This window comes from Gymnodraco acuticeps, unplaced genomic scaffold (genome assembly GCF_902827175.1).
Source record: "Gymnodraco acuticeps unplaced genomic scaffold, fGymAcu1.1, whole genome shotgun sequence".
NCBI lineage: Eukaryota > Metazoa > Chordata > Actinopteri > Perciformes > Bathydraconidae > Gymnodraco > Gymnodraco acuticeps.
This window is the reverse complement of record NW_022991672.1, coordinates 542,064-614,152: the sequence shown is the minus strand read 5'-3', so window position 1 is coordinate 614,152 and position 72,089 is coordinate 542,064. Positions and strand designations below refer to the sequence as shown.

Below are 72,089 nucleotides of genomic sequence, written 5' to 3'. Positions count from 1 at the left end.
TCTGTTATCTGTAAACGTTCCCTAAATCTACTAATTTAGGGATAATCCACTGACATCCTTTAATACACATGTTCAATTTGAATCAGATGTACTGATAATATCCGCAATATAAATCTTTAAACCTTCTTCATACCTTTAAAAGTCCGTCACGAACGGTCTATTATGCTGCAACTCCACAGCTCTGCTAGCCTTGGCGCTAACTTCCGGGGAACGATTGAGAGGCTCCACGATCCGCCATTGCTGTAAAAAAGTGGTCCATTGGAGTGAACGGAGATGTCATAACTCTTCTATTATATGGCTCTGACCCGTGGTATCCGCGCTCGCAGCCGGCCCGACGGTGCCCGCGGCGGAGCCGCTACTGGTTGCCTTTGTCCACTGCCGGGCCGCCGGTGCTGGGGTCCGAGCCCGCGGCGGAGCCGCTGCAGGTCCCTTTGTCCACGGCCGGGCCGCCGGTGCTGGGGTCCGCGCCAGCTGCGGAGCCGCTGCTGGTTGTTTTGTCCACGGCCGGGCCCGCGCCCGCGGCGGAAACGAAGGTGGTGGAACCGCAGGTCAGTCGGTCCGTGGCAGAGCCAACGGTTTCACGCGTAGAAAGCACACAGGCAGCCGGTACACACAGTATCACACACAGACACTCAGGTCACACAGAAATCAGATAGTGAGCACACTGCAGCCAGAGTGGCTGAGTCTGTTCTAGAGGATGTGGTAATGGATGAGGATTTGTTAAGGTTACCTGTTAAAAGGAAAAAACGAACAAGTGAGCAAAGGAAGTGTGGCTCAGAAAGGGAAGGTGTCAAAGAAGGAGTCGCTGTGTTCCTCCTCTCAGCCAGAGGGAGTCTCAGAGGACTCAGAGGACAGTGACAGTGAGTCATTCTTTGACATCGTTGAGGTAGCAAAGGGAGAGGAGTACTCTTTCCAGAGGATCAGATCTTTCTGGTGGAAACTAAGGGGTGGAGGGGGGTGAAGTTAGATGACTTTTTTGCAGATTTGCAGATCTTTCACAATACTGCCAGGGTTCTCATGCGGCGCAAAGAAGCCTTAGGGGAACCTTTCTTCAGCGGCCCAGAGAAGGCTCGGTTAAAGAAGATACTTCAGAGGATTAGAGGGGAAACTGCAAAGAATGATGAATAAGTACATCTTGGTTTTATTTCTTTATTTATTTTTTCTTCAGCCAGGTTTTTGATTTTGTTAGGATGCAACTATAATTTCATTATGAGTGACATAAGCTGGGCTCTTTAAACATTAACGGTGCTCGAGGGGATGCTAAGAGAGCATCTTTATTTACTTTATTAGGAAACAAGAGTTTAAATGTAACGTTTCTCCAGGAAACTCACAGCACTGCTGAGAACGAGAGTGACTGGAGGAGGGAATGGGGGGGAGGGCTTCTTCAGCCATAAGCACAGCAATAGTGGAGGGGTTGCCATTCTCTTTGCGAGGGGCTTTACACCCTTCTCCTGTACGGTCGATGAGGTCATCCCAGGACACTTGCTCAAAATAAATGCTGAATTTGAAAAAGTTAAAATATGTTTTATAAATGTTTCTGCTCCCAGTGTGAGAGAGAGGCTTTTGTTTTTTGATAAACTAAAACACACTCTTAGCACCTGTGATAGTGGGGAGTATCTGTTCCTGGGGGGGTGACTTCAACTGAGAACCCTGTGCTGGATAGGAACCACCAGGAACCGCATGCTGCCTCGAAGAGTGCCTTCATGAGACTAACAGAAAGCTTTGAGCTGTGTGATGTTTGGAGGCACTTCCACCCGGGCCAGCGGCAGCACACGTGGGTGCACTCTAGGGATAACCTGTTGTCTCTGGCTAGGCTGGATCGTGTCTATGTTTTTAACCATCACATTAATGTGAGCAGAAGCTGCTCCATCAGTCCAGTGGGAATCTCTGACCATTCCCTCGTACAAGTTTATTAATCATGTTAAGTGTAATAGTGCGTATTGGCACTTTAATGCTTCTCTGTTGGCCGACAACCATTTTAAAAATGTTTTAAAATTATTTTGAGAAAACTACCGTTTATCTAAGAGTGAGTACAATTCTCTTCAGCAGTGGTGGGATGTAGGTAAAGTGAAGATCAAGCAGCTTTGCCTGCAGTACACTTTCAATGTCACAAAGGACATGGCTAGATCTCTGAGAGCTCTGGAGAGAGAAGTGGTGGAGCTGCAGGGATTGGCACACTCCACAGGAGAGCGAGAACATGTTGAAGTTTTCAAAAGTAAAAACTCAGCTCTGTCTGACCTGCTGGGGTTTTCTGCTCAGGGTGCTCTGGTCAGATCCCGGTTTCAGAACATCGTGAAAATGGATGCTCCCTCTCACTTGTTCTTTGGTCTCGAGCGTAAGAATGGTCAGAGGAGGCTGATGCACTCCCTGCGATCCAATGCTGGGCAGCTGCTTCAGGAGTCCGCCGACATTCGTCAGTGTGCTGTGGAGTTCTACAAAGAGCTCTACAGAACAGAGTTCCAGGCCGAGCCAGAGGTGGCGCAGTCGTTCTATGAGGGCCTTCCTAACGTCCCTGAGGAGGACCATGCTGAGCTGGAGGTGGAGCTCTCTGCCCAGGAGCTGCAGGAGGCCCTGCAGAGCATGCAGAGTGGGAAGGCTCCTGGCATAGACGGCCTGCCTGCAGACTTCTATAAGGCTCTCTGGCCAGTTATAGGTGACGACCTGCTGAGTGTGCTCAGAGACAGTCTAAGTAACGGGAGGTTGGCTCTGAGTTGCAGGAGAGCTGTGCTCACTCTCCTCCCTAAGAAAGGAGACCTGCAGGAGATTAAGAACTGGCGTCCTGTGTCTCTACTCCGTACCGACTACAAGCTGCTTTCCAAAGTGTTAGCGACGAGGCTGAGAAAAGTGATGGAGCATGTCATTCACGTAGACCAGACATACTGTGTACCCAGCAGGTTGATAACTGACAACGTGACTCTAATTCGAGATGTTTTGGACCTCTCCGGTTCATTGGGCTGTGAGCTTGGTCTGATTTCTCTAGACCAAGAAAAGGCTTTTGACCGAGTTGAACACCAGTACTTGTGGCAGACGCTGGAAGCTTTTGGGTTCAGCTCTGGTCTCATAGCCAAGATCCAGGTCTTGTACAGGGACATTGAGAGTGTACTGAAGATAAACGGTAGTTTGTGTGCTCCTTTTGAAGCTCAGAGAGGAGTCCGACAGGGCTGCTCTTTGTCCGGGATGCTCTACTCCCTGGCCATAGAGCCCTTTTTACACCGGGTCAAAGTTACAGCGTTTTTCTTTTCCTGGCTGTAGGGATGTCTTTAAATTGTCTGCGTATGTGGATGACATAATGGTCTTTGTTAAAAAACAAGATGACATCAATGTTTTAACTGAAACTGTGAGCAATTTTTGCAAAATCTCATCTGCTCGAGTCAACTGGGGGAAAAGTGAGGCCTTAGCAGGAGGAGAGGGCAGTATTGATCAACTGGGGGAAAGTGAGGCCTTAGCAGGAGGAGAGGGCAGTATTGACAGCTTGTTGTTACCTGGGGGCCTTGGTTGTAAAAGGGCAGGGTTAAAGTAACTGGGTATTTATCTTGGTGATGACACATTTTGTTTGAAGAACTGGGACGGGCTTATAGAGAAAGTGGAAGGCCGGTTAAAGAAGTGGAAGTGGATCCTTCCCAAACTTTCTTTTAAAGGGAGAATCCTTATTTTAAACAACCTTGTTTCCTCCATGCTGGCTCACCGGCTGGCGTGCACCGACCCACCCGTAAACCTGCTGTCCAGGGTGCAGGCTCTCATGGTGGACTTCTTCTGGGACCGTATGCACTGGGTCCCTCAGAGCGTCCTGTTCCTGCCAAAGGAGGAGGGGGGACATGGCCTGGTTCACCTGGCAAGCCTTCAGGCTCCGGTTCGTCCAGAGGTTCCTGACTGGACCTGCTGACCTGGTCTGGAGACCCGTAGCTCGGGCCTTATTGGAGCACTGTGGTGGTCTGGCTAAGTCGCTGTTTCTAATGGACCTGAAAGGATTACACCTGAACAATCTCTCGGGTTTCTATGGAGGTCTCTTCAAGGTGTGGGGACTACTCAAAAAAGAGAGACCAGAGTGCTGTGGCTCACTGTTCTGGCTCCTCAGAGAGCCAGTGGTCCGTGGATCTCGTTTTGTGTGTGGAGTAGGGCCTTCTCTACAACAGAGACTCTGTGAGGAGAGGATCCTCACGCTGGGCCAGGTGGTGGAGGTGTGTGGCCCCCGTCTGGACAACGCTGCAGGCCTGGCCTCACGTCTGAGCCTCAGGTCAGTCCGGGTGGTCAGCCTCCTGCTGCAGAGCTGGAAACAGCAGCTCAGCCAGTCAGAGCTGGCGCTGATCGCTGCTCACTGTAACGGACTGAAGTCTCCAAATGACAATGACTCTTTTCCAGAGATGCAATGTTTTCCTGATCTCAGTTGTGAGGGGTTTTTGTTAAAGTTGGACAATGTTACTGATTTTAAGTTTAGCACCATGTCCAACAAAACATTTTATTATTTGGTGACAAAGGTGCTGAATCAGAGCAGACTCCAAGAGCGAGTGGACACCCGGTGGAGAGCCCACCTGGGCCTGACGGAGGCTCAGAGGCCTGAGTGGAGAGCGCTCTACAAGCCTCCGCTGACTAAGAGGGGTGGGGCTCTCCAGTGGAGGATTCTCCACGCTGCGGTTAGCTGTTAATGCGTTTGTTTCAGTGATCAACCCTACAGTGTCTGACGCCTGTCCTTTCTGTGAACAGAGGGAAAACATTTTTCATTGTTTTACAGAATGTGGTCGACTCCTTTGTCTTTTTCAGTTACTCACTCAGATGTTGATTTTGTTTAATGTGGTTTTTTCTAAGTCAATGTTCATTTTGGGTTGTAGGTACAGCCAGAAGCAAAAGTGCAAAAGTCAGCTTTTTAATTTTTTGTTGGGGCAGACTAAAATGGCCATCTACCTCAGCAGGAGGAATAAAGTTGCGGGATCATTGGATACCGATGCAGTTTCGATTTTCAAGCGGATGGTTAAAGCAAGACTGAAAGCGGACTACGGTTACTTTTGCTTAACAAAAAATGTGGGAGAATTTGAGGCCATGTGGTTAAAAATGCTTTGTGTTCTGAGGAGAATGAGGATCTTATTTTCAGTCGTTGTCTGAACTGTCAATGTGTGTCAATGTGTCTGTTTGGTTATTTGCTTTGTGAATAAAAGTGGTTTGAAAAATCAAAAAAAATAAATCTCTCTCTCTCTCAAAATTGGAAATTACCCCAGTGATCGTAGGACTCTATGAACTGGCAAATAGAGAATATGTAATTACAGTTTTGTTTTTTTCAAAACGTTTGTCCCCAGAGAGACATGTCTGCTGCCAGCTGTCTGCTGACTGAAGATCAGTTTCTGTGCTCCATCTGTCTGGATGTGTTCACTGATCCAGTCGCCATACCATGTGGACACAACTTCTGTAAAGCCTGCATCTCTGAACACTGGGACAGAAATGTCCCGAGTCAGTGTCCCAACTGCAAAAAGGTGTTCAACATAAAGCCTGAGCTGCTGGTCAACACTTTCATCTCTGAGATGGCTGCTCAGTTCAGACAGTCAGCTCAACAGAAAGCCAGCAGCAGCAGCTCAGAGCAACAAGTTGTCAAACCAGGAGAAGTTCCCTGTGACGTCTGCACTGTAACCAGACTGAAGGCCCTGAAGTCCTGCCTGGTGTGTCTGGAGTCCTACTGTGAGACTCACCTGGAGCCTCACCTGACAAGAGCAGGCCTGAAGAAACATCAGCTGATCGACCCTGAGGAGAACCTGGAAAGCAGGATGTGTGTGAAGCACGATAAACTGCTGGAGCTGTTCTGCAAGACCGACCAGGTGTGTGTCTGCATGCTCTGCACTGTTTTAGACCACAAGACACATGATGTTGTTCCTCTGAAAGAAGGATGTGAAGGAAAGAAGGCTGAGCTGGGGAAGACAGAGGCTGAAATTCAGCAGATGATCCAGAAGAGACGACTGAAGATTCAGGAGATGAATCGCTCAGTGGAGCTCAGTAAGGAAGGAGCAGACAGAGAGATAGCAGATGGTGTTCAGGTCTTCACCGCTCTGAAGGAGTCTGTTGAGAGAAGCCAGGCCGAGCTCATCGACACCATCAAAGAGAAGCAGAGAGAGACAGAGGAACAGGCTGAAGGCTTCATCAAAGAGCTGGAACAGGAAGTCTCTGAGCTGAAGAAGAGAAGCTCTGAGGTGGAGCAGCTCTCACGCTCTGAAGACCAGCTCCACCTCCTCCAAGCTTCACGTCCCTGAACGCTGCTCCACCCACCAAGAACTGGACAGAAGTCAGGGTCCTGTCCACCTTCATATGGTGGGACTGTGAGGAGAGCTGTGACTCAGCTGGAGAAGACTGCTCAGGAAACAGATGAAGAAGCTGCTCTCTGAGGTGGAGCTGAAGAGGGTCCAGCAGTCTGAGGTGGAGGTGACTCTTGATCCTGATACAGCACATCCCAACCTCATCCTGTCTGATGATGGAAAACAAGTTAAACTTGGTGATGTGAGGAAAAATCTCCCAAACAATCCAGAGAGATTTGATTCTTGTGCTAATGTCTTAGCAAAGCAGAGTTTCTCTTCAGGAAGATTTTATTACGAGGTTCAGGTTAAAGGGAAGACTGAGTGGACTCTAGGAGTGGCCAGAGAGTCGATCAACAGGAAGGGGAAGATCACACTGTCTCCTCAGAAAGGTTACTGGGTGATAGTGTTGAGGAATGGAAATCAGTACTCAGCTCATGCTGGTCCTTCAGTCTGTCTCTCTCTGAAGTCTCAGCCTGAGAAGGTGGGGGTGTTTGTGGATTATGAGGAGGGTCTGGTCTCCTTTTATGATGTTGATACTGCAGCTCTGATCTACTCCTTCACTGGCTGCTGCTTCAAAGAGAAACTCTACCCATTCTTTGGTCCCCATCTTAACAATGGTGGTAAAAACTCTGCCCCTCTGATCATCTCTCCTGTCAATCACACTGAGTAGAACAACCATTTGATTTACTACAGAAAGATTCACTCTCACTAAATGTAATAAATGTCTTCAACTGGGGAAGTACATTGTACACATTGTTAATGTTTCAGAATCTGATCACATATGGTTCACCTTGATGAGACGCATAACAACACATCAAATACTGATGAGTATGTTCTAATGTACTCTAGTTTATTCTACGGATTGCACTACCTGCCGTCATGACTTGAAGTGATCAGAAAACTATTTACTCAGAAATAAACGTTTACCACTTCTTTATATGTCAGGGGGAAAAGAAAAGTATTTATTGTCTCAGAATTGTGTGTTCAAAAAGTGTTTCATACATGCACACATTACTAGTGGAAGTAATGCACTTGTTTTTTAATAATTTTAAAAGGCAAAAATGATGGGTATATTTTAAAGGGGTCGATTCAGGATTCATGCTTTAATTACAGTATATTGGTAAAAAAATTATAAACAGTTACTTTGAAAATCAACAATACCTGATCATTAAACATTAGGCTGCAGTGGTTTAACAAATTAGGGAAATTAAATGTTACATCTCAGCTGTCTGTTGTGTTATGATTAATTGTATTGCGTCCACCTCTCTGCACACTGCTTGTAAAGTTTGAACAAAGCCTCAATGGATTAAAAAAAAGGAACAAAGAATGTTATTTTTTGTGTTTTTTTTAAATGTACTAACTGAAGTACAGTTTTCACTAGTTCTCAATTTAGGGAAAGTAGCTTAAAAAATGTACTTAACTATTTCCATTTCTACTTAACTACATGTGTCTGATAGATTTGGTTCTTCTGAAGCTTTATAAACTATTAAAACCCTCTTGGATCAGCTGATCATAGATATTAAGATTGCTGTATATGTTTGTTAGAAATAAGACCATCACCTGGTTAGCTTAGCTTAGCATAAAGACTGGAAACAGGGGAAGACAAAGCCAGCCCGTCCAAAGGTTACAAAATCCACCAATCAGCAGCTCTGAATCCAGTTTGTTTAATCCATACCAAATCAGAGGAGTAAAAACATCAATAAGACGTTTAACAGGGGATTATGGGTCGGGCTATTTCTTGACTGGGACCAAAACAAGTTGCCAAATAGTTTTTAAATTTAAGTTTTCGTACAGAGATATATTAAGTACACTTAAATGTGTATTTTTTCACTCACTATTTCCCCCTTTTCATAGTATACATGCTAAACTAAGCTAATCTAAGTGTCTGATGGCTGCAGCCTGTGTCAGTGTGAGCGGTCTGACTGGTTGGACTGCTTCTAATGATTATGATCTCATTCTTCACCTTGAACACACTCCAGCACTGCCTGTACAGGTGAGACTAACTGACTGCAAACGTCCCGTCTGACTGGGAAATAAATAAAGGTTTTTTTAAATATCAAAATTGCATGAAATATGCTTGTAAAGTCTATTTTATTATTGCCCTGTTTATAAGATGGAGCTTTTCATTTGAAATGTCATTATTTTTAAAGAGGTGGATGGTGAATAATATTACAATTAAAAATGTTTCACTCACATCATGACTTTGTTTTTATTACAGTACACGTTTTCTGAAATGTTATCTTTAATATACTAACGCATACAGAAACAGCACAGAAATGTGTACACTGGTTAAAACCAGTGTTACGTTCCCTCTTGGCTAGGGGTAAAAAGGTGAAACGACACGACCAGTTTGTTGGTTACCGGTGGGTTTATTTATGACTGCAAGTAAGTAAAATGATGTACACAAACAGCTTGGCCCAACAACGGGTCAAGCTGTCCCTATCCAACAAAAGGGGTCTCCAAAAGAGAGTTGCCCCGCTATACAAAAGGAAAGAAAATCTCACTTCTAAAAGTGGAAACAAAACAATAACAAAACGGGACTGTGTGGAAACACAGCTGTTGCTGATCAACCGGTGCTAATCACCGGGGTCTAAGCAATATACACAAATGCTGATCTACAGGCGCTAAGCTAACCTGGGTCTAAGCTGTTTCACAATGTCACTAATCTAAATGCGGGTCTACAGGAGCTAAGCAACCTGGATCTACGCAACACACACACACAAACCCTACACCAAACACAGAATACCACGACACACTGCTAACCAGTGTGCTCGCACAGAACCCTACAGAATACACACTGCTAGTCAGTCTACAGAAGCACAGAATACACACTGCTAGTCAGTCTACAGAAGCACAGAATACACACTGCTAGTCAGTCTACAGAAGCACAAACCTAGTCAGTCTACAGAAGCACAGGATGAGGGCTTTGTCACAAGTAGAGGGTTGAGGCATCTGTCACAAAATACAGGGCCTCCAGACGGATGTTCGTGCCCAGCCTTTATCCTAATCTATTCTCCACATGTTTTTGAGGGAAACAGATGTTATAATCCTTAACGCAATTATCAATAATCAGTCTATACATCTGGCTATTGATGATATATGAACAAACCACTCAGAGTACAGATGGGACTGAAACTCATTTTGAGGTAGGAATTAAAAGAGCCCACCTTTCAAAACTGACAACCAATGAAAAAAACAAATGTTTTACAAACAACAGTGTCTCGCCTCAATGGTGACGTACCTTCACCTGTTAGCGACACAGTAATTACGTTTAAAGAATATTAACTAATTCATATGACCACTTTTTGTATTAGATTCGAATTTAATCTGGCATTATTTAATGATACATAGTAAGGAATCAAAATAGCCCAACCTTTCAAAACTGTCAACCAATGGTGACGTACCTTCACCTGTTAGCGACACAATGCTTGAATAGCACGTTCTCTAATAGGGAGTTGGCTCAAGGACTAAGAGGTTAAATAAGGGCAGTGTCTGCAAGATTCAAGACAACCTGTCTGCACTGAGTAAACTAAAATATGCTATGAGACAGTGAACAAGTGGGCAATCTCATAGTACGTCCCAACACACAGAATCTGTCTAAGAATACCTCAGTTGTACTGTGTGAATGATGTCAAAGGCCATGTTATATTTCAATGTGTGTTCATTGAAATTATAGTGGAAGTAGTGTTTCATATGAGGGGCCGTACAGGCCGTAATTCATACTGGTCCTCTCTCACACACCATACATTCTCCTTTTACATACGTTCATACATTTTCATTCTCATACACATATATTTCAATGCACACATTCATACATTGTCACTCTCATATTCATACATTTTGCTCTTATGTACATTCATTCAATGTTTACATTTTATATTATAAATAGTATATTGCATGTCTGAAGACAATATATGTATGCAGTACTCAAGTTGTAAAAAGAAATCATGGGGATGGTGGATTTTATCATATGGGGACATAATTTGTGCTGATAACCCCGCGAGGGTGGGAGACCTACCAGCATAAAGATAATTATTATACTCCTAAAACAACATGCATGTTATGGATGTTCAGATACTCCTTTCATTGCTCTTGACCAAGTCACCTCAGAATTAGAGTAGAATAACATTTAGGGTCAAATGCAGAGGACAATTAGGGCAAAATATTTTTTTCACTTTCATTTAAAGGGGGGGAAGGGAATACAAAAATGTGGTTATAATGAAGTATATGGTACAAATCTTGTAGGTTAACAGTCCCTCATTTATATTCAGATGGATCAACTGATTATACTAATAATAAAGTCAAAATAGTTTTTAGAATATTGAATTATAGTGTATTTTTTCAACAAAAGCAGTTACTGGTATACGATCAAAACTGGTATCTAAAGGGTTACATTTGTATCGTAATTAATTAAATCATTATGTAAATTCTTCATGAACATTTTTAGGAACAGGGCATTAAGTGCAAATTGAAATTGTTTACGAAATATGAAAATATATTAAAGATTATACAGATAATACAAAATAGGACCAATGTTGTCAATGGCTGCCTACTCCACTCTCCCCCATCTCAGAGAAGTTTCCAAAGATTTCATAATCATGCTTTTTGGTCTCAATTTTTTCTGGCTCTTGCTTTCGGATTGTTAGCTAAGCAATGGCTTTGAAGCCAAGTCTTGACATATACCTCTGGTCTGAACTTGTTCAGTGGAGGGCCAACACACTTGATGAAAAGCAAGGCTGACATGCTTTTTACCTCCAGGGAGCTTCTAGTTGTGGTTAAATGTTCATCTGACTAAACCCACGTTCACACTCAGCTGTGGAGATGACCAGAGTGTTCACTGCTTGAAGGAGGGGTTTCAGCTCTTCTGATGCTGGTTGTATCATTCATCAACAGTTTTGAGTCTTACCAGCTAGCTAACACGAGAGAAAAACGTAGCTAAACTCCAAACTAAGTTGTTATTGCTGCTTATGTCCATAGATTCCACCTTTGGTGACTAAAGTAGTGAGTAATGACTAAGATTACTGATTATTGACTTACCTGAAATGTTATTTTTAATATTTTTAAATATGAAGTCCCTCAGATCGCGTTGTCCTGGTGGTTGCTTAGCCATTGTGATGACCGTTACCTGCGCTTCTGCCATCGATCAAACAGGCGCATCACGGCGCTCTGGCGCCCTCTAGGGCACTCGCATAGTATAGCGTCAGTGACTTGGTAAAAATGTCATTGCGTGTGTGCGTGCTTCTCGCCCACAGTATTTTACTCAAAATGCACACAATTAATGTTGAAATAGCAGTAATACCAGTGCCACGTTCATTGATAACATTACATAAGGGATGGCAATTTTAGAAGGGGGATGATTTTTTACCGTTTTTATTTCAGGGGGGATGCCATCCCCCCTCAACTCGAGTACTGTATGTATGAAAGAGAAGAATGTATGCATGTGTGAGAGAAAGTATTGTGGAAACGGAGAGAGTATCGTGCTGTGATTGGCTCAGAGGTCGAGCGGGGTGGGCTCATGTTCAGAACTTCGGATTCAAATCAACATGATGGAGGGAGATTAATCCGTGTATCTACGGACCATTTGTTTTTATTTATTAAAAAAGTAAACGGAAGAACGTCTGCGAGGCGTTTTTTGCTTTTTGTTTTTCATAAATATATAGAACCATTTCTTCAAATAATATATATTTTACATTTAAATGAAAATAAATATATAATAATTTAAATAATACATAAAATGTAACATTAAAATAATACAGAGTTATTTTAATTCCTGAGGTCCAATTCTAATGCATGTTTAAAGTAATCTCAAATAATAACTAAGTGTCACGATCTGTCTGTGTTTTGTTTTGTCTTGTCTTTTTTCTGTTTCACCATAACATCTAGAGGGGCGCTGTTTCACTCTTTGTAAAATACTCAATGAGAATGGGGGAGAGACGGGCCGACAGAATAATTACCGAAACTAAACAAAGTGTTTTCATTTATTTATTAATATTATAACTACAATGCAAAAAACAGGGGAAGACTGGCTTCCCCTTGGCCTCCAGGAGAAAACGACACTGAGTTCAAGGGATAATTCTCACCCACCTCTTGCTCTTGCCCTGCACGTGTGCCGGTTGAGCTGGTTCTTCCAGCAGCTCAACTCTGTCCCTCATCATGAATGCTGGCTGTATATCTGAACTCGCGCCCACATCATTCTCTTCATCATCTTGCACTTGTTTAAGCTGCTGATGATGATAGAGCTTGTAGCAGCGCTGCTGCCAAAAAGGTCTGTCAATTTGCGACATTTATATGCTCCACCTGCGAGTGACTTCACCTTTTTTTCTCTTGCCTTCTCGGCCCACCTTTTTCTTTTCTTTTTATTTTTTTAACCATGTTTTTTAATTCTCCCTGTCTGCCGCGGCGTCTAATCCCATGTGGCCGGTATTTTTTCTTCTTCGTGTGTGATTATTTGACATAAGAGCCACACAACTGCATTAGCGGCCGCTGTCGCCCTCTGTCGGCCTTCAGCGCAATTTAAATAATGATGTTAAAGTTTTTTTTTTAAAAGTGCCGGCCGCCAACGAACACAGACCCGGCCCTTGACGACCGGCCGTTCTGTGGTTCTCCAGATTCTACAGATGGCCAGTCCGCCCCTGCTTGACTGTGTTCACGGGGAAGAGTTCTGTTAGTTTCCATTTGACCTTGGAATAAAGGAATTTTCTGTGGAATCTGCATTTCGCTCTACCCTGCCATAAAGAGAAATTAGAGTGTTTATGAATATACTGTTTGTGTTTCATCGTCTCCTCTGACTCTCTACTGACACCAACAGGCTGAACCTGGTACTGCGCAGAGCAACAATTAAAACAGGAGACTGTCAGTGTTTGACATTTGATTTTACTTTTTAAAAAAATGTACATTACAATTTAAGAAGAGCAATCATTTCATTTAAAAAAACGTACACCTATGTATACAACGACACCAGTTTATAAAACCATTGTATCCGAAAGACAGCAGCGACAGAAAAGTTCACAACGTTTCAGAAATACATTATGTTTCTACATTTCAAATTTGCCAATTTCCTTCTATTCTTTACATTTTCCTCGTAAGTGAATATTTATTTTAAAAGTTACGTTTTTGAGAATACTTTACTCAAAAAGGGTCATAAGTACCAGTAACTCTTTTTTTTTACCGTCAAAAGTAATTCATTACCAAGAAAATCCATCTATAATGCAAACGATTTTTAAAAAAACTATTACAAATATTGTGCAGCATTCATTTTTGATTTACATTAGAAATGTTCAACATAATGCGCTGTAGATTAAAAATATTGGGTACAGCCCAGAAGGCGCGTTCACACCGCAGTACTTTTCCCACTTTAGTTCCGATATAGTTCCGAAATGTTGCGTTCACACCAAAAGAGCCGGAACTAAAATTAGTTAATGAGAAACCTTTTTACCCCCTTTTCAGTCCCTGCTAGAGAACAGGTACTTTCGTGGGAGAAAAAGGTTCCTATTTCTGATTGGCTGGGCGGATTGCAAACCACGCCCCGTAAAACTCCCAAAAAAGAGGACTCTTTAAAGTAGAGACACTACATACTGATATACACCTGAACATCAGCAGGAGATTACTCTTTAAAGTAGAGACAGTGCATACTGATACACCTGACGTCCTCTTTAAAGTTCAGGGTCAGAAAAACAAGTTTCTTTCTAAACTCCTGGTTGCTATTGTGTTTGTTTGTGTACCTGAGCGTCACTCTGCTCCTCTGAATCTCTGGCGGAGACTCGAGGTCTGCTCACGACCTCCTCGTTGCTCTCTGTGTCGGAGGTGTTGGGAGAATCGGCCAGATCCGGGAACTCGTCCCGTCTCTGGCCCCGGAAACGGATCCTTTTCCAGATGTTTCCGCATGGTGGCCGCCGTTTTAGCCGGTCGTTCTCTACCTGAACATGACTGCCGGCAGCACTGCAGACACTGAAGGAGGACAGGAACACATCATTATTAATATTGTTATTATTATATTTAAGTTCCTAGGATACATTTTGATATATTCCAACATAAATATACATTTGTTTAACTACATATCAAATGTATGCGAGTCAACAATCACGTGACCCATTTTCAAGCCGTCTGTTCAGGGAGGAGGAAGTGTTTCACCAGCTGCTCTTAAACAGGGACCATAACACAGCGTTGTGAAATATAGCTATAAATCTCCAGATGTGTAAAGAGATGTCCTTTATGTATTGAGAACATACTCCTACTTATGCTCAATACACTATTTGAAAAGCCTCTTGGATCAGCTGTAAAATGCATCGTCACAAAGTTAAATAAAGCCTCAACAGTTCTTACTCCACTTACTCTTGGCAAACTGCCACTGAGAGGTTGAACCACACTGTAAGAGAAGAGTTTCCATTTCCCGGAAATCAAAGCTGTTGTTTGTCTGAGCGACAGCAGAGCAGCAGCCGAGACAAGTCTCTGTTTCTCTGAAGAAACACTCAACTGAATCCAGAAGCTTTTTCTCAACAACACAGCAGGACTCTGCAAACACTGGTGAGTTCACTACAGACACATCACTTACTAAACATTTAGTCAAAGTTGGATTAAAATCAGAATCTGACTGTAATACATCCATTTGACCATATAAAGAATATTACACAATAGCAATGTGTCAGTTAAGATAAAAACCTCAACATTTAAATTAGCAACAGCCACAAAACAACTGTAATGTAAACTCTGGTTAAGTTAGGTTAGAGAGCATACAGCCTGTGACTACCCGATTTTCATCTCTGCCTGATTGCCTATATTGCACAGCTACATACGGCAACCCTAATAGGACATTAGACGTCTGCCCGATTTGCATTGCGCATGCGCGAGTCATAAACGTCTCAAATATCTCTAAAAAAATATTTTATGCAATTGTATTTCATTTGAAATTGAAATTCACAACAGTGTGTCCGCTAGACCAGGGCTGAGAGGGCGTCCACCCCGAGAGCGGGGGGGGTGCTTGAATTTTGACTTGAGCCGTCCCTTATAGATACTGTCTTTTTACGTTAGTGAGCCGGATCATTTGGCTCGGCTCTCTTAAAGCGCCGTCTGTTTCGGCTCCCAAACGGCTCTTCATGTTACCACAGTTTACCACGGAGTCTCAGTTTCGCCGCTGCAAGGCTCTGGCGCTCGCAGCTCACGCGCGTGCTCCACTAAACCCCCCCCCCCCCCCCCGCTCATGCGTCCAAATCACGCACGCTCCGTGTTGTCCTGTAGCAGGCACCTTCGATGTCGGGGAAACGATCTTCAATACTCCGAAAAGAATCCCACCAGACTCCTTTGCCCCTCCAACAGAGGGATGTCCTTTTTCCTTTTCGTCATTTCAAGCGATAAAAACTCTCGATCTTCTCTCGAATTATTAATATTTTTGGACGCCCTCGGCTCGAGTTCAGGGCGTCCCGAGCTGAATAAGGGAGTCAAATGACGGCAAGACACCCCCTGGGGGAAACGCTGATTCACAGTAAATATTTTTTCACTATGATAGCTGTCTAACAGAAGTTAAATCCATTCCTCACTTATTCTGAGATTGTACTTAACCCAATAAAAGTAGTTGTTAAATAATAGTGAAGTCACATTGTAATAACATTAACTCATATCTCTCGTTCAGATTAATGTTGTTGGGTTTTTTGTGTTTTTTTTGTATGCTTTGCGAAACAAATGTCCTATGTGGGTTGCCGTATAGCTGTCCAATATGGCGGACAATCTCGCGCATGCGCAATGCAAATCGGGTAGTCACACAGCTAGCATTAGCTTATACTTATTTTCATATTTCCTGTATTTGAAAACATCTTTATAAATGACTCTATTAAACAAAGTAGTATCTAAATATTAGATTTGTTCTGGACCGTCCAAAGCAAGGGATCTGGTGTTATGTTACAAGTGTTGCTTATAAAAAGCATGACAATTACATATTTCATCTTATATCATTTGTACACACTGTGGTTAGTAGCCTTGAGCTTTGAACCTGTTTCTGTAGTAACTGCTGTCTGCCTTTTGAAGCTGATAACGTTTACTGTTTTTTAACAACTAGTATTAACTTCAGTGATGCTCAGCAGGAGGTTTCACTCCTCTGTTCAACAACGGCAAAATCCCCCAACAGTATTAGAGCTTACACATTGTGTTTCTTAGAGTTTAAACTGAATGCTGCTATGATTTTCCAGATTTCATTTTAACTTGAATTGTAATTCGTACAGACAAGAAACCTAAATGTGTTTGGTTGTCATTGGTCTACGTATGCAGTTTCTAACATAAAACTTTGGGGTAGTTTACATTTTCGGGTTCATAGTAGGACCAGGGGCGGATCTAGACAAATATTCATGGGGTGGCAGGAGAATTTCAGGGGTGGCATCCCCTGGCAGAAGTATATGCTGATTTAATCGCAGTCATATCAACAATTTTAACTTGGAAAGCCACAATATTGATATTTTAACTCAATAACATTAGGTGACATTATTGTGGCACATCAGTAAAGCCTTACATATACATATATAAGGTGGCAGACATCATTTAATGCATTTTAACTGAACAATAACTGAATGAGTTGGTTTCACTCTTAGACCAGCAGGGTACATTAATTAACTGTCTCATCGATGTTTGTCTGTATGAATATGATAATATTAACAATCATATTATTCCTATCAGCTGTCAATCACTGTTATGATTAAGATATTCAGTGTTATTATTAAATAAACAATATTTTTTGGAGGAGTTAATGATGAACGTTCCTCAAGATGCTTGCTCACCCTCCTTCAAATTGGAAAGACAAGTAATTATCATAAATCAAAAGATTCAAAGGAACAGTTCAGCGCCCCACAACTTCATTGCAAACAGTTACAACCTTGACTTTACATCAGAAAGAACAAACATTAAAGAAGTGACTAACTGCATCAGTTAGGGTTAAAAAACGTGTATTCAGCTAAAACATATGCATTACATCGCTGCAGTTATTATCCAGTGGAAAGCCCTTACCTACTGGCCTAGTTAAATCAAAGTGGTTACTTCTTTTTGGCTGGGCAGTGAAGTTTTACACACCGTCTTATTTGACTTTCTCAGGACTTGAAACTGTTTTTTGGGGGCAGACCCCCACAAAGAAGAAACATATTATACACACGTAAGGTCATCATCTTAACAGTTTATTATTCTCATCGACTCATCCGTGAGCAGAGCATCAAGTTGGCATGCCTATAACAGCTGAATGTGGCGATTACCATCTTGTTCAGCAAAACGCCTCACAAAAGATTTAAAGCTATGGTGCGTTTTGATTCAATGCTGAGTACAGCCAAACTTGACAGGCTCTTCTCTGTCATTGTAGACCGCAAACAGTGGCGCCAGAGTATTTGTGTTGGGTAATCTATGGTAGGGCTAACCCATACAGTGGTGGGGCTCAAGTCAGTATTTGCAATGTAATTACATACCCGCTCCCCTTGACAGTGAAACGCCACGCGTGAGGTTTAGATTATTTCCCTGTCTCAATCCAAATTGAACTGTATGAAATAAAAAGGCACATTTGTCTTGTAGTAAATAAAAAGGGCGACCTGGAGCCAATCCTGCAACTTCCCCACAGGTGAAAGAGTTGACATGCTGAAAACCCAACCCCTGCAGGGGGTATGGGGGGATTCTCCCCCAGGAGATTTGTTTAAATACTAACATAAAATACACATTCTGGTACTCTCTTGAGAAGACAAATAAATACATCTATTACTGCACGACATATTTAAAAAAAATGAATGACATTTTAGTTTTTTGTTACATGGTTCTGAAAGCTGAACCTGCTGCTCCTCACTGAAGAGCAGTGTTGTGCTAGTTACTGAAAACCAGTAACTAGTTACCATTACTAGTTACTTCATTTCAAAAGTAACGCAGTTACTTTACTAGTTACTTGAACCCAAAAGTAATGCGTTACTGTGAAAAGTAACGTTTTAGTTACTTATAAAAAGGGCTCCCATGTATTATTCTCCAATGCAATAACAGTACTGAACTGAAGGCTATAGCCTTCAGTTCAGTACTGTTATTGCATTGGAGAATAATACAATCTGTTGATCAACTTGACATGCATTATATGCAATCTGGATTGCATCGATATTAGCTGGCTTTCCATTTTTGTATATTCTTTCTCCAGGTAGTTGGAAAAAGTGTTCCGTCCCATATGCCGTGTGCCGCCCCGACATGCTATCATGCTAACTAGCTCCCTGAAAGCGGGTGACTCCACTGTAGCAATAGCCTGCATGTGTTCTACAACATACCGTGCAATGGCTTTATCGACTTTTCCCTGGCCAGCAGTCCCTTGGTTAAAATCCAGCCGCTGTTGCTTAGGTGGAGGTGGAGTGGCGTCGGCTGAGTCTCTGTGGTCTTAGCTACTAGCTTCGTCCCAGCATGTTGTTTTTGCAGATGTTTTAAGAGATTTGAATGACTGGTTTGGGCAGTAGATAGGATCTTTGACCCGCCAGGACACAACTTACATTTAACTAAAACGTTATTTTCTTTGTGCTCGACAAAAGTGAAATAGTGAGAATATCTCCAGGTGGAGAAACTGAGGTTACCTACTGTAACCCAGCTTCTATGAGTATTGGCGCAGCCCTCTTATCGCTATGGAGAGGCGAAGTCACGCCCATCTACTTCCGGACCATGGGACCCCGGAAGCGAAACATTTACATTGAATTTAATGGAGAGAGAACACGTATCTTTTGATCCCGTTTGAATTGTGCCACGAACTACACATATGATGTTTGTCAATCTTAAACAATCATTTCCATGTCAAAAAAGTCACATTTTGTCGTAAAACTGCTGAAATATAAGACTATGAAAAATACGCTACTACAAAGACTACAAATCCCAAATCCCATTCTGGGTCGCGTAAGTGATGTCACAGGCATGCTCGGTGATTTATAATAAGACTCGTAATTAAAGCGAAGAAGAAGAAGATCTCATAACTGATTTATTCCCTCCAATAAATTATAGATCGCTAAAAATAAATTCACTTTTACAAGATGCCTGTGTGCTTTGTACCAGGTTGTAGTCATAAAAGTGATCATACCACTTGCTCCTTCTATCGATTCCCGTCTGATGAAAGGACCAGGAGTCGCTGGATCAGACATATCAGGTAATATCATAGGTAATATACATGTTGTGCATGGAACATAGTCAAGTTAGCTACCTAGCTAGTAGCGACGAGTAGCGAGCACGTTAGTTAGCATTACATTACTTAGCCTTGTCATTTTTAGTAGCCTTACCATGAAGTTATTATTTTATTACATGAAGTAAACCAAAATGTTAAACAGTAACCAAACATGATGGTAAGTATTTCGTGGAACTTTTGAAGAGTAGCCTACTGCGCCCTCCACCGGGTGCTAAGGAAGCAGTTCAGGGAGAGTCGAAGGCAGGCAGGGAGCTTTGCATGACATTCTTCTGGACGTGTTTCATTGTGATGACAATCTGTTTGTTGGAAAGACAGTCGTTGTGTGCTTATTGAGAGAAAATTGTTAAAAGAGATAATTATTCAAAGTGTTGTTACTTTAAAGTGTTGTTACTGACCTTTTTCTCTTTTATTTTCTTTACCTCACCTGTAACTGCTGAGACAACATGCACACTGACCTGCTCTGGCAACCTGATTTCCACTGTACGTAATAGTATTTGGTTATGGTATATTATTTATATACATCAAAGGCACAATGCACCCCCCAGAGACACACATGTATTGAGTGTGATATTTTGCATAGGTCGAAAGGAGCCAGTTGAGGTGGTTCGGGCACCTAGTTAGGATGCCACCTGGGCGCCTCCCTAGGGAGGTGTTCCAGGCACGTCCAGCTGGGAAGAGACCAAGGGGTAGACCTAGGACCAGGTGGAGGGATTATATCTCTTCGCTGGCCTGGGAGCGCCTTGGGATCCCCCAGTCAGAGCTGGTTGATGTCGCCAGGGAAAAGAAAGTTTGGGGCTCTCTGCTGGAACTGCTACCCCCGCGACCCGACCACGGATAAGCGGGAGAAGATGGATGGATGGATGGATGTGAAATCATCTTTACATACTAGAAAACTGTAGGAGCGGCAACTTGTTTTGAAATTGAATTTTTAATATCCGATAATAAAGTTGATCTGTTTTCTTTATTCTTCTCTCTTCCCAGCTCCATCACCATTCTCTGTTCCTGCAGGTCCTGCTTGCTAATCAATGCTCATATTTTTTTACACAATTACAAATAAAGTCATTGCATTGTATGACATGAAGTTGTGCTTCATTCGGAGTCAATAATAAATTCATTCTGCCTTCAACTGCGCAATGATTGTGGACTGCACCGACATCCATGTAGCTGCCCCCCAGTAAGATGAACCAAGCAAAGAGGGTCCCCATCATGCCCAAGGACATCCAGCTGGCCCGCCGCATCCGCGGAGAGAGGGCTTAGACTGACCTGAGACCAGCACACCCAAACACAACAGCTCTTTTAAGAGCCACATATATTTTCAAAGAGTTGCAATCCTACGTTATTATAATGATTAAACTGGTTCATGTATCACTTAGTTTACTGAACCGTGATGAATGAAAGAAATGAGTGAGGTAGTGGTTTACTGAAGTTACAAAGACATTAATATATGAGTAACAGGTCAGTGTAAACACAAGCTTCTGTCAATTATGGATCATTCAAACTATTTATATAAAAATATGTAATAAAGTTCTAAAACAAGTATTCGGTATATTCCTTGATAGCTTTTGGAGAAGGTTGTTTTTAAGTTTACTAAAATCTATCGTTTCAACTGTTTCACTTTATAAAAAGGGAACAGGTGAGTAGAGCATCATTGAGTTTCTTATTCTGTCAGTAAATTATCCAAATGAATGTTTTTCATTATTTTAGTCAACCCTAAACAAATTGATTGTACCTTTTAATGATGACCTTACATGGTCGGCAAAGTTAAATTAACTTCAGAAAATCAAATCTGTTCTGAGAAAAAACTAATAAATGTTTAAAGATAGGAACTTGCCATCCCACTGAAAAACAGTCCGTAGAGATTTAAAGGCGTAGTTGTAGTTCAGTCCAACGTTTCATTTGGATTCATTTCTCCAACAGTCAACTATTTTCATAAAGAATATATATATTTTTCAAAGTCAACTTTATTGTCAATCTTACTCAGTTTGAGAGATCAAAAAGACGTTTAAATAAAATTATACAATTTACAGATATGTATACAAATATATATATCCTATATACACCATCATGTATAATGATGGTGTATGATGTAGAAGGAAGTGTGGTAGATAACAAGTAAATATAGAGTTACATACAGATCCATGTTACAGCAAAAGATGGAATAACTAAGAAGCACGCAGTATAATAATAATTACATGCAACAATTAAATAACTGCTCAGCATCTCCACCACAATCCCAATCTGCTGTGTCCTGTTTTCCTCCCCTCCGCATAACACCCCATCACACATACGAAACACAACGCAGAGTCCGAGGGTGTTAAGAGTATGTTTATTGAAATGTCCTCCTCTCTACTGGCCAACACAGGGAGCATATGCTGGGTGTAGAATTGTTCCAGGAGGAGGAGATTTCCATGCCATGCAGGGTCTTTGGGGATGGGGATGATGATCGCCTCCTTCGTGGTCCACACAACAAAGTAGCAGAGACTCCGGTCTGTGATGTGCAGCTGCCCTTGGACCTGGTGCCAGTATGGGTGATTCTCCTTGAGAATATATGACCCACCCTCCTCACGGAGACAGAAGGATGGTAACTGGACTGCCTCCATGATGGTCATGTTCCTCTGGCTGTGTGGACACTTCACCTCCAGCAGGGCAGATGGCTGCACAAGTCCATCGGGTGATGCTCCCAGAACACCCGACTCACTCACAAAGAGACCAGACTCGATTCGAACACTGTCACTTGATAGGCCCTCCACAAAAGCCTTCACCCCTTCGGCCTCGTTTACAACCCCCCAGTTGACAGTTGGCGATGTCTCTGGCCAGTGGGTTGTATGTCTCCTCTCGCTGTTGGTAAAGTTGAGACACCGGCTGGACTACTTTGGAAGTGCCAGGCTTCCTCCACTGGCACTCAACATCTGTGGAGCTGATCTGCCACATGGCAAATATTGCCAATGCTGCAGCGTGGCTGCATTTGTACATCTCCTGTGCACAATCACAGACAGCGCTCTGCATCGCGCCATCGTCTCCCATGCAGATCTGTAAAAATAAAGTAAGTACCATTTGTTAGCATGCTATAATAGATTGAATGAGCAATAATACAAGGATGGTCCGGATCTGGGGGTGGGAGGGTTTATTTTTCCATAGTTTTGTCCTCTTGTCTGTTGTTATTGTTTGTTTTTTCTGTATTTTTGTAATTTGTGTTGTATTGGTTGTGATTGTACATTGTATTTTTCTAAATGTGTATGAATACATTTTTGAAAAACATTTGATCAACAATAAAAAAGGATTTGGTCAGGATCTAGACTCAGTGTGTAGTTTATTAATTAATCAATGCTCTCTACATTAGGAAAACACATACCGGTGTACCAGAGGGAGTCACACACAGCTGTGACTAGATAACCAAAATCCTTGAATCGACACACAGCAAATAAACTCAAATGACACAACGAGAAAAAGGAGATCACACATACAGTATAGTCGATATAAAACTGGCCGCTTCAATCTGAAGAGCAACTAAAACAAAACACGGGAGTGTACCTTGTTCTTGTGAACACTAATGTTATCCACAGCATACACAGAGACCACGAAGTTCTTAAGGAGAAAACTAGTTGCTAAAACAAAACACGTTAGTGTACCTTGTTAGCTAATGTTAGCTAGCTGACATTAACGTTACACATTGCACTCATATTACTCACCGAAACCTTGTAAAGCCGGTCCCGCATGCTGGCTCTTACAGAACCGACTAACTCCCCTTTCATATAGGTACAGCTCTCAACGTGCCCAGACTTGTAGTGATTTTCACCTCGTAAAATACTTGTATTCTCATTCTGAAAGAATGTGGTGAAATGTGCTAACGTGACGGCCATCTTTATGTTGGTGACGCGTATTGTGCGAGACGAGAGACCTGTAGTTCACTGAGCGGTTTCACACGAAAAAATGTGTAACTTCACAGTTTTACGACACATTTTTATTTTTTTGACTTGCAAAATGTTCTTTTAAATTGACAAACATCATATGTGTCATTCGTGGCACAATTCAAACGGGATCAAAAGATAACCTTTCTCTCTCCATTGACTTCAATGTATAATTTTCCGCTTCCGGGGTCCCGGAAGGAAATATCCAAACGGCAGACGATTGTCTGGTCTGATATTCCCTGAAATGAGAAACCGCAGGAATTTCCTGTGTTTCAGGATGATGGGTACGTGGAAGTATGCATCCTTCCACGTACCCATCCTTACATCTGCTTCACGTGAAACTATTCAACATCAAGTGCAGTCTATGCATACATCTGAATTAGACACCACTATCAGAGTTTTTCGAATGGCATATAAAATTGGCAAACATAGCCGGCCATTCACAGACATGCCAATTGATTTGAATGTACAGAAACTGAATGGGCTGAACGTGGGCAGGGTTTTGCACTCCAATAAAACCTGTGGCGAAATCATCGACCACATAGCTCATGAGCTGAAGAAAAAAATGGCAAAAGACATTACAGAAAACCAAAGAAAACTCTGTGTTTTGGTCGATGAATCTACCACTATTAGTGGTAAAACGGTGCTTGTTGTGTGTCTACGCTCAGCATTAGCTGATGCTGAGCCCGAAACGTTTTTTTGGGAGCTGATCGAGTTGGATGGAACAACGGCTGATGACATCACAAAGGCGTTAATGGAGTGTCTTGGAAGAGATTTTAACGAGGACTTTTTAGGTCAGTGTTTCGTTTCTTTTGCATGTGATGGGGCTTCAGTCATGCTAGGGAAGAGAACAGGCGTTGCTACCCAGTTGTGTAGTAAATTCCCAAGCCTGTTTGTGTGGCACTGCTCCAATCATCGTCTAGAGCTGGCAGTTGGGGATGTGGTCAAGGAGGTCTCAGGGCTCAATCATTTCCAGATCTTTTTGACAAACTCTATTCCTTGTTCCATGCCTCCCCCAAAAATCAGAGGCAGTTAGCGCAGTGTGCGCAAGCAGTCGGACAGCGTCTCCTGGTGATAGGGCGTGTTTTGTCCATCCGCTGGGTGGCTTCAAGTGAAAGGAGCGTCAGAGCAGTCTGGGAAAACTACCAAGTGCTTCATGATCACTTCACAAATGCTGCAAACGACACGAGCAGGGATTCCAGAGACAGAGCAAAGTACAAGGGCCTGGATGATGTGCTCACATCTGCAACGTTTGTCAGCAATCTGGGACTGATGTACGATGCGCTCACAGAGCTCAGCGACCTCTCTCGGCAACTCCAAAAAAGAGAGATGACACTGCCTACAGCAGATAGGCTCTTAACTCGAGAAATACGAGTTTTTGAATCCATGGTCACCATGCCTGGCCCACACATGACTACAGTTCATACAGCTCTAGCTGAGAAGTCCTTCAAGGGTGTTGCCCTGCGTGAGAATGGCAGGCTTGTACAGATTCATGCAGGTCAGTTTTTCCGCAGTATGGTAGAGAATCTGAGACACAGAATGACTTCCACAACCTCCTCTCATGTCAGCACAAGAGAAATCCCATTACATGGCCGGGAGGCCCGGGACAATCAGCTAATCCAGGACATGAAAGTTATCCATCCTGGAAGTTGGCCTGAAGAGGAGTTAGACGTACAGTATGGGGACGTAGAGGTGCTACGTTTGTGCGAAGTGCTGAAAGTGGACAGAAGAGAGACTGTTCAGGGCTTTCGCGAATACAAGGAAACCAGGGCATCCCGTACACCTGCTGCCATGGAGCCTCTACTGAAAGCAGTCCGAACCATCGCTGTCTCCACTAGTGAGTGTGAGCGGGCATTCAGCTGCATGAACGATATCCTTACTGCAAAAAGGAATGCTCTCTCTGTCAGCCGACTGTCCAGCCTGGTTTTCATTAAATGTAATGGACCATCACTAGGACAGTTCAATCCGGAACAGTATGTGAGGTCCTGGCTGGCAAAGGGAAGGAGAAGTGCTGATGAAAGAGCCTGTCCAGCTCCAGCCCCTGATACTGATGTCCCCAAGGCCTTCTGGAGCCTTTTCTAACAATGTGAAGTATATTGCAAAGCAGCTCACCCAGTGAGAAGACTTTTGGCATAATGTGCCGATTTGTACAGATCCTGGAGATAGAAGGACTTCAGACCAACCAGGGAGTTATCTGATCAGCTTGGTGTTCAATGTAACTCTTTACCATGGCTCAGACTTTGTTACTTGCAGTTACAGTTTCTCATTTTAGATTGTGCACATTTTGCATTTGTTTTTACATGTTCTTTGTTCATGCTCTTTATAATTTTTCTGAGTTGGAAAGTTAGATTGCATCATAGTTTACTTTATACATATTTGTATTCTTCAGTGGTGAAGTATATTGCAAAGCAGCTCAGCCTTGTGAGAAGACTTTTGGCACTTTTTCGTTTTTCGTTTTCTGAGTTGGAAAGTTAGATTGCATTCAAAATGTACAGAAATACTTAATTTTGTTAAAGCTTTTTATAAAAAATGCTTCTGACCAGAGCTTTGTTTCCTTGTCATTAATGTTGAACACCACCAGAGGGGCTCTCACCTGAAAGGTCTCTGCTTCATGTGTCTTCAGCAGAAGATCTAGACTTTGATTGCTATATTTTCAGTTAATATTGACCTTACTGAGCTTTAGCCATATCCGCTGCCTATCATAAAAAATGTTAAGTACAGTGAACCTTTCTAAAATATACAGTAGTAAAGAGACAAACCCACCAGCATTATAGTAGCCAAATTCTTGTTTGTGGGCTGTATATATAAAATTGACTTAAAAAAGTTGCTGATTTTAGAGTACTGGCACCTTTTTCATTCCAATTCAAGCACTGGTCATGGTGAACACATTCCAGCCCCTGTCTCATTGCCCCAGTCTTTTTCGGGATTAGAAAAATAACGGGAGTGAAAACCCCTGATTTTCCTCCCTTTGAGGAAACCTGGAAATATCCTCTTTCAACAGGAGTTCCACCAGCTCGGATTTGGAGCGCAAGACATAGCTTCTGGGAGGACAGGAGTGTTTCCTGTATCCCATTGAACTGTGGGGGGCTTTTTCGTCACCACGCTGCGGGGTGTGACACGTCGAAGGAGAGCTGTCAGCGTGTCCACTCCACTCTCTGCCGTGAGAGTCGTGCTCTCATGCGGGCTGAGTTCAATTCCACCCAGGTAAACAATACTCTGGGCTGGAATAGGACAGCTCTTTTCCCAATTTATCATGAAACCCAGCTTTGACAGATACGATATGAGTTGTACCGTCTGTAAAGCCGCTTCCTCCCTGGAGCGAGCCATGCAGCAGCAGGTCGTCCAGGTAAAAATAGTACTCTCATCCCTCCTCTGTGTAGCGGCTGCAACGCCGTCTCTACACACTTTGAAAAAGTACGAGGAGCCAGGGAATAGCCGAACGGCAGACGGTTGTACTGGTACGCTATTCCCTGGAATGAAAACCGCAGGAATTTCCTGTGTTGCGGAATGATGGGTACATGGAAGTATGCATCCTTTAGGTCTAAAGAGGTGAACCAATCTCCCTGGTGAACACACTCTAGCACCTTTTTGACCGTCAGCATGTGAAACAGGTCGAGGATGGGTCTCATTCCCCCTGTCTTTTTCGGGATAAGAAAATAGCGGGAGTAATACCCCTGATTTTCTTCCTCCTGGGGAACCCTGGAAATAGCCTCTTTCAACAGGAGTTCCCGTAGCTCTGCTTGGAGCGCAAGACACTGTTCACGGGATGTTAGGCATGTCACCTGTATCCCGTTGAACTGTGGGGGGGGGGGAGGCGAACTGCAGGGTGTACCCTCTGCTGATCAGCCTGTTCATCCATCTGTCCATCAAACACATGCGCTGCCACACCGAGAAACACTCTGACAGCGGGCGCGCATGCTCGAGATGTGTTGTGGTTGTCATGACGACGAGCCACGCCAGAGCCCTCGCCACCGCTGCCCGTGAGGCAACCCAAGGTGGGCCTAGAGCGAAAGGGCTGTGCGGAGGCCTCCACACGCTGCGTATCACTCCGCCTCGCATCATGAGACGTGTACACGCTCAGAGGATGGATGGAGGTGTGTGCAGTAATATCCACATGAGGCGTTAACACTGCGCTCATGGGCTTATTATGACCGTGTATAGGTGGCGTATCTCGGACAGAAGAATGCCGCGAGGTCTGTGGTTTAATAACCGAAGAGTCATAACCATCAGATCCCTGCAGCGAACCCTGCTGCCTACTAATCACCAGATTGAAGGCAGCTGGTGTAATTACTGTGCTCCGCAGCTTATTAATCGATAGATTAAATAGCGCAGGCTTTTGTACCGAACCCGGCTGGCTATTAACCGATAGGTCATGGCAGCTGGCTCACCGGCCAGAGTGGGGGATATGTGAAACACATTTGAAACTGATGACTCAGCCAACATGTTGGAAAATAAGCTTATTTTTATTTTCCTCACACTCCCTCCCAAACCGTCAAGGCCGCTCTGTCTCCTCGGCGGCTCTCATGGAGCAGACGCCGAACGGGAGTACCTCACTCCCTTTTTTTACCCCCCCTCTCCTGGTGGGGGGGCGGAGGCCCCGTGAGGCATCCCCAGGTGGGCCTAGCGAAAAGGCTGTGAGGAGGCCTCCACACGTTGCATTCACTCCGCCTCTCATCATGATGCGCGTACACGCTCAGAGGATGGGTGGAGGTGTGTGCAGTGATAACCACATGAGGCGTTACCACGGCGCTCATGGGCTTATTGTCACCGTGTGTAGGTGGCGTATCTCGGATAGAGGAATGCCGCGAGGTCTGTGGTTTAATAACCGAAAGTTATAACCACCAGAACCCTGCAGCGAACCATGCTGCCTACTAATCACCAGATTGAAGGCAGCTGGTGTAGTTACTGTGCTCCGCAGTTTATTAATCGATAGATTAAAATGCGCAGGCTTTTGTAACGAATCCTGCTGGCTATTAACCGATAGGTCATAGGCAACTGGTTTACCCAGAGTGGGGGATATGTGAAACACATTTGAAACTGATGACTCAGCCAACATGTTGGAAAATAAGCTTCTTTTTATTTTCCTCACACTCCCCCGGTGCCCCAGCCGCCGCTGACGGACGATTCTGACGCCTCGGCTGCTGTTGCTGCTGGTGTCTGTCCGTCTGCCGCTGTGGCCGGGTTGGCTGCTGCTGCTGCCGCTGGTGTCACTGCTGCTTCACCGCTGGCTGTCCTCGCCTGGGACACCGCCACGGCTGCGCACAGCGACGGTGGTGTGTTCTGGATGGGCTCCTGCCCACCCCAGACGTCTTCCTCACCCGCAGCAGCTAGAGCGTCCGGCCTTCGCTTCCTGTCGGATGAAGGAATGCGCACATAGTGAGGACATGCAACCTGCTGGCTGAGAGCCGCGTCCGCATGCTCTGGCCCCAGACAGGCTGCGCATATCGGATGCAAATCGTAGCTCATAATGTGGCCCGTATTGCACGAAGGGCACATACGGACACACTCTTTATTGCTCATGATGTTGCTTTTCTCGTGCTTCAGTAAACTGCTGGTTGCTGAAGAAAAGAGGGAGCAGATCGCCGGGCAACCTCCCTATTTATACCGGAAGGAGGCCCGAGGGTGGGGCCCACCTAGCGGGTGGGCGTGGACTACAAGTGTTTTCAGTACTGCGCGGGGGCGCAGAAGGGTAAACCCAATAGCGATAGCCTTAGAGGGCGAAGCCATATACGAAATAGAACTAGTCTTGAGCTCCGCCGCCGCCATGATAGTCTTGTTAGTAAACAACACAAACACGCCCACAGCCCGTCTCCGCATGTGACACAGGAAGTATCTAAGTACATTTACTGAAGTACTGTACTTAAGTACAGTTCTCATCTCTGTTCGCCTGGCTGTTGACTATATAAAAAAAACTAACGGAGTAACGCACCATGTAGTAACGGTAACTGAGTTACTGAATTTAAAAGTAATGCGTTAGAGTACTAGTTACTGCCACAAATAGCGGCGTTACAGTAACGCGTTACTTTGTACCGCGTTAGTCCCAACACTGCTGAAGAGGGAAGAGGCTGTGAATTACTTTACATTGTGGATAAGGGTGGATAGCCCCCATTCTTCTGTGTGTCAAAATGAAAGACAGCCCACACACCTATCAATCATCAAACCGTGGGGTCTTATTTCAGTACGTGTTGATTTCTATCAACACGTAATGTTGTATCGATGTATAGAGATGTACTACAGCTAAAGTATTCTCCATCCGGACTTCCTGCAACAACACCACGCCGTTATCGTGATTCTGATTGGCCAGAAGACATTATCAAAGATGTTCTATTGAGAAGACGATCACTACGTGACAAAAGTTATGAAAACCGTTTCTAGTCTTCGGTATTTCCAGACAAGTGGCTACTGAAATCAATCTTACGAACTGCTGTCTGTGCAATTTACTCCGCGCGAGTTGGCGGACTTTATTTTGCTTACTTTAACATCATTGTTCATGGTGGGGCTAAGACATTTCTTGGTATGGCTGTAGCCTACCCCATCCATACCCTGACCGCAAATACCTCATTCCTTCCGTCTACTTGGATCCGAAATGCTTCTCGTTTTGAGCTGTCCCCCGTTCAAATGAAATCTCCGCCAATCATATTTCCACGCTCGCGGCAGGGGGGAGGGGCTACAAAGCTCGCGTCTTGTGCTGCATTCACTTGCACTCGGACATTAGAGATTTTCTCTCATAAATGTCCGATGAGCCACAACTTTTCTTTCAAAACAAAGCTGCCAAATGGGGTGGCAAGGCATTTTCTGAGGTGGCAGCTGCCACCCCGTGCCACCCCGTAGAACCGCCACTGAGTAGGACTCTATGAACTGGCAAATAGAGAATATGTAATTATAGTTGTGTGTTTTTCAAACTTTTGTCCCCAGAGAGACATGTCTGCTGCCAGCTGTCTGCTGAATGAAGATCAGTTTCTGTGCTCCATCTGTCTGGATGTGTTCACTGATCCAGTCAGCACACCATGTGGACACAACTTCTGTAAAGCCTGCATCTCTGAACACTGGGATATAAATGTCCAATTAAAGTGTCCTAACTGTAATAAGCTCTTCTACAAAAGACCTGAGCTGCTGGTCAACACGTTCATCTCTGATATTGCTGCTCAGTTCAGACAGTCAGCTCAACAGAAAGCCAGCAGCAGCAGTTCAGAGCAACAAGTTGTCAAACCAGGAGAAGTTCCCTGTGACGTCTGCACTGGAACCAGACTGAAGGCCCTGAAGTCCTGCCTGGTGTGTCTGACATCCTACTGTGAGACTCACCTGGAGCCTCACCTGACAAGAGCAGGCCTGAAGAAACATCAGCTGATCGACCCTGTGGAGAACCTGGAAAGCAGGATATGTGTGAAGCACGATAAACTGCTGGAGCTGTTCTGTCAGACCGACCAGGTGTGTGTCTGCATGCTCTGCACTGTTTCAGAGCACAAGACACATGATGTTGTTCCTCTGAAAGAAGGATATGAAAGAAAGAAGGCTGAGCTGGGGAAGACAGAGGCTGAAATTCAGCAGATGATCCAGAAGAGACGACTGAAGATTCAGGAGATGAATCGCTCAGTGGAGCTCAGTAAGGAAGGAGCAGACAGAGAGATAGCAGAAGGTGTTCAGGTCTTCACCGCTCTGAAGGAGTCTGTTGAGAGAAGCCAGGCCGAGCTCATCGACACCATCAAAGAGAAGCAGAGAGAGACAGAGGAACAGGCTGAAGGCTTCATCAAAGAGCTGGAACAGGAGATCTCTGAGCTGAAGAAGAGAAGCTCTGAGGTGGAGCAGCTCTCACGCTCTGAAGACCAGCTCCACCTCCTCCAAAGCTTCACGTCCCTGAACGCTGCTCCACCCACCAAGAACTGGACAGAAGTCAGGGTCCGTCCTTCATATCAGGGGACTGTGGTGAGAGCTGTGACTCAGCTGGAGGAGACGCTCAGGAAACAGATGAAGAAGCTGCTTGAGGTGGAGCTGAAGAGGGTCCAGCAGTCTGAGGAGGATGTGACTCTTGATCCTGATACAGCACATCCCAACCTCACCCTGTCTGATGATGGAAAACAAGTTAAAGATGGTGATGTGAAGAAGAATCTCCCAAACAATCCAGAGAGATTTGATTATTGTGTCAGTGTCTTAGCAAAGTCGAGTTTCTCTTCAGGAAGATTTTATTACGAGGTTCAGGTTAAAGGGAAGACTGACTGGACTCTAGGAGTGGCTAGAGAGTCGATGAACAGGAAGGGACCGATCACATCATCTCCTCAGGATGGTTACTGGATGATAGTGTTGAGGAATGGAAATCAGTACTCAGCTCGTGCTGGTCCTTCAGTCCGTCTCTCTCTGAAGTCTCAGCCTGAGAAGGTGGGGGTGTTTGTGGATTATGAGGAGGGTCTGGTCTCCTTTTATGATGTTGATGCTGCAGCTCTGCTCTACTCCTTCACTGGCTGCTGCTTCAAAGAGAAACTCTACCCTTACTTTAGTCCCTGTGTTAATGATGGTGGTAAAAACTCTGCCTCTCTGATCATCTCTCCTGTCAATCACACTGAGTAGAACAACCATTTGATTTACTACAGAAAGATTCACTCTCACTAAATGTAATCAATGTATTCAACTGGGGAAGTACATTGTACACATTGTTAATGTTTCAGAATCTGATCACATATGGTTCACCTTGATGAGACGCATAACAACACATAAAATACTGATGAGTATGTTCTAATGTAGTCTAGTTTATTCTACGGATTGCACTTCCTGCCGTCATGACTTGAAGTGATCAGAAAACTATTTACTCAGAAATAAACTTTTACCACTTCTTTATATGTCAGGGGGACAAGAAAAGTATTTATTGTCTCAGAATTGTGTTTTCAAAAAGTGTTTCATACTTGCAGACATTACTAGTGGAAGTAATGCACTTGTTTTTTAATAATTTTAAAAGGAAAAAATGATGGGTATATTTTAAAGGGGTCGATTCAGGATTCATGCTTTAATGACAGTATATTGGTAAAAAAATTATAAACAGTTACTTTGAAAATCAACAATACCTGATCATTAAACATTAGGCTGCAGTGGTTTAACAAATGAGGGAAATTCAAATGTTATATCTCAGCTGTCTGTTGTGTTGTGTTGATTGTATTGCGTCCACCTCTCTGCACACTGCTTGTAAAGTTTGAACAAAGCCTCAATGGATTAAAAAAAAGGAACAAAGAATGTTATTTTTTGTGTTTTTTTAAATGTACTAACTGAAGTACAGTTTTCACTAGTTCTCAATTTAGGGAAAGTATCTTAAAAAATTTACTTAACTATTTCCATTTCTACTTAACTACATGTGTCTGATAGATTTGGTTCTTCTGAAGCTTTATAAACTATTTAAAACCCTCTTGGATCAGCTGATCATAGATATTAAGATTGCTGTATATGTTTGTTAGAAATAAGGCCATCACCTGGTTAGCTTAGCTTAGCATAAAGACTGGAAACAGGGGAAGACAAAGCCAGCCCGTCCAAAGGTAACAAAATCCACCAATCAGCAGCTCTGAATCCAGTTTGTTTAATCCATACCAAATCAGAGGAGTAAAAACATCAATAAGACGTTTAACAGGGGATTATGGGTCGGGCTATTTCTTGACTGGGACCAAAACAAGTTGCCAAATTGTTTTTACATTTCAGTTTTTGTTCAGAGATATATTAAGTACACTTAAATGTGTATTTTTTCACTCACTATTTTCCCCTTTTCATAGTATACATGTTAAACTAAGCTAATCTAAGTGTCTGATGGCTGCAGCCTGTGTCAGTGAGAGCAGTCTGACTGGTTGGACTGCTTCTAATGATTATGATCTCATTCTTCACCTTGAACACACTCCAGCACTGCCTGTACAGGTGAGACTAACTGACTGCAAACGTCCCGTCTGACTGGGAGATAAATAAAGGGTTTTTTAAATATCAAAATTGCATGAAATATGCTTATAAAGTTTATTTGATTAATGCCCTGTTTATAAGATGGAGCTTATCATTTGCAATGTCATTATTTGTAAAGAGGTGGATGGTGAATAATATTACAATTAAAAATGTTTCACTCACATCATGACTTTGTTTTTTATTACAGTACACGTTTTCTGAAATGTTATCTTTAAATATACTAACGCATACAGAAACAGCACAGAAATGTGTACATTGGTTAAAGCCAGGATCACATTCTTGTTTTATTGTCGACTTATTAGAGTCAAATGTTTTTACAGAGGGGAGTTTTGATATGGGTTTGTACCACTACATACATCCACAAAAACTGTCAGCAGCCTTTAAGAGAAATCTATTCTCCACATGTTTTTTAGGGAAACAGATGTTATAATCCTAAACGCAATCATCAATAATCAGTCTATACATCTGGCTATTGATGATATATGAACAAACCACTCAGAGTACAGATGGGACTGAAACTCATTTTGAGGTAGGAATCAAAATAGCCCAACCTTTCAAAACTGTCAACCAATGGTGACGTACCTTCACCCGTTAGCGACACAATGCTTGAATAGCACGTTCTCTAATAGGGAGTTGGCTCAAGGACTAAGAGATTAAAATAAGGGCAGTGTCTTCAAGATTCAAGACAACCTGTCTGCACTGAGTAAACGAAAATATGCTATGAGGCAGTGAACACATGTGCAATCTCTCAGTACGTCCCAACACACAGATATCTGTCTAAGAATACCTCAGTTGTACTGTGTGAATGAGGTCAAAGGCCAGGTTATATTTCAATGTGTGTTCATTGAATTATACTGGAAGTAGTGTTTCATATGAGGGGCCGTACAGGCCGTAATTCATACTGGTCCTCTCTCACACACATACATTCTCCTTTTACATACATTTTCATTCTCATACAAATATATTTCAATGCACACATTTATACATTTTTCACTCACACATATATACATTTAGCTCTCTTTCATATATTTTAATTAATCTGTGTATCTTTGGACCATTTGTTGGTACGTACAGGCCGTAATTCATACTGGTCCTCTCACACACATACATTTTCCTTTTACATACTGTGATGGTTGTCGCCTCTCCGGTCCTTGTAATTATTTTTGCTGTATATGTATACATGTAAATGAGCTGTGTAGTTGCTCCAACGTCATTGGCTGCCATCTCCTGGTCCGCCTCCGAGGACACTGATTGCAGCATGCCGGGCCCGACGCACTCCAATCCCCGTGCAGCCCCAACGCACACCTTCCGGATATGACTACAAAGCCTGCGGACACCTATCACTCGGGAGGCTCTGCTGCGATCAGACGCCTCACTCATTGTTGCTCCTGTGTCGTGGACACGTTAGAGTTAAACTGTCAGAACTTGTGTGATCCGTGTTTAGTGTTGTGTGTAGCGTGTGGTTTATGTGTTTAGAGTAGTGTGTTTAGATATGTGTTAGAGTAGCGTGTTTTGGTTCCCCTGTGTTAGCTGCATTTCCCTGCGGCCTCCCCATTAGCAGTGATTAGTGGTAATTAGCGGTGTAGCCAGGTGTGGATTTAGACTCCCTTTTAGAGTGCTTTCTGTTTAGCAGTTTACCTGTGCCCTTTTGGCTCTTTAGTTTGGCTTAGGCTATTTTTGTCCTCCTTTTGTTGTACACCTGTTGGTTATTCCATTAAACCCTATTATAATGAATTACCAATTCCATTCTGGTGTGTGTTGCCTACCTCATCCCTATAGTGAGATCGTAACACACACGTACATATATTTTCACTCTCACACACATACATTCTCCTTTTACATACTGTACATACATTTTCATTCTCACATACATATATTTCAATGCACACATTGTCACTCACATATTTATACATTTTTCACCCACACATATATACATTTAGCTCTCATATTCATATATTTTAACGCTCATATTTATACATTTTGCTCTTATGTACATTCATTCAATGTTTACATTTAATATTATAAACAGTATATGCATGTCTGAAGACAATATATGTATGCAAGAGAAGAATGTATGTATGTATGTGTGAGAGAAAGTATAGTGGAAACGGAAACATTATTGTGCTGTGATTGGCTCAGAAGGTCGAGCGGGGCGGGCTCATGTTCAGAACTTCGGATTCAAATCAACATGATGGAGGGAGATTAATCCGTGTATCTACGGACCATTTGTTTTTATTTATTAAAAAAGTAAACGGAAGAGCGTCTGCGAGGCATTTTTGCTTTTTTCTTTTCATAAATATATAGAACCATTTCTTCAAATAATATATATTTTACATTTTAAATGAAAATAAATATATAATAATTTAAATAATAAATCAAATGTAACATTAAAATAATACAACATTATTTTTAATTCCTGAGGTCCAATTCTAATGCATGTTTAAAGTCATCTGAAATAATAACTAAAGTGTCACGATCTGTCTGTGTTTTGTTTTGTCTTTTTCTTTCTCTGGTTTCCTGTTTTATTTTGAAAAGTGTTCACCCCCTGTCTTGCCTGTTGCTTTCTTTCTGTGTTCCCTCCTGTCTGATTACCCGATTGTGTTCACCTGGTGCCCCTGTGTTTTCTCCTCCCTCCTCACCTGTCTCTTGTTTCTTTGATTAGTCTTGTGTGTATTTAAGTTCTGGTTTTTCTGTCTGTCTTTGTTAGTTCCTTGTTAGTCTTCACTGTGTTCACGGGGAAGAGTTCTGTTAGTTTCCATTTGACCTTGGAATAAAGGAATTTTCTGTGGAATCTGCATTTCGCTCTACCCTGCCATAAAGAGAAATTAGTGTGTTTATGAATGTACCGTTTGTGTTTCATAGTCTCCTCCGACTCTCTACTGACACCAACAGGCTGAACCTGGTACTGCGCAGAGCAACAATTAAAAACAGGAGACTGTCAGTGTTTTGATTTTACTTTTTAAAAAAATGTACATTACAATTTAAGAAGAGCAATCATTTCATTTAAAAAACGTACACCTATGTATACAACGACACCAGTTTATAAAACCATTGTATCCGAAAGACAGCAGCCGACAGAAAAGTTCACAACGTTCACGTAAACGAGACGAAAGCAGAACCCGAGAAACCACAAAATAAACCGAGGAAGAATTAAATCAAAGTTTAGACAATCAAACCTTTTTTTTTTTTTTAAAGGAATTCCATTTGGCAAAGAAAGAGCTTAACTGGACCAATAAAAATACCTATTGAAACTGAGTATTTATTAGAAAACAAACTGATAAATAATGTTACTAAGTCTGAGTTTTGAGCCCAACTTAGAAACAAATATTGGTGTTCAGTAATTATACTTGTAATTATTTTAAAGAGGAAATCCCTACTTATTCTGCACAGTTTGTTTTTCTGTCAAATGTGCAACTTTTTCATTGAAATAAAGGGAATTTAACGTCAAATAAAATGTTTAAACGTTGGATTAAAAGCTTTCAGACTGAAAATACAAAATACAGACATGATTTAAACATACCTGAATTAGCTGGGTAACAGACACTTAATCAAGCTGCAAAAATATATAATTTAAGAAGCCTTACTAGTGTTAGAGTAAAAATAAACATGGGCTACATGTTGATGGGTATAAGAATGTTGTCAAAATAAACTTATTTTTTTACTTATCGGCTCATTTAGGTCAGATTGATAGGAAATTGAGCTTTGTACAAAGTCAAAAAAGAAAAGCTGAACTACGACTTTGTGTTGTTTTAACTTGTTTAGCTTTAGCCAATTAGCTCGGACTGGAGAAGCTAAAGTTAATCAGATCAGAAAAAACCTTTAATATTTATAGATATGTTAATAATAATATATTTGAGCTTCTTTTGAACATCCTAGCTATAGGAAAATATAACTTAACTGTGATTTAAAAAAGGTTTTAGGTCAGCTCCAGTTGTTTAGCTTTAGCCGATTAGCTAGTGTTAAAGAGGCTAAAGCTAACAATCCCCTTATTGTTTACATTACAACATACATTTATTTAAGCCTCTTAATTTATCTCTCAGCTAAAGTAAAATATATCTTAACAGTGATAAAAAAGAAAAGCGGCCCAGGTCAACGATTCAATCGGTTAGCTTGTCGATTAGCATCAAGCTAGGAGATGAAGTTCAAAGAAATGGACAGAAATGTTATATTTAAAAAAAATAAAAGCCCCCCTGCGGTCGATGTTGTGGTTTCATTAAGTCTTTCAGCACATTCATATAGAAACAAACAGTGTCCGCCACCACATTAAAAACCCAACATACTATAATACAAACTGGCTGTAAGGCTTAGTACAACACAGAGTTACATAACGTTATAAATCCCTGAAGATATGATGTAAAGTGGTTCAAACACGGAGAGTACAAACATTTCTCATTAATACCAGAACATGTAATATGTTCATATTTCAGCACTAACACATTGTTAAGATGTTCAAGTATAATATTCATGATGTAGTGTAAAGACACTAAAGGAAATAAGTCAGATTTTAGGGTTTTAAAATGCTAATTAGAAGAAAAAGGTGATTTTCATAACTCAAAGCGGGTCAAAATGTTATTTTTTGTACCAAGTACTGAACTGTAACGACCAAATAACAAGAAATATTTAAAGCCAACTTTTATGGATTATATATAAACCATTTAAAGTGCAAACATTTCAGGAATAATGCTGTTTTTAGTATCAAAGATGGTTTCCTACTATCCTTTGCTTTTTGAATCATACTAAAGGGAATATTTATGTTTAAAGTTAAGTTTGGGAGAGATCTTTAACTCAAAGAGGGACATAAAGTCCTTTTCATACCATGATTTATTGCATCAATGGCTAGTAATAATTTTCTGATAATACATTTATCATTTTAAGAAACTTTTCATGCGAACATTTCAGAAATAATTTGTTTCTTAATCTCAAATTTGCCAATTTCCTTCTATTCTTTACATTTTATCGTCTTAAGTGAATATTTATTTTAAAAGTTACATTTTTGAGAGATACTTTACTCAAAAAGGGTCATAAGTACCAGTAACTCTTTTTTTTACCGTCAAAAGTAATTCATTACCAAGAAAATCCATATATAATTCAAACGATTTTTTTAAAACTATTACAAATTATTGTGCAGCATTCATTTTGATTTACATTAGAAATGTCAACATAATGGATGTAGATAAAAAATATTGGGTACAGTCCATAAGGCGCGTTCACACAGCAGTACTTTTCCCACTTTAGTTCTGATATATTTCCGAAATGTTGCGTTGACACCAAAAACATCCAGAAGAAAAATTAGTTCATGAGAAACTTTGTACCCCCTTTTCAGTCCCTGCTAGAGAACAGGTACTTTCGTGGGAGAAAAAGGTTCCTATTTCTGATTGGCTGGGCGGATTGCAAACCACGCCCCGTAAAACTCCCAAGAGGTTTTGTGAAGCCGCCATTTTATTATCCTTGCATTAGCATTATTAGCATTAGCATTAGCCCAGCGCACAAACGCAGAGAGACTAACTTATGGCAACACAAAAGAAAACATGGGAGCGGTGGAGATGAGGAGATGTCGGCGTTCTGGCGATATACTCGGAAGGCTTCAGTAGAAGCTGCTGGGAGTCCCAGCAGCTTCTACTGAAGCCAGTCCCCAACTCCGGGGACTTCCGGCCGGGGACTTCGGGTGGCAGTATACGCCGTGAAGTTGTTTGCGGCCTGCCAGTAAACCCAAAGCAGAAGAAGAAGAAGTGACGTCAGTGGCTTCACCGTTCCCGGAAATGCATCCGCGGAGGAGCCGTGGAGGAACCATCAGTGTATCCTCGGTTATAGCTCCTCCAGAGAGCCTCCTCAATGCTCGATCCTCGGTCCTCGGTGTGCATTTAGAGAAATGAGATGTCCTTCAAAATGGCGCGCTGAAATTCATTTCCGGGTCACTACCGGAGGACCGAGGAGTCGAGGAGTCGAGGAGGGGAAATTTGAGTATTGAGAAGCCTCTTAACTCTCGAGGATAGGAGTCGAGGATAGGAGTCGAGGAGGGGAGTTAGAGAAATGAGAAAGGGCCCTGGTTTCTTCCTCTTGTCTTCCCGGGCTGCGAACTGACAACATGTCCGTTTCTGCTGCTCATTAAAGCTAGCTTCATACCTTCATTCTCCCTATCTCTCAGCACTACAATATCTCTTTTTCTTCTCTCAATTATTTTATTTATATTGTGCAATCAATGTTAATCAAACTATTGTTCGTTTATACATTTTAAGAATGGCTTTTATCTTTTTTGAGAATGAGTTCTTATTTTTATTTATTTGGTCTACAACAGATGATACAAATGTTTGTGTCAGTAAATGTGTGCTAACAGAGGCGAGGGTGAGTGTGGAAATAACGGGGACAGAGCTGCTGTCAGACTATCAGCTGTGCAGCGTCATCACAAAGGACGTCGCTTCACGTGACGCTCCGGGGGAAAGGACGTCCCATTGCTCTTAAAACTCATTTCTCTGCTTCTCGTGGTTTCCTTGCGTCTCTCCATGCTTCCCTGGTGGGAGGGACTAAACGCTAAGAGAAGAGTTTCAATTTCCCGGAAATGAAAGTTGTTGTTTGTCTGAGCGACAGCAGAGCAGCAGCCGAGACACGTCTCTGTTTCTCTGAAGAAACACTCAACTGAATCCAGCAGCTTTTTCTCAACAACACAGCAGGACTCTGCAAACACTGGTGAGTTCACTACAGACACATCACTTACTAAACATTTAGTCAAAGTTGGATTAAAATCTGAATCTGACTACATCCATTTTACGGTATAAAGAATATTACACAATATAAATGTGTCAGTTATAGAAAACTCAATATTTACATTAGCAACAGCCACAAATACAATGTAAACTCTGGTTAGGTTAGAGAGCATACAGTCAAAGCTAGCATTAGCTTATACTTATTTTCATATTTCCTGTATTTGAAAACATCTTTATAATTGACTTTATTAAATAAAGTAGAATCTAAATAGTAGATTTGTTCTGGACCGTCCAAAGCAAGGGATCTGGTGTTATGTTACAAGTGTTGCTTATAAAAGGCATGACAATTACATATTTCATCTTATATCATTTGTACACACTGTGGTTAGTAGCCTTGAGCTTTGAACCTGTTTCTGTAGTAACTGCTGTCTGCCTTTTGAAGCTGATAACGTTTACTGTTTTTTAACAACTAGTATTAACTTCAGTGATGCTCAGCAGGAGGTTTCACTCCTCTGTTCAACAATGGCAAAATCCCCCAACAGTATTGGAGCTTACACATTGTGTTTCGTAGAGTTTAAACTGAATGCTGCTATGATTTTCCAGATTTCATTTTTACTTGAATTTGAATTATTTTAGACAAAACAACCTAAATTATTTTGGTTGTTTTGGTCTATGTCATTTCTTACATAAAACGTTGGGGTTGTATACATTTTCGGGTTCATAGTATAGGGTGTAACTTTGGTTTGAGAAGTATGGCGGACACAAAACAGGGGGTCCTTCGCAATGAAAAATGTTCTTGATTTGAATCCCATTTCCTGCCTTTCTACAAATATTTAGATATTTTTTTTAAATCCCTCAAAAATGTTTAGTGTATCCTCCTGGGACCCAGCCCATTGAAAATGTCCACTGTAGTGGACATTTTGTTAACATGCATCTCCTTTTACTCTTTTGAGCTACTCTACCAATCCCTGATGTGCTGTACAGAGGACATCCTGGTCTTTCCAGTGATATGTCATTGCTTAAAATTGCATGCTGGGAAGTTCCTCTTTCTTTTCATCCAAAATGGCTGGCATACGAAAAACAAAATGGTATAGAAGCAGGAGGAGAAGTCAAATATTGTTGAATAATTGTCATTTTTACCTTCAAATCATATATGTTCTTGTTTATTAACATGTGAGGAACTATATAATTAGTTCTGAATGCAATTAAATAATTCAAGTTTTCAAATAACAGCCCTTTTATAAATGTCCATTCTAGTGGACGTCAGGACTATCTTCATGGACTTTATGACTCAATATTGTTGCAGGAGACGGAACTGAAGCAGACATTTTCTGTACCAGATAGTTTAGGGAGATTCAGATGTTGAGCTCTCAGATGATGAGAGAGATGAGGCTTTCACACCTGGGATAGAAGAGGGTCAAGAAGAAGGGGGGGAAAGATGCAGGATGCTCCATGAGCTCACAGATAGATACATAGAGACAGATAGGGACGAGCTGGAAAGACATGGCCCTCTGTGGGCCAAGAGTAGCACGTATGTCTTATTGTTGTTTTTATTTTAAGTGGAGCCATGAAAAATGAGAGTTGCCTCAGGAATGCAAGCTTTGTTTCTATGAGCAGGTCAAATGGAGACCAGATCCATCAAACTAGTCAAGATGACCCTACAGCCCGAGCTGACTGGAGTCAATGAGGTACTTTCCCACTACATTGACTACAAAGTCTTTGAAGATCTGGAAAGATTCACCAAAAAAACAAGCTAGTTTTGTATACAAATAAACAGCAATGTTCAGATCAATTACTTATTCATGTTTTAAATAAAGGTGAATGTATTATTGTATTAATATCACTCTATATAACCATAATACGTTACATAGTCCATCTGTTAATTTTGGCTGTCTTTTCAAACTAATATGGTCCCTACGTCCTCTACAGTGGACATACTGTAACATTTTAAAATAAAATAAAATAAAAAAAGTCTAAATTGCAAGATGTTTTTTTAAACCCTAAATAGGTAGGAAATCACAAAAAAAAGGAAATTGGAAGACACTTTTTTCCTCGGGTCCCAGGAGGGTATATTATGAGTGTGTAGATTTATCTAGTATCCTATCCATGTGAACCAGTGTTAATTTCGTCAACGACAACTAGGACGAAAAATGTTCGTCAACAACCTTTTTTACATGACTAAGACGAGACGATGACGCGCTAAAAATAGATTCTTGATAACGAAAACTATGACGAAATGTATATTTAGTTTTCGTTGACGAGACGGGACTAAGGTGTTAATGGTGGACTATCAGACATTCAAAATGCAGCATATTTCGCCCCAAGTGTCCATCTTGTCTGTCAAAATGCATCTTATGTTTCTAACTTGCAATATCATTATTTTCGCTCTCTTCACTCCAGAAGAGCGATCTCCCTGTGTCTCTGTGTGCGGGGGGCGGGGCCTAACAGACACGCTGCAGCGGACACAGAGATCTGCCGGGGACGGAGCGTTCAGAGAGTATAGAGACACTCTACAAGGCTCGATGTGGACAAAGCTTGTTTGCCATTAGTGTTATGGCGTTAGGGCGTTGACACGAGTACAGTAGTCTGTCCAGACAGCTGGCCAAAAAATACTACTTCCCTGAAGGCTCCCACAAGATTGTTGACATCCTCGTGGATTCATCTTCTTATTATAGACACATGCATTTCCAAACATTTGGTCTACGTCTACCTATGTTGTAAATGTATTATCTTTTCGATTTACACACGGCATCTATTGCACGTCTGTCCGTCCTGGGAGAGGGATCCCTCCTCTGTTGCTCTCCCTGAGGGTCTAAGGACAGAGGGTGTCGTATTGTCATACTGATATTTTGTACACACTGTGAAGACCACTGAGACAAATGTAACATTTGTGATATTGGGCTATATAAATAAACATTGATTGATTGAAAATGCGTCATATTCAATCGGAGAAATGCACAATTTTCGACTTCCTTAAGTAGCTCTGTTGCGCCAATTACGAGTAACGTTATCACATCAGGTGCGCAGAGGTGGGAGAAGTACTCAGATCTTGTAGTTAAGTAAAAAAAATACCATTGTGTAGGAAACTCTGTTACAGTAAAAGTCCTTCATTCAAAATGTTCCTCAAGTAAAAGTATAAAAGTAGTCATGGTGCAGATTGGTCCATTTCAGAATAATACATATGATATGTTTTATAATGATTGGTCATGAAAGTGTTCTCAAAGCTGGTAAAGGTGCAGCTAGTTTGAATGACTTTGTATACTGCAGGGTAGCTTGTGGATTTACTCCAGGTGGAACTAAATTCTGATTTAAGACTTGATTATATTTCACATCATTCATCCAGATCAATAAAGTAACTAAAGGGATTAAATACATGTAGTGGAGTAAAATTACATCATTTACCTCTGAACTGTAGTGGAGTAGAAGTACTAAGTAGCCTACCTCAACATTTTACTCAAGTACAGTACAATATAATAACATAATTATACATATTTTATTTATTTATTTCACCTGTAAATAAAGCAATGTTAATTCGGTTAACAATTTGTTTAGTTTTTCCCTTTAAAAAATAACAAAAAGTACCTACAAGAATACCGTTAAGGTACCGGATCGATGAGCAGTATCGATAATAGTAGTACCGTTAAAAACCTTAGCGTTACCCATCCCTAGATATTACACAAGTAAAGTGTTAAGAGAAGGAAATGTTGCTTTACGAATTTCAACACTTGATGCTGTCACCTTGATTCCAATGTCAGAAACCTGTATTTAACTGAATTGGTTTAAAGAGAGAAAACCTTTTTTTTTTTACTAAAAGTAATTTTTCATCAACTAAAAGTAGACTAAAACGTTTTGAGTTTTTGTCGACTAAAACTAGACTAAAACTACGAAGGATAGGAATGACTAAAATGTGACAAACTAATAACCATTTTTGTCTTAAGACTAAATCAAAAACAGCTGCCAAAATTAACACTGATATGAACCTATTTTATTTGTGGGTGGACCTCACATCCTCTAGGGGGGTCCACGGGCAGTGGCGGCGCCAGGGTATGGCTGGGGTAGGCTACAGCCATACCAAGAAATGGATTAGCCCCACCGTGAAAAATGATGTTAAAGTAAGCAAAATAAAGTCCGCCAACTCGCGCGGAGTAAATTGCACAGACAGCAGTTCGTAAGATTGGTTTCAGTAGCCACTTGTCTGGAGATAACGAAGACTAGAAACGGTTTTCAAAACTTTTGTCACGGAGTCTCAATAGAACATCTTTGATAATGTCTTCTGGCCAATCAGAATCACGATAACGGCGTGGTGTTGTTGCAGGAAGTCCCGACGGAGAATACTTTTGCTGTAGTACAGGGGTGGGGAACCTTTTTCCTCTCAAGGGCCATTTCAATTTTTTCAACATCCTCCGAGGGCCGCACAAATTATTGACCTCTGCTTAAAAATCACAGCCCATTTCATTTGGCCTTTCTTTCATGCTGTGCAAAGAAAGAGCAACCTCTTAATCCAGATATCTCACCATGACTCGTGCACGGTGTGGCATGACCACCAAACAGAAAGATATGGACACAAGAAATGTAAATGTATTTAGTTTCCTATCCATGGACATGATTTAAGTGGGGGGGACCTAACCTCCTCTAGGGGGCATGCTCCCCCGGGAAGATTTGTTTTTAAATATTGAAGTTAAAAGCATCAATCTGGTGCACTTTGAGAGCAACATGAAGAGATCTATGGAAACATCTCTCAACACCCATATGAAACAGAACTGGAAGCAGATTTTCTTTTTCTTTATGGATATTTTACAAATCACTCTCCTTTCAAACTGTATTCTTGTTTATTAATAACAACTTTTTGTTACTGTCATATAGTATTTTATACCTGTTTACTTTATTCTCTTATTTTTTTATAACTATAATGATCATATAAAGATGTGCCTTTACCTCACTGGTTGTGGAAAAAGCTTCTTATATTCATTAGCATAGCTAGCTAACCAGATGCTAATAACAACAAAGTTATGATCAGTGTGACAGATGAGCAGATCGCCACTGGGCTTTCAACTAAAGACACAGCCACGCCAAATCTGCAGCATGTGTACGGACCGGTACGGATTTATTGGTACTGCCATTTTTTGAAGTGCCGGAGCGGCGTTCTGGTGCTCTCCGTCAGAATTGCACCCCAGTCAGACGTGGTATTATACCACGTGATGACACGTTAGGCTCGTGTTGTGTTCAAGGACCATGACCGTTGCCAGGAAAAACAGGCACTCGCTTGTTTAATTATTTTGCGGTCTAGATTTCTTTAATTTTTTTCTTTTTTGCGTGTGTTTATAAATTACCTCGAGGGCCATACCAAATGGTCTCGCAGGCCGTATACGGCCCGGGGGCCGGAGGTTCCCCACCCCTGCTGTAGTACATCTCTATATACATCGATACAACATTACGTAATGAAATAAGACCCCACGGTTTGATGATTGATAGGTGTGTGGGCTGTCTTTTATTTTGACACACAGAACAATGGGGGCTATCCACCCTTATCCACAATGTAAAGTCATTCACAGCCTCTTCCCTCTTCAGTGAGGAGCAGCAGGTTCAGCTTTCAGAACAAAGTAACACAAAACTAAAATGGCATTCATTTTTTTATATATGTCGTGTAGTGATAGATTTATTTATTTTTCTTCTCAAAAGAGAACTAGAATGTGTATTTTATGTTAGTATTTAAAAAAGTCTCCTGGTTGGAGAATCCCCTCAGACCCCCCCAGGGGTTGGGTTTTCAGCATGTCAACTCTTTCACCTGTGGGGAATTGCAGGATTGGCTTCAGGTCGCCCTTTTTATTTACTACAAGACAAATGTGCCTTTTTATTTCATACAGTTCAATTTGAATTGAGACAGGGAAATAATCTAAACCTCACGAGTGGCGTTTCACTGTCAAGGGGAGCGTGTATGTAATTACATTGCAAATACTGACTTGAGCCCCACCATGGGTTAGCTCTACCATAGATTACCCAACAAAAATACTCTTGCGCCGCCACTGTCCACGGGCTAGCTCTCCCTCCAGCTTGTAGAAACACCTCCTTATATCTATTAGCTCCAAGCTAGCATCAGATGCTAACAAAAATCTCTCTCTCTCTCTCTGTCTCTGTCTCTCTCTGTCTGATTGTGAGTGGACCGGTGAGTATAGCGGAGAGCGATCGTTTAAAGTTGTACAACTTTTCAAACCATTGTTAACAATTCATTTTTCTCTGGGTGATAGTTTATGTCTTTGTGCATCACTTCACCGACTTTGGTGTTTTTTGGTGGTGTTGTTTGGTTGCACTGGTGAATTGTTTGTCTAATTGTTTGTCGAGCGGCTGCAGCTGCAGTCACGCCGCCCGGCATGGCGTTCCGTGGCAGCTGCGCTGTGTTAGAGAAGCTGACTCGCCAACACGCCATCAAGCTCTCTCCACCTGTCGGTGTGTCGGTGGAGGAGTGTGGTCTGGCTGTGGGGGCTGTGGTGGGATATGGCAGAGTTAAATCTGCCTCCCGCATGAACAGTGCAGTGGTTATTTTTTTAGACTGCACGGAGAAAGCTAACCAGCTGGTGGAGAGCGGGCTAGTGATTAAAGGGACGCTGTTACCCGTGCTACCCCTGGTCACTCCAGCTAAAAAAGTCATCATCTCTAATGTACCCCCGTTTCTGAGAAACGAGTTGTTGGAGAGAGAGCTGCTCGATACGGCCAGCTTGCGTCTCCCATTAAGTTGATCCCCCTGGGCTGCAAATCCCCGCACCTCAAGCACGTTGTGTCTTTTAGGAGACAGGTGCTTATGGTCCTGAAAAAGGATGAAGGGGAACTTAATCTGGCTCTCAAGTTTAAAATTGATGATTTTGTGTATACTGTCCATGTTACGTCTGACATTTTTGAAATGTTATGGTTGTGGAGCGGCAGGACACCTGATCCGCGCGTGCCCGGAGAGGGCGGGTGACGCGCCCGTGGCAGAGCCATATAATAGAAGAGTTATGACAACGGAAGTCCAAAAACGGTTATCGTCACGTGGTTCATGTAGAAGCGGATCGTTCCCCGGAAGTTCATGGCGGGCAATGTGAATGCATTGATAACAGGAGATAGAACTACGATTTTTGGTAATTATTAGTGAATAAAGGTTTTGATTTGCAATATTTATACAACAAATCGATATGTGTATGTATTTACATCAATATGTTTTAAAAAATAAAATAGAATTTGCTAATATTAAGTGATAATATTAGGATTAGTGTGAACTAGTTTACATGTTAGGCTAACAGTGCCTTGGTTAAAGAGCCTGTTGCTGTTTATTTATAGCTTTGAATTCTTTAAAACCAATATTATCTTCTTAAACTTGTATGGTGGTCAGGAGCATCACTTTCTAATGTTTATTGATATATTTAGAGGGAGGGGATCTAAAGTAATGCTTTAAAATTCAGATTAGATTAATGTCTACCATTTTCTTAAATTCATGGTAGTTTCAGTAACCATGGTAATTGAGGACACAAGTTATCTAAATGACTAATGTCATCTTTATGGCTTTCAGAAAGGACAGGAGACCGACAGGTGACTATCAAAGGACTAGCAGCAGCAGCATGATGATGATGATGTTAAATGTGTTGTTTTAGGAACATCCATTGCAAATACATGGAATTCAATAAACATTGAATAGCATATCATGCAGTTTGTCTGTGCCTTTTCCTCCGTGTTGTCCTGGTTTGCTGTGCTGCCTCCTAGTCGCCACCATGGTTTGCTGTGCTGCCTCCTAGTCGCCACCATGGTTTGCTGTGCTGCCTCCTAGTCGCCACCATGGTTTGCTGTGCTGCCTGGGGATGCTCCAATCGCTCAGAGAAAGGAGTACGAATGTACAGCTTCCCCACTGACACAGAGCGGAGGAAGCAGGAGCAATTTCACGACCAACAGCAAAAAAAATATTGTGATTTATATACAAACACTGCATTTGCACTTTTTCACAAAACGAAAACCACACCATTGGGAAAGCTTAATGTTTTGTTTAATACAAAAAACAGGGAAAGGCTTGAAAAACACTGAGAGTTGAGACTCAGGGTGCAGGGTGAGGGTCTCAGTGCAGGTATTCAGGCTCCATTGAATCCCCCTCTGGTTCTTGTGCTGAAAGAGGGATAAACAGACAGGAGAAAGGGTTATACACACCTATATAGCACACCTATTGAATGGGAAATTGCCTTGGCGAGATAAGGTGTGGTCTTTGTTCCCAACTGAAGTTATGGAACTTTATTATTTGTGAGTTTAACAAAGTATGACAAATGGCATCAGTAACATATGTGATATGAATTTCTATAAAGTTGTCTCACATTCTTGGTCATATTGTATATACAGTATGTAATGAGTATAACATGTCCAGTAAGTATAAAGTGTTTCCTAATACTGTGTATTCAACCACTATGGAATATGTATGTGGGCAGACAAGATTCAGACACAGTTGTTCTGTGTGTGAAGTAACCTCAAGTCACTCCGCAGGCACATTTTGATGCAGACCAGTTTGTCAAGACAAAAAAGGGCAAGACTAGGCTGAGAGCAGAGGCTATACCCACCATCTTCGTGCATCGCCCTGTGGTCAAAAAGAGAAGGGCCCCTGCACCACGATTCACCCCGGGACCTGTATCTACAAAGCCCATAGCTCATGATCACAGCTATAGTGTGAAAGGTGACACAGGTATAATAAGTATGAACTCTTAGTAACAAAAGTAATATTTCTTATTTTTAAGTGGTATAATATTTTAAATGTTCGAACATTTACAGTGCCATGTCTTCTACTTACATTAGTCTCAAAGATTGAGGGAAGAAGGGAAGGGATCACTGCCCTCCACCTGCCAGAGGAGCGCAAACAACAAAAACAAGCAAGGTGTCCCGTCATGTACCTGGAAGTTTGGGTTGGCAAAATGGAGTAAGAGAGGGACTTGAAAAACCTTGGTGGCTGTCTACTCATGTTGTTACAGTTGTCTTGGTTACAGCTCTCTAGTTTTTTTTTGTGCCATTTCCACATCTTTAGAAAATATGAAAAAATTGAAGTGAAATCAACCTCATCTCTGGAGAACAAACTTTGATTTCTCTGTCTTGTGAGTTTGCAGTCTTGCAGTTTTGCTCCTCCACCTGTAACATCACTGCCCCTCCACCTGCCATACAGTAGGTTACTAACAAGATTACTTATATAATACAGTGATAGAATACATGTTTAGTATGCTTACTTATATAAAACAGTAGTATTAAACTTACCTTGTGTGTTCACACTCACTTAAGTCCCTCTCCCTTTGCCATCAATCCAAAATCAGCTGAGCTGCAACATTATACACAGGTAATAATCAACATAATCACAAGGACACAATATGGCTCTGCTAAAAACACTCACTCTTACACGCACCAAAGTTATAGTTATCTAATATTTAACTCCCTCCACCCCCGCATACAATCCCGTTTAGAAGCCCCTCTTCTCTAATTCAACAACGTTGGACCAAATAGACATTAAGAGAACGGAATTTACCATTAAAAGGTTGTTCAACGTCTGTTGCTAACTTCCTTCGGTATCCTAGCTTGATCTGTTATCTGTAAACGTTCCCTAAATCTACTAATTTAGGGATAATCCACTGACATCCTTTAATACACATGTTCAATTGAATCAGATGTACTGATAATATCCGCAATATAAATCTTTAAACTTCTTCTTACCTTTAAAAGTCCGTCACGAACGGTCTATTATGCTGCAACTCCACAGCTCTGCTAGCCTTGGCGCTAACTTCCGGGGAACGATTGAGAGGCTCCACGATCCGCCATTGCTGTAAAAAAAGTGGTCCATTGGAGTGAACGGAGATGTCATAACTCTTCTATTATATGGCTCTGACCCGTGGTATCCGCGCTCGCAGCCGGCCCGACGGTGCCCGCGGCGGAGCCGCTACTGGTTGCCTTGTCCACTGCCGGGCCGCCGGTGCTGGGGTCCGAGCCCGCGGCGGAGCCGCTGCAGGTCCCTTTGTCCACGGCCGGGCCGCCGGTGCTGGGGTCCGCGCCAGCTGCGGAGCCGCTGCTGGTTGTTTTGTCCACGGCCGGGCCCGCGCCCGCGGCGGAAACGAAGGTGGTGGAACCGCAGGTCAGTCGGTCCGTGGCAGAGCCAACGGTTTCACGCGTAGAAAGCACACAGGCAGCCGGTACACACAGTATCACACACAGACACTCAGGTCACACAGAAAGCAGATAGTGAGCACACTGCAGCCAGCAGTGCTGGAATTGGGCCGGTACTCACCGGTACGCAGTACCGGCACTTCTGGTTCTGACCCATGGAGTACCGGCACTTCTTGCTCAGTACCGGCATGCTGGCGGTACTCCGGTACTCATGCACCGTGCCAGTACTCAACACTCTCCCGCCGTTCTTATTATACATCCATATATATATATACAGCCGCCCGGTACTCAGTAGATGCGTCATGAGGTGCCGAACGGACATTCTCATCGCTCTAACCCGCTGGAGTTTCACAGCGGCTGTCAGCTGTTTACTCCTGTCATTCAAACAGAACGTGCTGGAGAGGGGGCGGGGCTTATCTTCTCCATGTAAATACTGTGGTGGAAACGACTATGTAAAAATTAACCTATTTGACCGTGATTTAATAGTAATACACGTTTCAAAATAATAATAATAATAATGCCGAAGTAACAACATACTGAAAACTGTTAGTAAAACCATGTTTTAATGCTTTACAATTTACATACCTAGATGCACGTGTGTTGTGTTTATGCAGTGCAACTCCCCACCCAGTGGGTGGCTATGTAGAGTGATAGAACAGAGCAGGCACGCCCCCGAGAGAAGGAAAGCAAGTCACGTCACAAATTAGCATTTCTAAAATGTTAGCGTGGATTAATAAAAGTGCAAAAAGACAGCGGTTGTCGCCGGAAGAAACTTCAAATACAGAGAATGCTGTGCCTGTGTTGGAAATTGTGTCTGATGGGGAGCTTTCTTTGGTTGATCCTCCTGCTCCAAGTTCTAGTGCATTAGCATTAGCACTAGCTCCGCCGCCTCCTCCAGAGCCTCTAACGTTAGCTGCTGCTGGCGCAACTGCCACCACCATCACCGGGCAAAGCGATGCACCTGACTGCTGGACAACGGACCAGGTGCAATATTTTTGCAAGACCAATGCATGGCTCCTTCTTAAAGATAAGAAGCTAGGATGTCGGATATGCAGAGATCATGTCAAATCTTTGGGAATACACACTGGACAAGGACTGAAACTGTCAACTGAATGGGGTGAGTGTGCAGTGTCTCATTTCGGTGTTGACAAGGGAAAACAACAAGCTAGCCTGAGAAAAAAAATCAAAGAACATAAAGAATCACAAGCCCATGTAAAAGCTGCTGACATCCTTACATCTGCTTCACGTGAAACTATTCAACATCAAGTGCAGTCTATGCATAAATCTGAATTAGACACCACTATCAGAGTTTTTCGAACGGCATATACAATTGGCAAACATAGCCGGCCATTCACAGACATGCCAATTGATTTGAATGTACAGAAACTGAATGGGCTGAACGTGGGCAGGGTTTTGCACTCCAATAAAACCTGTGGCGAAATCATCGACCACATAGCTCATGAGCTGAAGAAAAAAAATGGCAAAAGACATTACAGAAAACCAAAGAAAACTCTGTGTTTTGGTCGATGAATCTACCACTATTAGTGGTAAAACGGTGCTTGTTGTGTGTCTACGCTCAGCATTAGCTGATGCTGAGCCCGAAACGTTTTTTTTGGGAGCTGATCGAGTTGGATGGAACAACGGCTGATGACATCACAAAGGCGTTAATGGAGTGTCTTGGAAGAGATTTTAACGAGGACTTTTAGGTCAGTGTTTCGTTTCTTTTGCATGTGATGGGGCTTCAGTCATGCTAGGGAAGAGAACAGGCGTTGCTACCCAGTTGTGTAGTAAATTCCCAAGCCTGTTTGTGTGGCACTGCTCCAATCATCGTCTAGAGCTGGCAGTTGGGGATGTGGTCAAGGAGGTCTCAGGGCTCAATCATTTCCAGATCTTTTTTGACAAACTCTATTCCTTGTTCCATGCCTTCCCCAAAAATCAGAGGCAGTTAGCGCAGTGTGCACAAGCAGTCGGACAGCGTCTCCTGGTGATAGGGCGTGTTTTGTCCATCCGCTGGGTGGCTTCAAGTGAAAGGAGCGTCAGAGCAGTCTGGGAAAACTACCGAGTGCTTCATGATCACTTCACAAATGCTGCAAACGACACGAGCAGGGATTCCAGAGACAGAGCAAAGTACAAGGGCCTGGATGATGTGCTCACATCTGCAACGTTTGTCAGCAATCTGGGACTGATGTACGATGCGCTCACAGAGCTCAGGGACCTCTCTCGGCAACTCCAAAAAAGAGAGATGACACTGCCTACAGCAGATAGGCTCTTAACTCGAGAAATACGAGTTTTTGAATCCATGGTCACCATGCCTGGCCCACACATGACTACAGTTCATACAGCTCTAGCTGAGAAGTCCTTCAAGGGTGTTGCCCTGCGTGAGAATTGCAGGCTTGTACAGATTCATGCAGGTCAGTTTTTCCGCAGTATGGTAGAGAATCTGAGACACAGAATGACTTCCACAACCTCCTCTCATGTCAGCACAAGAGAAATCCCATTACATGGCCGGGAGGCCCGGGACAATCAGCTAATCCAGGACATGAAAGTTATCCATCCTGGAAGTTGGCCTGAAGAGGAGTTAGACGTACAGTATAGGGACGTAGAGGTGCTACGTTTGTGCGAAGTGCTGAAAGTGGACAGAAGAGAGACTGTTCAGGGCTTTCGCGAATACAAGGAAACCAGGGCATCCCGTACACCTGCTGCCATGGAGCCTCTACTGAAAGCAGTCCGAACCATCGCTGTCTCCACTAGTGAGTGTGAGCGGGCATTCAGCTGCATGAACGATATCCTTACTGCAAAAAGGAATGCTCTCTCTGTCAGCCGACTGTCCAGCCTGGTTTTCATTCAATGTAATGGACCATCACTAGGACAGTTCAATCCGGAACAGTATGTGAGGGTCCTGGCTGGCAAAGGGAAGGAGAAGTGCTGATGAAAGAGCCTGTCCAGCTCCAGCCCCTGATACTGATGTCCCCAAGGCCTTCTGGAGCCTTTTCTAACAATGTGAAGTATATTGCAAAGCAGCTCACCCAGTGAGAAGACTTTTGGCATAATGTGCCGATTTGTACAGATCCTGGAGATAGAAGGACTTCAGACCAACCAGGGAGTTATCTGATCAGCTTGGTGTTCAATGTAACTCTTTACCATGGCTCAGACTTTGTTACTTGCAGTTACAGTTTCTCATTTTAGATTGTGCAAATTTTGCATTTGTTTTTACATGTTCTTTGTTCATGCTCTTTATCATTTTTCTGAGTTGGAAAGTTAGATTGCATCATAGTTTACTTTATACATATTTGTATTCTTCAGTGGTGAAGTATATTGCAAAGCAGCTCAGCCATGTGAGAAGACTTTTGGCACTTTTTCGTTTTTCGTTTTCTGAGTTGGAAAGTTAGATTGCATTCAAAATGTACAGAAATACTTAATTTTGTTAAAGCTTTTTATAAAAAATGCTTCTGACCAGAGCTTTGTTTCCTTGTCATTAATGTTGAACACTTATTCTGAGATTGTACTTAACCCAATAAAAGTAGTTGTTAAATAATAGTGAAGTCACATTGTAATAACATTAACTCATATCTCTCGTTCAGATTAATGTTGTTGGGTTTTTGTGTTTTTTTGTATGCTTTGCGAAACAAATGTCCTATGTGGGTTGCCGTATAGCTGTCCAATATGGCGGACAATCTCGCGCATGCGCAATGCAAATCGGGTAGTCACACAGCTAGCATTAGCTTATACTTATTTTCATATTTCCTGTATTTGAAAACATCTTTATAATTGACTCTATTAAACAAAGTAGAATCTAAATAGTAGATTTGTTCTGGACTGTCCAAAGCAAGGGATCTGGTGTTGTGTTACAAGTGTTGCTTATAAAAGGCATGACAATTACATATTTCATCTTATATCATTTGTACACACTGTGGTTAGCAGCCTTGAGCTTTGAACCTGTTTCTGTAGTAACTGCTGTCTGCCTTTTGAAGCTGATAACGTTTACTGTTTTTTAACAACTAGTATTAACTTCAGTGATGCTCAGCAGGAGGTTTCACTCCTCTGTTCAACAATGGCAAAATCCCCCAACAGCATTAGAGCTTACACATTGTGTTTCGTAGAGTTTAAACTGAATGCTGCTATGACTTTCCAGATTTCATTTGAACTTGAATTGTAATTCGTACAGACAAGAAACCTAAATGTGTTTGGTTGTCATTGGTCTACTCTACGTATGCAGTTTCTAACATAAAACGTTGGGGTAGTTTACATTTTCGGGTTCATAGTAGGACCAGGGGCGAATCTAGACAAATATTCATGAGGTGGCAGGAGAATTTCAGGGGTGGCATCCCCTGGCAGAAGTATATGCTGATTTAATCGCAGTCATATCAACAATTTTAACTTGGAAAGCCACAATATTGATATTTTAACTCAATAACATAGGTGACATTATTGTGGCACATCAGTAAAGCCTTACATATACATATATAAGGTGGCAGACATAATTTAATGAATTTTAACTGAACAATAACTGAATGAGTTGGTTTCACTCTTAGACCAGCAGGGTACATTAATTAACTGCCTCATCGATGTTTGTCTGTATGAATATGATAATATTAACAATCATATTATTCCCATCAGCTGTCAATCACTGTTATGATTCACATATTCAGTGTTATTATTAAATAAACTATATTTTTTGGAGGAGTTAATGATGAACGTTCCTCAAGATGCTTGCTCACCCTCCTTCAAATTTGAAAGACAAGTAATTACTATCATATATTAAAAGATTCAAAGGAACAGTTCAGCGCCCCACAACTTCATTGCAAACAGTTACAACCTTGACTTTACATCAGAAAGAACAAACATTAAAGAAGTGACTAACTGCATCAGTTAGGGTTAAAAAACGTGTATTCAGCTAAAACATAAACATCGCTGCAGTTATTATCCAGTGGAAAGCCCTTACCTAATGGCCTAGTTAAATCAAAGTGGTTACTTCTTTTTGGCTGGGCAGTGAAGTTTTACACACCGTCTTATTTGACTTTCTCATGACTTGAAACAGTTTTTTGGGGGCAGAACCCCACAAAGAAGAAACATATTATACACACGTAAGGTCATCATCTTAACAGTTTATTATTCTCATCGACTCATCCGTGAGCAGAGCATCAAGTTGGCATGCCTATAACAGCTGAATGTGGCGATTACCATCTTGTTCAGCAAAACGCCTCACAAAAGATTTAAAGCTATGGTGCGTTTTGATTCAATGCTGAGTACAGCCAAACTTGACAGGCTCTTCTCTGTCATTGTAGACCGCAAACAGTGGCGCCAGAGTATTTTTGTTGGGTAATCTATGGTAGGGCTAACCCATACAGTGGTGGGGCTCAAGTCAGTATTTGCAATGTAATTACATACACGCTCCCCTTGACAGTGAAACGCCACGCGTGAGGTTTAGATTATTTCCCTGTCTCAATCCAAATTGAACTGTATGAAATAAAAAGGCACATTTGTCTTGTAGTAAATAAAAAGGGCGACCTGAAGCCAATCCTGCAATTTCCCCACAAGTGAAAGAGTTGACATGCTGAAAACCCAACCCCTGCAGGGGGGTCTGAGGGGATTCTCCCCCAGGAGATTTTTTGAAATACTAACATAAAATACACATTCTGGTACTCTCTTGAGAAGACAAATAAATAAATCTATTACTGCACGACATATTTAAAAAAATGAATGCCATTTTAGTTTTTTGTTACATGGTTCTGAAAGCTAAACTTGCTGCTCCTCACTGAAGAGAGAAGAGGCTGTGAATTACTTTACATTGTGGATAAGGGTGGATAGCCCCCATTGTTCTGTGTGTCAAAATGAAAGACAGCCCACACACCTATCAATCATCAAACCGTGGGGTCTTATTTCATTACGTGTTGATTTCTATCAACACGTAATGTTGTATCGATGTAGAGATGTACTACAGCAAAAGTATTCTCCGTCGGGACTTCCTGCAACAACACCACGCCGTTATCGTGATTCTGATTGGCCAGAAGACATTATCAAAGATGTTCTATTGAGAAGACGATCACTACATGACAAAAGTTTTGAAAACCGTTTCTAGTCTTCGGTATTTCCAGACAAGTGGCTGAAATCAATCTTACGAACTGCTGTCTGTGCAATTTACTCCGCGCGAGTTGGCGGACTTTATTTTGCTTACTTTAACATCATTGTTCATGGTGGGGCTAAGACATTTCTTGGTATGGCTGTAGCCTACCCCATCCATACCCTGACCGCAAATACCTCATTCCTTCCGTCTACTTGGATCCGAAATGCTTCTCGTTTTGAGCTGTCCCCGGTTCAAATGAAATCGCCGCCAATCATATTTCCACGCTCGCGGCAGGGGGGGAGGGGTTACAAGGCTCGCGTCTTGTGCTGCATTCACTTGCACTCGGACATTAGAGATTTTCTCTCATAAATGTCCGATGAGCCACAACTTTTCTTTCAAAACAAAGCTGCCAAATGGGGTGGCAGCTGGGGTGGCAAGGCATTTTTCGGAGGTGGCAGCTGCCACCCCGTGCCACCCCGTAGAACCGCCACTGAGTAGGACTCTATGAACTGGCAAAGAGAGAATATGTAATTACAGTTGTGTTTTTTTCAAACTTTTGTCCCCAGAGAGTCATGTCTGCTGCCAGCTGTCTGCTGACTGAAGATCAGTTTCTGTGCTCTATCTGTCTGGATGTGTTCACTGATCCAGTCGCCATACCATGTGGACACAACTTCTGTAAAGCCTGCATCTCTGAACACTGGGATAGAAATGTCCAATTAAAGTGTCCGAACTGTAATAAGCTATTTTCCCCAAGACCTGAGCTGCAGGTCAACACTTTCATCTCTGAGATGGCTGCTCAGTTCAGACAGTCAGCTCAACAGAAAGCCAGCAGCAGCAGTTCAGAGCAACACGTTGTCAAACCAGGAGAAGTTCCCTGTGACGTCTGCACTGGAACCAGACTGAAGGCCCTGAAGTCCTGCCTGGTGTGTCTGACCTCCTACTGTGAGACTCACCTGGAGCCTCATCTGAAAATGTCAGGTCTGAAAAGACATCAGCTGATCGACCCTGAAGAGAACCTGGAAAGCAGGATGTGTGTGAAGCACGATAAACTGCTGGAGCTGTTCTGTAAGACCGACCAGGTGTGTGTCTGCATGCTCTGCACTGTTTCAGAGCACAAGACACATGATGTTGTTCCTCTGAAAGAAGGATATGAAGGAAAGAAGGCCGAGCTGGGGAAGACAGAGGCTGAAATTCAGCAGATGATCCAGAAGAGACGACTGAAGATCCAGGAGATGAATCGCTCAGTGGAGCTCAGTAAGGAAGGAGCAGACAGAGAGATAGCAGATGGTGTTCAGGTCTTCACCGCTCTGAAGGAGTCTGTTGAGAGAAGCCAGGCCGAGCTCATCGACACCATCAAAGAGAAGCAGAGAGAGACAGAGGAACAGGCTGAAGGCTTCATCAAAGAGCTGGAACAGGAAGTCTCTGAGCTGAAGAAGAGAAGCTCTGAGGTGGAGCAGCTCTCACGCTCTGAAGACCAGCTCCACCTCCTCCAAAGCTTCACGTCCCTGAACGCTGCTCCACCCACCAAGAACTGGACAGGAGTCAGGGTCTGTCCACCTTCATATGAGGGGACTGTGGTGAGAGCTGTGACTCAGCTGGAGGAGACGCTCAGTAATCAGATGAAGAAGCTGCTTGAGGTGGAGCTGAAGAGGGTCCAGCAGTATGAGGTGGGGGTGACTCTTGATTCTGATACAGCACATCCCTATCTCATCCTGTCTGATGATGGAAAACAAGTGAAACATGGTGATGTGAGGAAGAATCTCCCAAAGAATCCAGAGAGATTTGACAAGTGTGCTAATGTCTTAGCAAAGCAGAGTTTCTCTTCAGGAAGATTTTATTACGAGGTTCAGGTTAAAGGAAAGACTGAGTGGGATTTAGGAGTGGCCAGAGAGTCGATCAACAGGAAGGGACATATCTCAGGGACTCCTCAGGATGGTTACTGGGTGATAGTGTTGAGGAATGAAAATGAGTACCAAGCTATTGCTGATCCTCCAGTCCGTCTCTCTCTGAAGTCTCAGCCTGAGAAGGTGGGGGTGTTTGTGGATTATGAGGAGGGTCTGGTCTCCTTTTATGATGTTGATGCTGCAGCTCTGATCTACTCCTTCACTGGCTGCTGCTTCAAAGAGAAACTCTACCCATTCTTTGGTCCAAGTCTTAATGATGGTGGTAAAAACTCTGCCCCTCTGATCATCTCTCCTGTCAATCACACTGAGTAGAACAACCATTTGATTTTCTTCAGAAAGATTCACTCTCACTAAATGTAATATATATATATTCAACTGGGGAAGTACATTGTACACATTGTTAATGTTTCAGAATCTGATCACATATGGTTCACCTTGATGAGACGCATAAAAACACATTAAATACTGATGAGTATGTTCTAATGTAGTCTAGTTTATTCTACGGATTGCACTACCTGCCGTCATGACTTGAAGTGATCAGAAAACTATTTACTCAGAAATAAACTTTTACCACTTCTTTATATGTCAGGGGGACAAGAAAAGTATTTATTGTCTCAGAATTGTGTGTTCAAAAAGTGTTTCATACATGCACACATTACTAGTGGAAGTAATGCACTTGTTTTTTAATAATTTTAAAAGGAAAAAATGATGGGTATATTTTAAAGGGGTCGATTCAGGATTCATGCTTTAATTACAGTATATTGGTAAAAAAATTATAAACAGTTACTTTGAAAATCAACAATACCTGATCATTAAACATTAGGCTGCAGTGGTTTAACAAATGAGGGAAATTTAAATGTTACATCTCAGCTGTCTGTTGTGTTATGTTAATTGTATTTCTTCCACCTCTCTGCACACTGCTTGTAAAGTTTGAACAAAGCCTCAATGGATTAAAAAAAAGGAACAAAGAATGTTATTTTTGTGTTTTTTTAAATGTACTAACTGAAGTACAGTTTTCACTAGTTCTCAACTTAGGGAAAGTATTTTAAAACAATTTACTTAACCATTTCCATTTCTACTTAACTACGTGTGTCTGATAGATTTGGTTCTTCTGAAGCTTTATAAACTATGTAAAACCCTCTTGGATCAGCTGATGATAGATATTAAGATTGCTGTATAGGTTTGTTAGAAATAAGGTCATCAACTAGTTAGCTTAGCTTAGCATAAAGACTGGAAACAGAGGAAGACAAAGCCAGCCCGTCCAAAGGTAACAAAATCCACCTATCAGCAGCTCTGAATCCAGTTTGTTTAATCCATACCAAATCAGAGGAGTAAAAACATCAATACGACGTTTAACAGGGGATTATGGGTCGGGCTATTTCTTGACTGGGACCAAAACAAGTTGCCAAATTGCTTTTACATTTCAGTTTTCATACAGAGATATATTAAGTACACTTAAATGTGTATTTTGTCACTCACTATTTCTCCCCTTTTCCTAGTATATATGCTAAACTAAGCTAATCTAAGTGTCTGATGGCTGCAGCCTGTGTCAGTGTGAGCGGTCTGACTGGTTGGACTGCTTCTAATGATTAAGATCTCATTCCTCACCTTGAACACACTCCAGCACTGCCTGTACAGGTGAGACTAACTGACTGCAAACGTCCCGTCTGACTGGGAGATAAATAAAGGGTTTTTTAAATATCAAAATTGCATGAAATATGCTTGTAAAGTTTATTTTATTATTGCCCTGTTTAGAAGATGGAGCTTATCATTTGAAATGTCATTATTTGTAAAGAGGTGGATGGTGAATAATATTACAATTAAAAAATGTTTCACTCACATCATGACTTTGTTTTTATTACAGTACACGTTTTCTGAAATGTTATCTTTAAATATACTAACTCATACAGAAACAGCACAGAAATGTGTACATTGGTTAAAGCCAGGATCAAATTATTGTTTTATTGTCGACTTATTAAAGTCAAAGGTTTTTACAGAGGGGAGTTTTGATATGGGTTTGTACCACTACATAAATCCAGAAAAACTGTCAGCAGCCTTTAAGAGAAATCTATTCTCCAGATGTTTTTTAGGGAAACAGATGTTATAATCCTTAACGCAATCATCAATAATCAGTCTATACATCTGGCTATTGATGATATATGAACAAACCACTCAGAGTACAGATGGGACTGAAACTCATTTTGAGGTAGGAATTAAAATAGCCCAAACTTTCAAAACTGACAACCAATGAAAAAAACAATGTTTTACAACAACAGTGTCTCGCCTCAATGGTGACGTACCTTCACCTGTTAGCGACACAGTAATTACGTTTAAAGAATATTAACTAATTCATATGACCACTTTTTGTATTAGATTCTAATTTAATCTGGCATTATTTAATGATAACATAGTAAGGAATCAAAATAGCCCAACCTTTCAAAACTGTCAACCAATGGTGACGTACCTTCACCTGTTAGCGACACAATGCTTGAATAGCACGTTCTCTCTAATAGGGAGTTGGCTCAAGGACTAAGAGGTAAGGGCAGTGTCTGCAAGATTCAAGACAACCTGTCTGCACTGAGTAAACAAAAATATGCTATGAGACAGTGAACAAGTGGGCAATCTCATAGTACGTCCCAACACACAGATATCTGTCTAAGAATACCTCAGTTGTACTGTGTGAATGAGGTCAAAGGCCATGTTATATTTCAATGTGTGTTCATTGAATTATAGTGGAAGTAGTGTTTCATATGAGGGGCCGTACAGGCCGTAATCCATACTGGTCCTCTCACACACATACATTATCCTTTTACATACGTTCATGCATTTTCATTCTCACACACATATATTTCAACGCACACATTCATACATTGTCACTCTCATATTCATACATTTTGCTCTTATGTACATTCATTCAATGTTTACATTTAATATTATAATAGTATATGCATGTCTGAAGACAATATATGTATGCAAGAGAAGAATGTATGTATGTGTGAGAGAAAGTATAGTGGAAACGGAAGGAGTATAGTTGAAACGGAAGCATTATCTTGCTGTGATTGGCTCAGAAGGCCGAGCGAGGCGGGCTCATGTTCAGAACTTCGGATTCAAATCAACATGATGGAGGGAGATGAATCTGTGTATCTTGACTTCACTGTGTTCACGGGGAAGAGTTCTGTTAGTTTCCATTTGACTTTGGAATAAAGGAATTTTCTGTGGAATCTGCATTTCGCTCTACCCTGCCATAAAGAGAAATTAGAGTGTTTATGAATGTACTGTTTGTGTTTCATCGTCTCCTCTGACTCTCTACTGACACCAACAGGCTGAACGTGGTACTGCGTAAAGCAACAATTAAAAACAGGAGACTGTCAGTGTTTGACATCTGATTTTACTTAAAAAATGTACATTACAATTTAAGAAGAGCAATCATTTCATTTAAAAAACGTACACCTATGTATACAACGACACCAGTTTATAAAACCATTGTATCCGAAAGACAGCAGCCGACAGAAAGGACACAGTTTGTTTTTCTGTCAAATGTGCAACTTTTTCATTGAAATAAAGGGAATTTAACGTCAAATAAAATATTTAAACGCTGGATTAAAAGCTTTCAGACTGAAAATACAAATAGAGACATGATTTAAACATAGCTGCATTAGCTGGGTAACAGACACTTAATCAAGCTGCAAAAAAATATAATTTAAGAAGCCTTACTAGTGTTAGAGTAAAAATAAACATGGGCTACATGTTGATGGGTATAAGAATGTTGTCAAAATAAACTTATTTTTTTACTTATCGGCTCATTTAGGTCAGATTGATAGGAAATTGAGCTTTGTACAAAGTCAAAAAAGAAAAGCTGAACTACGACTTTGTGTTGTTTTAACTTGTTTAGCTTTAGCCAATTAGCTCGGACTAGAGAAGCTAAAGTTAATCAGATCAGAAAAAACCTTGAATATTTATAGATATGTTAATATTAATATGTTTTAGCTTCTTTTGAACATCCTAGCTATAGGAAAATATAACTTAACTGTTATTTAAAAAAGGTTTTAGGTCAGCTCCAGTTGTTTAGCTTTAGCCGATTAGCTAGTGTTAAAGAGGCTAAAGCTAACAATCCCCTTATTGTTTTTATTACAACATACATTTATTTAAGCCTCTTAATTTATCTCTCAGCTAAAGTAGAATATATCTTAACAGTGATAAAAAAAAGAAAAGCGGCCCAGGTCAACGATTCAATCGGTTAGCTTGTCGATTAGCATCAAGCTAGGAGATGAAGTTCAAAGAAATGGACAGAAATGTTATATTTAAAAAAAATAAAAGCCCCCCTGCGGTCGATGTTGTGGTTTCATTAAGTCTTTCAGCACATTCATATAGAAACAAACAGTGTCCGCCACCACATTAAAAACCCAACATACTATAATACAAACTGGCTGTAAGGCTTAGTACAACACAGAGTTACATAACGTTATAAATCCCTGAAGATATGATGTAAAGTGGTTCAAACACGGAGAGTAAAAACATTTCTCATTAATACCAGAACATGTAATATGTTCATATTTCAGCACTAACACATTGTGAAGATGTTCAAGTATAATATTCATGATGTAGTGTAAAGACACTAAAGGAAATAAGTCCGATTTTAGGGTTTTAAACGGCTCATTAGAACAAAAAGGTGATTTTCATAACTCAAAGTGGGTCAAAATGTTATTTTTTGTACCAAGTACTGAACTGTAACGACCAAATAACAAGACATATTTAAAGCCAACTTTTATGGATTATATATAAACCATTTAAAGTGCAAACATTTCAGGAATAATGCTGTTGTTAGTCTCAAAGATGGTGATTTCCTACTATCCTTTGCTTTTTGAATCATACTAAAGGGAATATTTAAGTTTAAAGTTAAGTTTGGGAGAGATCTTTAACTCAAAGAGGGACATACAGTCCTTTTTCATACCATGATTTATTGCATCAATGGCTAGTAATAATTTTCTGATAATACATTTATCATTTTAAGAAACTTTTCATGCAAACCTTTCAGAAATATTTTGTTTCTTAATCTCAAATTTGCCAATTTCCTTCTATTCTTTACATTTTATCGTCGTAAGTGAATATTTATTTTAAAAGTTACGTTTTTGAGAGATACTTAAAGGTGGGGTAGGTAATTTTGGAGAAACCAGCTCGAGTGCGCTAGAATTTGAAAATACACAGCCGGAAACAATCTGCCCCTTCCTTCAGACTTCCTCACAGAGCCCCTCCTCCAACACACACGAACGTGCACATGACCAATGAGGCCACGAGATAAGTTTGTGCACAGATGGAAGGCTGACAGGCAGGTAGGCCATCCAGTTATTTTAGCCGGGCCGGCTCAAATGATTGGTCGTGCTTTTTACAGTACGGCTTCCACAGATGATGTTTTTTTATGGATTTTTTATCAAAGAATTTAAGATATTCATTGCTATCGGGATGTTAAGAGCATTCCATGCAATATAACAAAAAGTGTATCTCGATCCGGTTTCTCAAACCTACATACCCTACCTTTAACTCAAAAAGGGTCATAAGTACCAGTAACTCTTTTTTTAACCGTCAAAAGTCATTCATTACCAAGAAAATCCATATATAATTAAAACCATTTTTAAAAAACTATAAAAAATGATTGTGCAGCATTCATTTTGATTTACAATTAGAAATGTCAACATAATGGATGTAGATTCAAAATATCTGTTACAGCCCATAGACTGTATCTATGGTACAGCCGTATTATACGCGGTGATTAAGACATGACTGTTTGAAGGAAATGTAATTCACATTTAATTTATCAAGGGAGAACTCGCCTCAATATCCTTACGCCTTCTGGACAATATTTGTTAATATGCAGGACATTATTCCAGAGATAAATACTGGACATAATTGAGGATTTATCAATTAATTAGCACTAAAAATGTACCTTATTGTTTCCTGTTTTGTGGGAACTTGTTTAAGAAGTCATTGGTGACAAAAAAACAGCGATTTAACGTCACCGGATTATTTAAAAACTGGTTAATTAACAGTATGACAGTCCCAGTGTGTGTGTGTGTGTGTGTGTGTGTGTGTGTGTGTGTGTGTGTGTGTGTGTGTGTGTGTGTGTGTGTGTGTGTGTGTGTGTGTGTGTGTGTGTGTGTGTGTGTGTGTGTGTGTGTGTGTGTGTGTGTGTGTGTGTGTGTGTGTGTGTGTGTGTGTGTGTGTGTGTGTGTGTGTGTGTGTGTGTGTGTGTGTGTGTGTGTGTGTGTGTGTGTGTGTGTGTGTGTGTGTGTGTGTGTGTGTGTGTGTGTGTGTGGTGTGTGTGTGTGTGTGTGTGTGTGTGTGTGTGTGTGTGTGTGTGTGTGTGGGTGTGTGTGTGTGTGTGTGTTGTGTGTGTGTGTGGTGTGTGTGTGTGGTGTGTGTGTGGTGTGTTGTGTGTGGTGTGTGTGTGTGTGTGTGTGTGTGTGGTGTGTGTGTGTGTGTGTGTGTGTGGCGGCAGCCTGGTGAAGGTGTTACTACGCCTCCGGTTTGATGGCTGTTGCCGCGGAAACGATTTTCGTGTGCTGGTTAAAGATGGCGTCAAAGGCCTCGTCTCTGTGGATCATCGCGCCGAACACCATCGGCTGCAACAAGACAGGAAGTGAGGTACATTCAGATACTAATACTTTACATAACATGTAATCTATCAATTAAATGTATTTATACATTATACCTGGAGGGAGCACAGGGATTGAACCCTAACCCAAGGGAAAGACCCCAGAAAGGTGTGCGTAGCCTACTCATAATGCGCAGGGCTTGAGTAATTTTTACTGTTGGGACTCGGGTTTGAGTCCAGCATGAACTTTTTTGTTATTTTCATGTCGATGGACACTGCATACAGGGGCGCCGTAAGGGGGTGAAAAGTTAAGACGATTCTAAGGGCCCGTGACTGACAGGGGCCCCAACATGTTCAGAACATTAAGAAAAAAAATGTAAGTAACCTTTCATCAATCCTCAATAATTAACATTAATATAGCGTTATATTGATAAATTACTCACTAAACTTACGATTCATTTAACTTATTTTCTTCCAAAAGTTAATTACCCAAAGCCAATGTACACCCCCTTCTATTTACGTGTAATGGTTTGGTCCTGCCTCCAAACGCGGTGCTGCACCGGCACTTGCAGAGAGTGAAAGCATGTGAGGAGGGATGCTAGTACCTAGCCTACATACGTGTGTTGTAACATGTTTCAACGACCAACAAAGTCAGGCTCTAAGAAAAGAAGAGAAAGAAAAGAAGACAAGAGAGAGGGACTAAAGGGCGACAATATGTCACCAAGTTTTTCAAGAGAAAAGGTGGGTGTGGTCCATGAGTGGTGGAAATGAGTCTGTTAGCTAATGTTTTTTTGTTTACTAAGCTGACATTAAGTACTGTTAATATCTTTACAGAAAATTCAGAGGTCTTTAATTTCACTGCTCTTTTAGCTGACATTTAAAGGTATGGTAGGTAATACACTTCAGATACACTTGTTGTTATATTCCATGGAATGCTCTTAACATCCGATAGCAATGAATACATTAAATGCTTTGACAATAAATACGTACAAAAATATCATCTGTGGAAGCCGTGGCGCTGTAAAAAGCACGACCAATCATCTGAGCCGGCCCGGCTAAAGTAACTGGATGGCCTACCTGCCTGTCAGCCTTCCATCTGTGCACACACTTATCTCGTGCCCTCATTGGTCATGTGTGCGTTCGTGTGTGTTGGAGGAGGGGCTCTGTAAGGAACTCTGAAGGAAGGGGCAGAATTTTTTCGGTTGTGTACTTTCAAATTCTGGCGCACTCGAGCTGGTTTCTCCATTCTTACCTACCCTTTAATAAATGCAGGCACATTTTTAGCGCCTATTCATACTAAATCAGTTGTCCCTCCCCCTGGTGCCAGGTCCAACAGATCCATCTTTAGGCTCAGCAGCCCTGTCCCCCATAAGGCTGAACCTAAACCAGCTTTTCTCCAAACTGAAGGAGGTGAGCAGCATGGTGTTGAATGCCACTTAACATATCTGAAGGGAGACTGGAATACAAAAAATATATATATAACAAAAAGCTAACATCTAATTTAAATTATACATTTCAAACACAGTATTTCCCCACATAGCCAATGATCTATATAAAACAAAAAACTGCTTTTAGTCTATTTAGGATGATGGACAGTTTGAAGCATTGAGTGATCAGTCTGTAAACAAAATGTTAATCACCGACATTTTGGCTATGATATTAATACTAATGTTATTATATTAAAGCAGGGGTGGGGAACCTCCGGCCCCCGGGCCATATATACGGACTGCTAGACCATTTGGTACGGCCCTCGAGGTAATTTATAAACAAAGTGGCCTGTGCCTGGTGGTGGGGCCCAATGTGATATATTTTCAGGGGGCCCAAAATCCCTGGCGGCGCCCCTGACTGCATAGTATGTAGTTTGAATAGAGGATTCCTAATATTGTTTGCCGAGACCAACATTAATGACCCATCAGCATTTAAGTCTAAGTATCCCTGCACATGCAGCAATGACATTTCTGCTGCTATCTTTGCAAAACGAGTTAACAGTCACATCTTATCTGGATGAGTGCTGCAGAATACCGCTTTGATAAGGGATACATGTGTGTGTAGTCTTTCATATTAAAGATGATCGCTGGTAGATAGCCACAGAAGTCGTAACACAGTTTAACCTGGGTGGATCGCCGTTTACCTGAACGGGTCAGTTTAACACAGATGAAGACTTCTCCACGCTGCTTTCAAACTGTGAGTAAACAACGTGTGCTTCACTTGGAGGCTGTCTGAAGGTATACACATGTCTCAGATGGACTTGGTATCACATTAAGAATGATATTCAGTAATAAGTCTGGCAACAATAGCTGGTTTAAATGATTTATTGGAGTTTGCAATGTTTTGAACAGACATCCCCATGTCAACTCGTTTTTCTTTTTGTAGTCCTCGCTGTTCACGTCCGGATATCGCCATCGTAACCACAACCTCACACACTGGTACTGAATGTGCATCAAAGTCTTCCTACCGAGCCAAATACACCAAAAGATTTATGTAAACGACAGAAGAAGCGATCGCAATGTGTATTTCAGTCGAAGGCCACGCCTCCACATCTGTGCCCGTTGATCGGGAAACCAGTTAATCCGGAACACCGGCAGCACTGCAGAGACTGAAGGAGGAAAGGAACACATCATTATTATTGTTATTATTATATTTAAGTTCCTAGGATACATTTTGATATATTGCAACATAAATATACATTTGTTTAACTACATATCAAAGAATACAACTGAACAGAATCAACATCAGTTCCTCTGACACACGTTAAAGCTGTAGTTTGTCCAAAAGCCCCTAAAACTACAGGTGAATAAAAATGAATCTGACTGTAATAGAAACTAAAGACTGACCTGAATGCGAGTCAACAATCACGTGACCCATTTTCAAACAGTCTGTTCAGGGAGGAGGAAGTGTTTCACCAGCTGCTCTTAAACAGGGACCATAACACAGCGTTGTGAAATATAGCTATGAATCTCCAGATGTGTAAAGAGATGTTCTTTATGTATTGAGAAAATATTCCTACTTATACTCAATACACTATTTGAAAAGCCTCTTGGATCAGCTGTAAAATGCATCGTCACAAAGTTAAATAACAAGCCTCAACAGTTCTTCCTCCACTCCCTCTTGGCAAACTGCCACTGGGAGGTTGAACCACATTGTAAGAGAAGAGTTTCAATTTCCCGGAAATGAAAGCTGTTGTTTGTCTGAGCGACAGCAGAGCAGCAGCCGAGACACGTCTCTGTTTCTCTGAAGAAACACTCAACTGAATCCAGCAGCTTTTTCTCAACAACACAGCAGGACTCTGCAAACACTGGTGAGATCACTACAGACACATCACTTACTAAACATTTAGTAAAAGTTGGATTAAAATCTGAATCTGACTGTATTACATCCATTTGACCATATAAAGAATATTACACAACATAAATGTATAAAAGTTAAGATAAAAACCTCAACATTTACACATTAGCCACAAATGTATAATGTAAACTCTGGTTAAGTTAGGTTAGAGAGCATACAGTCAAAGCTAGCATTAGCTTATACTTATTTTCATATTTCCTGTATTTGAAAACATCTTTATAATTGACTTTATTAAACAAAGTAGTATCTAAATAGTAGATTTGTTCTGGACCGTCCAAAGCAAGGGATCTGGTGTTATGTTACAAGTGTTGCTTATAAAAGGCATGACAATTACATATTTCATCTTATATCATTTGTACACACTGTGGTTAGTAGCCTTGAGCTTTGAACCTGTTTCTGTAGTAACTGCTGTCTGCCTTTTGAAGCTGATAACGTTTACTGTTTTTTAACAACTAGTATTAACTTCAGTGATGCTCAGCAGGAGGTTTCACTCCTCTGTTCAACAATGGCAAAATCCCCCAACAGTATTAGAGCTTACACATTGTGTTTCTTAGAGTTTAATCTGAATGCTGCTATGATTTTCCAGATTTCAATTGAACTTGAATTTAAATTCTTACAGACAAAAAACCTAAATGTTTTTGGTTGTTTTGGTCTATGTATGTCATTTCTAACATAAAAACGTTGGGGTAGTTTACATTTCCGGGTTCATAGTAGAACTCTATGAACTGTCAAATAGAGAATATGTAATTACTAGGAATGTAACGATATATCGAATATCGCGATATTGCGGTAAATAAAAGTCTCAATACCGTCGTGAGACTGACAAAATCTACCAGACCTTTATTTAACCAGGTGGTCCCATTGAGATCATCGATCTCTTTTTCAAGGGAGACCTGTCCAACATGGCAGCAAGTAGGTTACAACATGAACATAAAACAACAGATAACACAAAAGGACATCATATTTACAGGGCTACATGTACACACCTAGAGACATTGACAAGTACCAACAGTATATTTATATCTCGCCCTGTCAATAAGCCTCACCTTCTTGGCAAACACTGTATTGTTTTTGAAGTGGTGGAAAGACAAGGCACAGTTTGACCCACTGCTGTCACCCATGGCCAAAGCATATCTCTCTGTCCCAGCAACATCAGTACCAAGCAAGAGAGTTGTTTCCACAGCAGGGGATTTTGTAAACGCCCAAACATCCCAGCTTCTACCTGGAAATGTGGACATGCTCATATTCCTAAAAGATAACCTTGATGACGCTGAGTGAGTGAGTTAGAGTTGAGTTACTTGAAAAACTAAAGTGAAACTTGATTTATTCTATTGCACGGTCTGATTATTATAATGTTGACACTTTAAAATACTACTATCCTATAAATGCCGTACAAATCAGATTTATTATTTAATAAAGAAAAAAGAAAAAAAAGATTCACATTTATTTTCTTTCTTTTTCAATATCGCGATAAATATCGTACCGTGGACTTTTTATCGCGATATTATCGTACCGTGAGTTTTTGGTATCGTTACATCCCTAGTAATTACAGTTGTGTTTTTTTCAAACTTTGGTCCCCAGAGAGACATGTCTGCTGCCAGCTGTCTGCTGACTGAAGATCAGTTTCTGTGCTCCATCTGTCTGGATGTGTTCACTGATCCAGTCACCATACCATGTGGACACAACTTCTGTAAAGCCTGCATCTCTGAACACTGGGATAGAAATGTCCCGAGTCAGTGTCCCAACTGCAAAGACGTTTTTAACATAAAGCCTGAGCTGCGGGTCAACACGTTCATCTCTGAGATGGCTGCTCAGTTCAGACAGTCAGCTCAACAGAAAGCCAGAAGCAGCAGCTCAGAGCAACACGTTGTCAAACCAGAAGAAGTTCCCTGTGACGTCTGCACTGGAACCAGACTGAAGGCCCTGAAGTCCTGCCTGGTGTGTCTGGCCTCCTACTGTGAGACTCACCTGGAGCCTCATCTGAAAAATGCAGGTTTCAAAAGACATCAGCTGATCGACCCTGAGGAGAACCTGGAAAGCAGGATGTGTGTGAAGCACGATAAACTGCTGGAGCTGTTCTGTCAGACTGACCAGGTGTGTGTCTGCATGCTCTGCTCCTTTTCAGACCACAAGACACATGATGTTGTTCCTCTGAAAGAAGGATATGAAGGAAAGAAGGCTGAGCTGGGGAAGACAGAGGCTGAAATTCAGCAGATGATCCAGAAGAGACGACTGAAGATTCAGGAGATGAATCGCTCAGTAGAGCTCAGTAAGGAAGGAGCAGACAGAGAGATAGCAGATGGTGTTCAGGTCTTCACCGCTCTGAAGGAGTCTGTTGAGAGAAGCCAGGCCGAGCTCATCGACACCATCAAAGAGAAGCAGAGAGAGACAGAGGTACAGGCTGAAGGCTTCATCAAAGAGCTGGAACAGGAAATCTCTGAGCTGAAGAAGAGAAGCTCTGAGGTGGAGCAGCTCTCACGCTCTGAAGACCAGCTCCACCTCCTCCAAAGCTTCACGTCCCTGAACGCTGCTCCACCCACCAAGAACTGGACAGAAGTCAGGGTCCGTCCTTCATATGAGGGGACTGTGGTGAGAGCTGTGACTCAGCTGGAGGAGACGCTCAGTAAACAGATGAAGAAGCTGCTCTCTGAGGTGGAGTTGAAGAGGGTCCAGCAGTATGAGAAGGAGGTGACTCTTGATCCTGATACAGCACATCCCAAACTCATTCTGTCTCATGATGGAAAACAAGTTAAATTTGGTGATGTGTGGAAGAATCTCCCAAACAATCCAGAGAGATTTGATTATTGTGCTCGTGTTTTAGCAAAGCAGAGTTTCTCTTCAGGAACATTTTATTACGAGGTTCAGGTTAAAGGGAAGACTATGTGGGTTCTAGGAGTGGCCAGAGAGTCGATCAACAGGAAGGGAAACATCACAGCGTCTCCTCAGAATGGTTACTGGGTGATATGGCTGATTAAAAATGAGTACAAAGCTCTTGCTGGTCCTCCAGTCTGTCTCTCTCTGAAGTCTCAGCCTGAGAAGGTGGGGGTGTTTGTGGATTATGAGGAGGGTGTGGTCTCCTTTTATGATGTTGATGCTGCAGCTCTGATCTACTCCTTCACTGGCTGCTGCTTCAAAGAGAAACTCTACCCTCATGTTGGTCCCGGTAATGATGATGGTGGTAAAAACTATGCCCCTCTGATCATCTCTCCTGTCAATCACACTGAGTAGAACAACCATTTGATTTTCTTCAGAAAGATTCACTCTCACTCATTTCAAACCTTTATTTATCCAGGTGAATCCCATTGAGATCATTGATCTCTTTTTCAAGGGAGACCTGCTCAAGTAGGTTCCACATGAAACATAAAAACAAACAGAACAACAAAAAGGACATCTTACAGAATCATTACAGGGATTACAATTTACAATAACTATCCACATGAGCAGGTACCAACAGCTTCCGATTGAGTAGCATCCAACCGAGCTTTAAAAACATTTAGTGGCACCAGATTGCTCATTTTCCATTTCAATTGCAGACTATTCCAAGACAGAGGAGCTGCGCATCTAAAAGCTGTCTTCCCTAAGACAGTCCTAGCAGTTGGCACATTTAATAAAACCACAGCATTCGATCTCAGGCAGTAGCCACTTACAATTTGCCGTGAGATCAGGGAGCAGATGTAGGATGGAAGTTTCCCTAACATGGCTTTATATATAAAAATGTACCAGTGACTGAGCCTCCGTACAGTTAGTGAAGGTAAACCAGCCCTTGCATACAGGGTACAGTGATGGGTTAATGCTTTACAGTTTGTCACAAATCTCAGTGCGCTGTGATACGCAGCATCTAACTTGACCAGGCCATTGCCATGGCAGGTGCATTCATATAGATCAGATCCCCATAGTCCAGCACAGGTAAAAAGGTCACAGTGACTAGCCTTTTCCTGGCCTCAAGCGAGAAACAGGACTTACACTAAATGTAATAAATGTATTCAACTCATGAAGAACATTGTACACATTGTTAATGGTTCAGAATCTGATCACATATGGTTCACCTTGATGAGACGCATGACAACACATAAAATACTGATG

General features: G+C 41.7%; 3 protein-coding genes and 1 pseudogene across 6 annotated transcripts; all 4 read left to right on the top strand.

The window, feature by feature from the left end:
- The first annotated feature begins 4,646 nt into the window (after nucleotides 1-4,646).
- On the top strand, nucleotides 4,647-7,461 carry LOC117534485 (annotated as a pseudogene).
- Nucleotides 7,462-14,457: 6,996 nt separating this feature from the next.
- LOC117534484 (E3 ubiquitin-protein ligase TRIM39-like) lies at nucleotides 14,458-33,618 on the top strand. The gene is made up of 2 exons (XM_034198683.1): nucleotides 14,458-14,795; nucleotides 30,249-33,618. The coding sequence occupies exon 2, from the start codon at nucleotides 30,255-30,257 to the stop codon at nucleotides 31,893-31,895; it is 1,641 nt and encodes a 546-aa protein (XP_034054574.1). The 5' UTR covers nucleotides 14,458-14,795; nucleotides 30,249-30,254; the 3' UTR covers nucleotides 31,896-33,618.
- A 6,096-nt stretch (nucleotides 33,619-39,714) lies between these two features.
- LOC117534506 (E3 ubiquitin-protein ligase TRIM21-like) lies at nucleotides 39,715-58,435 on the top strand. Of its 2 annotated transcripts, none has more exons than XM_034198713.1 (2): nucleotides 39,715-39,941; nucleotides 56,735-58,435. In XM_034198713.1, the coding sequence occupies exon 2, from the start codon at nucleotides 56,741-56,743 to the stop codon at nucleotides 58,382-58,384; it is 1,644 nt and encodes a 547-aa protein (XP_034054604.1). In that variant the 5' UTR covers nucleotides 39,715-39,941; nucleotides 56,735-56,740; the 3' UTR covers nucleotides 58,385-58,435. The 2 variants fall into 2 exon arrangements, with proteins under 2 accessions (XP_034054604.1, XP_034054605.1); XM_034198714.1 differs by having other exon boundaries at nucleotides 39,718-39,941; nucleotides 56,990-58,435.
- Nucleotides 58,436-65,381: 6,946 nt separating this feature from the next.
- Nucleotides 65,382-71,508, top strand: LOC117534483 (E3 ubiquitin-protein ligase TRIM21-like). Of its 3 annotated transcripts, XM_034198680.1 has the most exons (3): nucleotides 65,382-65,402; nucleotides 67,035-67,959; nucleotides 69,588-71,504. In XM_034198680.1, exon 3 carries the CDS (start codon nucleotides 69,594-69,596, stop codon nucleotides 71,232-71,234), a length of 1,641 nt encoding a protein of 546 aa, XP_034054571.1. In that variant the 5' UTR covers nucleotides 65,382-65,402; nucleotides 67,035-67,959; nucleotides 69,588-69,593; the 3' UTR covers nucleotides 71,235-71,504. The 3 variants fall into 3 exon arrangements, with proteins under 3 accessions (XP_034054571.1, XP_034054572.1, XP_034054573.1); XM_034198681.1 differs by lacking the exon at nucleotides 65,382-65,402 and having other exon boundaries at nucleotides 67,017-67,959; nucleotides 69,590-71,508; XM_034198682.1 differs by lacking the exon at nucleotides 65,382-65,402 and having other exon boundaries at nucleotides 67,017-67,959; nucleotides 69,559-71,508.
- Nucleotides 71,509-72,089: the final 581 nt, after the last annotated feature.

Coding starts and splice junctions, on each gene's coding strand:
- LOC117534506 (XM_034198713.1), top strand. CDS start 56,741: ATGTCTGCTGCCAGCTGTCTGCTGACTGAAGATCAGTTTCTGTGCTCT.
- LOC117534484 (XM_034198683.1), top strand. CDS start 30,255: ATGTCTGCTGCCAGCTGTCTGCTGAATGAAGATCAGTTTCTGTGCTCC.
- LOC117534483 (XM_034198681.1), top strand. CDS start 69,594: ATGTCTGCTGCCAGCTGTCTGCTGACTGAAGATCAGTTTCTGTGCTCC.